The following is a 72089-nucleotide window of genomic DNA, read 5'->3' as shown; positions in this document are numbered from 1 at the left end:
AGGCTAGCCAACCAAGTTAGTTGTCCAGTCATCAACCTAGTCAGCACTCTAGTCACTACACTCAGATGTCAAGTCAGCACTCCAGTTAATACACCCAAGCAACTTAGATGCCAAGTCAGCATATTCAGACCAAAGGAAGGATTATTCAAGCAGACTTTGGTGCAGAAGCTGACCTAGTTTTGAGGCCTAAGATTGTCTCTGACATTAATACTAGACTTCAGCATAAGAATCAACAAAATTTTGGGACTAGGAATATACAATTCATATGGGATCACACTGGTAGCTCACAACCAACAAAATTGACATACTCTCCAAAGAGAACTACCTAGAAGGGAAAGGAGGTAATGACAACAGCTCAACTATTGGGTGTGAAAGAGAAAAAAATGGTAAAATTAAAGCTAGAAGAGGAAAGGGGAGGGGCAAGGGGGGTAGTGTAACAAGTAATTATGAATGTAATATACATTTTTTTTTGCATAACTATTCTACTACATGATGTTTGTTCATGTTCTACAAAAACAAGTAAATTCTATGATAGAGGTACAGGTTTTTGGATAACACATTTACTTGTCTAATAGCAATGTTTTGTTAGGTTTAAATCTTGAAACAATGTATATTTGGTACTCGATTAATGGTTATGTTCTTCTTATCTATCTATAAGAGATGATTCTGTTGGACTTAGTGATTTTTCGTGTATGCAAAAAGTTGTATGAGAGTGAAGGATAAACAGAAAATTTTATTTCATACCAACAAAGAACCATTACAACTACAACATCACTAAATGCATCAACAATTACAACATCCCATATCGATAAACACCAAAAAAACTTTCAACAAAATATGCAGAATTAAAACCTTTGAACTGGATAACCTAACTACACTACATCATCTTGAAAACTAGCACCAACACAAAGACTACCCAAGAAAAAAATAATAAACCATTTCATTTTTTGCAGTTTATCCTCCATCCTAGCGACATCCTCTAAGTTTGTTGAATTAATTCCCTCCATCTCTTTCATTATTTTCTCCATTTTCAGTCTTTCAGCAGAAATAACCTCTTCCAAGATAGCCACCATCTTCTTCGGATAATGTCTTTCAACTTCCACGGACTTAAGTGAAGTATTCAAGTTATTGATTAACATTATCACATGTGTTGGCATCTCTTTATGTCACGACCCAAAATCCAACTAGTCGAGATGTCACCTAACCTAACCCGCTAGGTAAGCCAATAACAACTGTCAAATTTAGTGAGATTTATTAAGAGAAGAAATGATAATACAACTGCTTTCATACAAGAATTTCCCAAGGACTGGTGGTACAAATCATGAGCTTCTAAGATTTAGATTTTTACAAAATTGAATTAAAATAAGTTCAATATCTGTTGAAATATAAATGAATAGAATTCGAATCTAATCCTACAAACGACAAGTGATATCCATAACTAGAATGCAGGTATATCTTCAAATCCAGCTCTCATCGTACACAGCAACATCAGTATCCAACATCTACACGCAAGGTGAAGAAGTGTAGTATGAGTACAACCGACCCCATGTACTCAATAAGTAACAAACCTAACCTTAGGTTAAAAGTAGTGATGAGTTCAGACAAGGGTCAGAGTCCACTCCAATAACCAGCAAAAATTCATAACAATATAATAAAGTTGGTACAAGAAATAACTCAGCTCGTTCATAGTTATGGAAAATATGCATGTTTTTCAAGTATAAAAGTAAATCCCAAATCTTTCACCGAAATCCCCAAAATATATCAGTATGTTTGAAAATCATGATTTTCCCAAAACCTTTCAACAATAAATAAGAGGTTTCATTTTTTCAGATAGCATGAAAGTACATTTCTATGCCTACATGTAAATATGCAAGTGATATCATGAATGTCACCAAAATCGGGTAGCGTAAGGTAATGCAGCCATATGCCTGTATATCAAGTACGCATGTCAAATATAATGTATCTCAGTGATGAACTCATGTACTCACACTCTCAGGGTACTCAATCTTTCTGCTCGTATTCTCATTCACAATGCTCGATACTCAGCACACTCAGTCACTCAGTACGATACAGGGCAGATCCAGCCTAATGCAAATGAACCAGGGCAGATCCAGCCCAAATGCAAATAATTGCTAGCAATTGAGCCCACTATGGATGTGCAGACTCCCGAGAGGCGAATCTAGCCAAAGCGTTATAATAAGCCAAATCCTGGCATGAATCAATAAAGCATGTTGTGGCGTGCAGCCCGATCCCATAAATATCACTCATAATATGCCCTTGGCCTCACTCAGTTACCAATCTCTCCAGTCTCCCGGTCTCACAGCACTCATCTAAGTAGCCCAAATCAATGATATAAGATGTGACAATATACAATAACAGAGATTGAGATATGATATGTAATGATGAATGCAATTGAATACATAGCTGCAATTACGCAAAGAACGACCACTGTGGGTCCCAATAGTACCAGCATATAACATAAACATGTTTTCTAGCATACATCACAGATCAAGTGATCTAACACATAGAGTACATTACTAGTATTCAGATAAGATAGCTACACGGTTTCATGGAATCGACTAAATCACCATTTCTACGGTGCATGCCTATATGCTCATCACCTAGCATGCGTGTCACCTCAACATCAATCACATAACACGTAATTCGGTGTTTCATACCCTCAACACTAAGTTTAGAAGAGCTACTTACCTCGAACAATCCAAATCCAATACTGATCAAGTCAAACGATGCTCCATAAATGCTCTTGCGTGCACCGGCCTCTGAACAGCTCAAAACTAGCCAAAAGCGACTCAAGAATATCAAATAATGCCTAAGGAAATAATTACAAATAATAAAGATTGAATATTCATTCAAAAGCCCAAAATCAACCAAAAAGTCAAGCCCGAGTGTCACGCCCCAACCTCGGGGAGCGCGATCGGCGCTCAACCGAGTAGACCCAGATGCTAATTATTTGGGTAATTAGCAAGATGGCTCATGGGTATGAGGGTTGTTTATTTTGCATGCATGTGTGGTGAAAGAGTGTAGGAAGATTATGGGCTAAAATGATAAAAAATGGGTTGTGGAATGATGGAATCTTACACAAAAAGAGTCTTAAAACATAATGTACACATAATCTTTGATAGAATGCTCTAGTAAGCTAGAATTATACATCATTCTCCTAATTTTAGGTTCAATTATGCTATATTGCAAAAATAGATTGAAGTTGCTAGTTCCAGAACATATTAAAGTTTTAAGAGCTCAATTGAGGTATGTATGGCTAAACCCTCTTCTTCTTAGAATCAAATCCCTAGTGTTCGTATAATTGGTGTAAGTCCCTAAATTGATCATACTAGAATTGACTGCCCTAATGTGTTGTGTTGAAAGATTCATGTTCAATAATTGTTTTAAATATTTACCATGTCATCATGCTATTTTAGAATGTGTTCAAAATGTGGAATATGTGGTGGGAAAGGTCAAGAATTCATGTCAAGAATCAAATAAAGGTTGCTATGCTAATTTGTATGAAAAGCCTCCGCGTGATTAGGATTTTTCAAGCTTTTCCCATATGTGTGCAATGCCTTATATGATAGGCCTTATTCATGTTGATGATAATGTTATTTGAATGTATAAAAAGGAAACTTGGATTGTAAGATTCGGCCAAGTGCCAAGAACGACTTAATAAATGAGGACACTCGTGCCATGTATTGAATGATAGGAAGGAAATATGAATTGAGATGAATGATTGAAAGGATGATGTCTCAAGTGAGATGGCCTAACTGATCGGGCCGTGATCGAACACCATGCCACACACATGGTGGTAACTGTGCTGAATTGATTGATTGAAATTGTGGATATGGTTGATAACTCAAATGAGATGACCTAGCCAATCGGGTCGAGATCGAACTCCGTGTAGGAACATGGTGGTATTGTGGATTGTGGCACATGACACTACGATTATCAACCTAATAATATGGAAATTGAACCGAGAACTATGTGATCCTTACTTGATGTTTTCATATTTGTTTGAAGCCCTTATTGTACATCATGACTGCTTCCTCTTTGTTTCATTGTTCATTCTATTAAGATTGGTATTTAGCTTACATGCTAGTACTATTCGACTGTACTAATGTCCCTTTTGCCGGGGGCACTACATCTTTAAAGGGATGTAGGTGGTTCCATAGCATATAGTATTGATCGCAGCTAGTGGTACATCATCAACACCTTCCCAGCAGTCTTGATGATCCATATTTCATTTCGGGGTTATGCATCTTTTGTTCTATTTGTATTGTATTTGAGGTATAGCTAGGGCCTTGTCGCTGGCACTTTTGTAGTACTCATTTGTAACTATTTAGAGGCTCCATAGATACTATGTGGGTTGTATACGGGTGTTAAGTTGGTCACCGGATTATGTTATGCGTAGACTCTTGTTCCACTAGATTGTAAAGTGTATGTGTTTTGGAAACTTAACAATGATGTAGTAAAGTGAAATGAATTAGTATTGTTGTAAATATTTGATCCTCCTACTATTTGAACTAATGGAAACGCGCCTTCTCGTGGTCATAAGTGGGTTGGTGAGAAAGTGTCTAACAGGCTTGCTCGACTTAAATTCATACTGTTTAATTACTTAAAACTGGAATGGGAAGTGTCGACTGGCCTTGTCTTCACTAGAGGCGCCATCTCGGCCGGGTTCAGGTTTAGGGTCGTGACAATATCACTTACAATAGGCCCTGGGCCTCACTCAGTCATCAATCTCTCCAGTCTCTCGGGCTCACAAGACTCATGCTAAGCATCCCAAATCAATTATATGAGATGTGATAATATAAAATAACAGAGATTGAGATATGATATGTAATGATGAATGCGACTGAATACATAACTGCAATTAAGCAAATAACTCAACAGCAAAGAACGAATAGTGTAGGTCCCAATAGTACCAACATATAGCCTAATCATGTTTTCTAGCATAAATCACAACTCAAATGATCTAACACATAGAGTACAGTACTAGTATTCAGATAAAATAGTTACATAGTTTCATGGAATCGACTAAATCACCATTTCTACGGTGCATGCCCATATGCCCGTCACCTAGCATGCGTGTCACCTCAACACTAATCACATAACACGCAATTTGGTGTTTCATACCCTCAGCACCAAGTTTAGAATTGTTACTTACCTCGAACAATCCAAATCTAATACCGAGCAAGCCAAACGATGCTCAAAAAATGCCATCTTGCATGCACCGACCTCCGAACGACTCAAAACTAGCCAAAAGCGACTCAGGAACATCAAATAATACCTAAGGAAACAATTACAAATGATAAAGGTCAAATATTCAATCAAAAGCCCAAAATCGACCAAAAAGTCAAACCTCGGCCCGCGCCTCGGATTCCAAAGAAACTTATGAAATCCGACAACTCATTCAATTATAAGACCAACCATACTAGTTTCATTCAAATCTGACTCCACATCGGTGTTCAAAACTCGAAAATTTACTTTATGAAAGTTTAGACAAAAACCCTCAATTTCTATTTTGAAACCCTCAATCAAATGCCAAAAACGAAGATAGATTCATGATATAAAATCAAATATGAGTAGAGAAGACTTACCCCAATCAAATACGCGATCGCGGGACATTCTTCGCGATCACGAAGAGCAAATTCAGCAGCCTCCCAAAATACCCTACGCGTTCGCGAAGTATCACCTGCGAACGCAATGAGCATATGCACCTACACTACATGATCGTGACAAGACCAATGCAAATGCAAAGAAGAATCTTCTGCCCCTAGCTTCTCAGCTCATTACTATGCGAATGCGGGTTGACTCATGCGAACGCGATGACCAATCTCCAAAAAACTACGTGAACGCGTAAAGCTACTCGTGAACGTGAAGAAGGAACTACTCGACTGCAGATTTCATCTGCGCAATCGCACCTCTAACTTCACGATTGCAAAGAAGACTTGGTGCACAGACACCAGCAGGAATCAGCAAGGCCAAAATGAAGGAAAATGATCTGAAACACGTTCGCAACTCACCCAAGCCCCTAAGGACCCCATCCGAACATACCAAAAAGTCCCATAACCTAACACAGGCCTACTCGGGGCCTCAAATCACGTATAACAACATAGAAACGATGAATCGCACCTCAAATCAAACTTAAATGAACTTTCAACTTTCAAAAATCGTGCCAAAATATATCAAATCAACCTGGAATGAAGTCCAATTTTGTACACAAGTCCCAAATAACATAACAAAGCTATTTAGATTCCCAGAACCATAATTCGAATCCGATATCATCAAAGTCAACTCCCGGTCAAACTTATGAACTTTCCAAACCTTTAAATTTTCAACTTTCGCCAATTAGTGCCAAATCTTTCTAGAAATATCAAAATGCAAATCCGGGCACACGCCTAAGTCCAAAATCACCATCTGGACCTAACAGAACTATCAAAACTCCAATCCATATCAAATACTAAAAAACCAAACTTGGTCAACTCTTCCAACTTAAAGCTTAAATCATGAAATTCATTCTTCCAAATCGATTCCGAATAACCTGAAAATCAAAGTCGACGATTCACAGAAGTCATAATACATAATATAGAGATACTTGTGCCTTAATCCTTGATTTGGCCAAGAAAGACTGCACTGCTTTGGGCGCAGGAAGCGAACCAAGCGAAGTACAAAATGCTCAAAACGACCGGTCGGATCGTTACACTTTATCCCGTCATTCCCACAAACCACATGAAGCTTCCTCGTCAAAACGAGGGCATTTGTAGAATCTATGACTGTCGTTCAAATGAGGCTTAGCCATAAAATGATTTGTAATTAAATCACAACCACAATGACGTGACGAACCAGAAGAGATAGAACTTTTAGACATCTTGAATTTTTTGTTAATCAATAAAGACGCAACTTTTACAACCAACCACAAGATTCGAAGGAAAAAGACAAGAATTAATTAGTTGAAAAAGTGAAATTTTGGGGAAGAAGTTTATATGATCAACCTGGTGACCTAGGAACTAAATTGGGGAAGAAGACAGCTGGAATAGGTAGGTATAAGGTAAGAAGAGTGGGTCGGATCGGTTAAATGGGTCGAAAAATACCCAATTGAAATTTCAGCCCCAGGGATCCACATGGCCAAATGAAAGGTTGCCATATCATTTAATGAGAGGCCTACATGTGTTGCGTTAGTCACGGGGGCACTTTTGATAATAGAATTAATGTCCTATATTTTTTCAGATGGATAGATGGAGGGGGGTTTATAAACCATTTAGCATACGGTAGGGGTACTTTAAGCCCTTTTTCGCTAAATAAATTTAATAAATTGCCCAAAAATGTGGGATTCCATCTTGATGTTAACTTAATTTGAGTAATTATATTTTTGAATTTTCCGATTTAATAAATAATTTAAAAAAACTGCCCAAAATGTGGGAATCCATGTTATAGTTCAGAAGGTTTAATTCTTTTTAAGTTTTTTCCTATTTTAAATTATTTTTTAATCATCAAATTTGTAGGATGTTTGTCCTAAAACTTAGCACTTGTTGAATTTTAGTTGTGCAATTTGGCATTCTTGTCTACACGTAAAATGGTATATTTGAATTTGTTATGTGGTTTATAGACATGCGAACTGATTTGATCCAAAAATGATAAAGAAATAAGATTAAAAATGAGACTAGGCAGTTGAAATTGAAGAAGATGATAAGCCTGGCTCCGAGCACGATGTCTCCGGGGACAAAAGTGAAAGCAATGACAAAGAACAAGTAAAGTCGTTTTAATTGAGAGCAAAAGTAGAATACACTATATGTTTGCCAAGAATTGCGTGTCCTACCATGGATATTGACCATACGATTTATAGCTTTATTTAGGGAAGCAAGATCCTAAGATTAAGCTCCTCTTAAATTATAATAAAAGTGACACCGATGAATATGTAACGGCAGGTCATGAATGCAAATATTCTCTGTAATGGTTGCTTATTTAATGCTAGAGAATATTCTCTCATTGAATGTTGTCCGATGGCAAATACTCGATCTGCTTCCGCTGACTATGCTACCTTCGGACTTTACCCGATGTCGTTTGCAATTGTTGTATCCGATATTGGTTGTTACTTGACTTGCCTTTTGCCTATCTTCGGTTTCACATGTCATGCTACTATTCGACTATTTATTATAAATCAATTTTACCCCATACAGATAGTCCTTTTGCCTTCCGGTGATATATCTTTGTGTTACCAGTAAGTCGGCGAAGATCCCTTTGTTGGCGGGAAAGTTCCTGTCTTGAAAGGACACACATCTTCTCGCATTTAATAATCCGAACATGTGTTGTCCCACGATTCAGCAAATATTTTTGCCGGTTTTCGAGAGAGTCATGACCACGATTTTTGCCATCTATAACTTCCCTTCTACTCATTATTTTACTTCCTTACTTCCAAAATTATCATAAGTCTACATCTGCTTAGAAAATTTTCCATCTTCTCCAACTCTCTTAGAAAAAAGTTTTACTGACCCTTTATTACCATGGCTTCTTTCCATGCACTCTTCGAAAATTTTGCTCTTCTTTTCGGTGGAGGCCCAAAGATAATGCCACGCCCCAAAAAATCGAGGAGCGTGACCGGCGCTCAACCGAGTAAACCCGACTGAGCAAGCCTATTAGGTTTCATTCTACCCAAACTAATCCATGAATAAGGAGGATATGGACTCCATTAATCATACTTTGTACATATATCATTTACGACTTCCATTTTATTTCCATTAGCAACTTCATTCATAATTTTCAAAAATATTACAAGTTTTATACATCTTTGCCAAATATCAATATTTCTAATTCAATTCCCCATTACCAACTCCACCCACAACCTATCTACGGAGCTTCTAAATACAACTGAAGAATAATATGGAAATGTCGGCAACAAGGCTCCGGTTATACCTCAAAATACAAAGTACATGATAAACAGATGAAACAGGACCCCAAAATGAAGTGGGGCTCACCAAGTCAGCTGAAAGGAAGATGCATCACTAGCTGCGGCCAACAGTGCCTGCTATGGAAACACCTACATCCATTTAAAGATGTAGCGCCCCCGGCAAAAGGGGTGTTAGTGCCATCGAATAGCACTAGTATGTATAACTAAACACCATCTCAATAGAAAGAACTATCATACAAGAACAAATAAATCATAAACACCATCTCAATAGAAAGAACTATCATACAAGGACAAAGAAATCATAATGATTCAACAAAAGCTTTAAACAATCACCACATCATCAAATAAAAGAGATCACATAGCTTTCATATAATTTCCATACCTCTAGGTTGGGACATTTCAAAACTTTGCATCATCGTCCACAATAATTCACAATACCACTGTTCATAATACCATTGTTCACAATATGCACATCATAACCAACTCCCAATTTCAATCACAATTTCTGTGCCAATAACTCTCAATTTCAATCACAATTTTTGTGCCAATAAATACATATACATATTCAATCGTGAATCTTAGCACGGAGTCCGATCTCGGCCTGATCGGCTAGGCCGTCTTATTTGAGACGTGTACCTCAATCACAATTTCATTGTCACTTTCCAATCTCAATATCAGCACAATACCACTATGTGTGCGGCATGCCGTCCGATCACGGCCTGATTGGCTAGGCCATCTTAGCAAGACGTTTTCCTTTTTCCATCAATCATCTCATTTCAATATTTATTTCACATATCAATTCATCGGCACTTGGGGCCACAATCATTACATCATACTTGGCACTTGGCCGTATTTCATAATTCGAGTTCTTTTCACATATTTCACATCAATATCAATCTCAACAACAAGCCATTCAATTCAAGAGGTCAAGTACACATGAGAGGAAATATGAATCATGGTCATATAGAATATTTCAAAAATAATACACCTCAAGTTCATTATCAATGGAACTTCAAACACAAAGGGTTTTTCCAAAAAGGAGGGGACATACCAAACCATAATAGAAACACACATCAAGTCATAAACAAGCAATTACACCAATTATTCTTGAATTACTCTTTTTCAATCACGACAATATACAATTTAAACATCGGTGTATGTAACAACTCGGATCACAAGGAAAATCATTATCTCGAATAGCCACTTATGGGCATAAATTGAGTACAAAGCCTTTAGGCCACTTTATTGTTGAAGTCATTTACGAAAAGTGAAGTCAAGGCTCATTTCATAATCTATTTCATATTTTCTCATGTCATAGGCATCACCAGGCACAATTATAACTCAAGCTCTTGGCACGTTGGCCACACTCTATTTCCCAAAGTCATTTGATTTATTTCAAACATCTTTATACATTACCAACAACTAGAAACAATCAATCAAATACATTTAGTACACATAAGAACAATTAGGAGGATCAACCATAATGAGTTTCCTCACACAATTTGGCATAATAATCTCAGTTTAAACTTGACTTGAAGTCTAGGCATTTCAACACATGGTTCACATTCTTCTCACGTCCTTAAATTTCCAAGGATAGCATATTGAACACATTGAGACACACCTTTCACGTATATATTTCACAACACTAATTCATATGAAGTAACAATCAATACATCAATCAAATTTTGGTTTTAACAACATTTGCATGGACACCAAAGGAGCTCAATTTCTAAGAAGAGAGGGTTTTAGCCATACATACCTCAATAGAGCTTTCCTTAAATTCTTACAAAATTCCGGGACTCTTAGCAACTTCAATCTATTTTGGAAATATAACAATCTGAACCAAAATTAGGAAGATGATCATAATTCTAGCTCATTTGAGCATTTTATCAAACACTATATGTGCATTAAATCTTTATGGTCCTTTTATAGAGGATTTCATCAACCTACAACCCATACTTTACCATTTGTTTTAGCTCAACAATGTTCCTACAACTTTTGACAACACATGCAAGAAAGATAACAACTCCAATACCCACAAACTTTCTTGATAAATACCCATCTTTAGCTAAAATTCGAAATTAAGGGTTAGGGTGTAGAATCTTACCTCAAGGATGAAGACCTAGTGTATTTTTCCTTGTTAATCTTTAAGGATTTGAGCAAGAATTGAAGAAAAATTGATGAGGGACACTTTCCCACTCTAGGTCACTCTCTCACTCTAAAAATATTTGATTTTAGCTAAAGAAAAGATCCATTGCATTTATTTGGCGAAATGAGGTCATTTTATAACATAAGCCTGATTTTTCGCCCCATGGGGCACCATGATTGTGAAAAATATGCTCAGAAAACATTTTTGAATGCTCTTTGTACCTCCCCACAGGCGTGCCGCATGGGGCACCATGGTAGTTTAAAATTTTGCGCTGCTTTTGTAATTTGGTCATAACTTCTGGTAGGAGTGTCCGAATGACGAACGGTTTGAAGAGTTGGAAACTAGACTCAAAGACCTTTTATTTGATAGGTTATTAATCACATAATACCTTATTTATATCTAGATATGCCTGTTCAAATTCTAGACTAGTGCAAGTACCTTTGGAATCTTAGCCTATTATGAAATTTTTCCATTTAGCTTACACTTAGGCCTCTCCTTGGACGCCACCTTACTTATTATATGACTCATACACTTGTTTACCAAATTCAATTCATTTACATCATATCTATAGCACATAAAATATTATAATTAGTCTACCTGGCACCCCGAAATCCTATATTGTTTCGCAAAATTTTCTGGGGCATTACAGAGAAACAAGGACAAAAAGCTTATATCGATTCTGAACCTCCCATTGTAAGAACCATCATAGCAAAAAATCTCAGTACTGCTCATGAATTCCAGAAGAAGGCCCCTTCTGTGTCTTCATGGACTTGGGTTGTTAGTAGGTATCCCTCTTCCATTCGTCCTTCTAGTATCACCATTGTGAAGGAGGACTGCAACTACCCTAATCTTACAATCCTTGCCCCGGACATGATAGAACGGGTTACCTTTACCAAGAAGGGCTTTACAGATATTTATACGTACCCTTTTACTTTAGGTCCATTCTCCAGGGGTCGACCCCATTATTTTGGAGTTTTGCTACCGGTACCAGGTCTTTCTAGAAAAAGTAGGCCCATCGGTATGACAAACAGTGGCTTGCCTTTGCCAAATGTGCACGAAGGCTGGGGTAACTGATTGCAGCGGACTCAACCTAAGGAAGAGTGGGCGCTAATACTTTTATCCAATAGTGGTATCGGGGTCAATTTTCCACAGGGAGCTTCAATTTGTAGTTGAGTGTTTGTATGGTCTAGGACTATGTTTTAGCTCCTAATTGATCTTCTAACATTTTTGGTTTTCTTTTGATGATCAACTACAATTTATCAACTACAAGTTTAAAGCTAAGTTAGGCTAAGATATTGATTCTAAGTTGTATGCAATATAGAGAAAGACACTAGGGTCGTGGCATGTACCTAGGTGATCAACTAACGGGTAGAGATTCCTAATGCAAGAATGATGAATATGGGACTTATGCTATAATCGTTGCACTTTTGTACCCACTCTCACACCTCTCGGTAGAGAGAGTGTTTTTGCCCAATTGCCTCTCTCGAGACCAATTGGGTAGGCCAATTTGCCAAAGCAACTTATGGTTCAAGTTGGGTAATTACTCTCTCGAGGTTTAACCAGTTAATTGGGACTACCATTCTCATGGGTCCATCCCAATTGCTTGTTGGAATTAATCTTGGGGTCATAAACTCTCTTTCTCAAGAAGAGTCAAAACTCACTAAGCTAGACTTAGTGTTTGCAACCACCAAATCTTAATGAAAACATAAGATTAATCCAAATAACAAATAACCAATATCATTCATGCACTAAACAATCACACCCATTAGTTACCCACACTAAGGTTGAGCCACAACCCTAGCTAATGGGTTTAGCTAGCCATAATAGAAACAGAAATTGAAGAAATAGTAGATGAAATTGACATAATAATTAACTACAATGTTAATCTACTCAAATCCATGTTAATACTAGAAGAAATTGCCCAAAATGGACTAAAACTATGAAGTCTCGAGTTCAGCTGCTATCTGATAAAAAACCAAAACTGAAAAAACTCCATCTAAAAAGTAAAATGTTCTATTTATACTACACAGGAATAACCGGACAAAAATACCCCTGAGGGTCTGGCGCGGACCGCGCACAAATGATGTGCGGCCGCGTAGGGGTTTGGGTCTTCATATCTTTCTTCTGACACTGAGGAGGCGGACCGCACAAATGTGACGCACGGCCGCGTAGGGTGTTTCTGAACTTCATCCACGCAGACCGCCCTGATTAGGTGTTCAGCCGCGTGGGCTTTTGCCTTGAATGACTGGGTCTCTGACACTCTTGGGCGTGGACCGCTGGAAAGAAGCGCAGACCGCGCATCTTGACTTGAAAATTTCATGGTCTCTGAACTATCCTGCGCAGCCGTGTAGCAAAGCAGTGCGAACCGCGCAGGTTAACCTTGAAATTGCATGGTCTCTGAACTATCCTGCGCGGCCGCATGGCAAAGCAGTGCGGACTGCGCAGGTTGACTTGGAAATTGCCCAGCCTCTGAACTCTCCTGTGCGGCCGCGTGACACATCAGTGCGGACCGCACAGGTCATTTTGTTCCCCACTTCAGTTGTCTTTTGACACTTGGCAGATTTCACTCCTTTTTGAGCTGATCTTTGGTATTTGTCATCTTGTCGCTCAAACCTGCAATCAAGCGCAACTTGTAAGCATTTTGGGACTAATATGGCAGTTAATGCACAGAGCTTAGGTAAGAATGGGTATAAAACATGTAGAAATCACAGTTATCAACTCCCCCAAACTTAAACCTTTGTTTGTCCTCAAGCAACTAAAATGAGACCTACACCTCAATGGAAAATACCCAAGTAATTCCTGTTTATCCTAAAGTAACCTCAACAAGCATCAATTGGGACTAACAATTGCCCTTAATGTGAATGCATCATTAACACATATAAACTTTGAAAACTTGTGGATCTTTGTGACACAAGGCATCAAGAGTTGACACATTTCATCAAGGAACGTTTCCCAATTTCTTTGGTCATTGTGCAACCCAAACTCACACATCCTTGACTTTCCCTAAGTGGACCTCACCTTTTTAGAGTATTTTCACACAAATCGAGGTGAATGGACTTCTCTCTCATCTCTCACAAAGAAAAGTCCCTAAGTCCGGCTCTAAGTACCATATGCTTGCCCCTTATGTAAGTATCCACTAATGTAGGCTTCCCTCAACTCAAGATCATATAGGAATTTTGAGGAGTCATTGTGAAGGCTTTGGGTAAAGGTAGGACATGTTTTTGTTCAAATGGGTTCAATCTTCCCTTAAATACTTCTTTTGATTTATTTTGGCATACTTTCTTGACTCAATTGAGTAATTCACTTCTTTCAAGGGGTAGAGAGACACATTATCACTCTTTCTTTTGCAATTCAAACCTTGTTTCCTTTTTACCACTTTTCCACACCTTTTTCACTTTTTTGTTGTCCTTGGATTCCTTTTTTGGTTCTTATTCATTTTTTTCTTTCTATTTGTCTTTTTCTCTTTTTCATTGCCTTCCTTTTCTTTTGCTTTTGCGCCTTTTTACCACATTGATGCCTTTCTTTCCTCTCCCCCTCCCCAAACTTAGACATTTGCCATTTACTCAAGGGAAGATTTGGGTGTCAAGAGAGGGTCTCATTAAGAACGGGTATAGGCTTGTAGCTTGGTTCATGAAAGAAAAAGGTTTAAGGCTCAAAAGGGGTGAACTAGGGATTATTTCATTGGTAGGTCATGGAAATTGTTCAAGTTTCGCATTTTGGATCAAGGAGAGCCTATAATCACGTCTTAAGTCAAGTTCCACCTATGATTTCACCTCAACAAACATTCAGGGCAAGTTCTAGACCATCGGCTCGGTACTTGGGCTCACGATTCGAATTCTCATTACACACACTCAAGGATTGCCAAAGACGGAGTCGAGGGCCCACAACGACCTTAGATATGATTTAAGCGCACAATGGCCCAAACTAACCACATGATGATTGTTTGGTCAACACAAGAGTCTCAAGGCCACAACTTTCACCATCCTAAACACAACATAATGTCTTTGACCATAGGATCAAAGGAAAATGCGCTAGGCCCAAGTGAAGCTTTGCCTGAGGTACCTTTAACTACAAAAACTTGAAAATCAAAAAAAAAAGAAAAATCAAAAACGGACTCAAACCCTTAAGAAGGTTGTCACGCCATCTATCATTGGGAAGAGCCACCCGGTTCGCACGACACTCTACCCTTGGAAAGAACCGTGACATTAAGAAAACCAAAGTCTTATTGCAAATGCCAAAACAAAACAAAAAGGCTACGAGCCTGACTTTGCAACTAAAATGAAATATTTTAACAAAAAATAGAAAACCAAAATGAAAACCGAATGAATATGTACAAAAGGGGAGTAGAATATACAACCAGGGGGAATGAATATATACATAGAGTTTAAAAGCATCTAGAATGAACAGTTATATACAAGCCATCTACAACTACTAATGTGCTGAAAGTAAAAGAATATATACAGTAATCCAACAGTCAATCAAAATAGTAGGGCCACACCCCCACGAATAAAAGCTAGCATTGTCCCTAATGCTAACTATTCAAATAAGCACCAAAATGAAAGAAAGGATATAGAAAGGCCCCTCAAGCCTCATCCGTCACCCTGTGCTGGTCAGTGGCTCCTAAGTCCCCTATACTGGTGGGGACCTCAGATTGGTCCCCGGCTTGCTGCTGCTGTGTTGCTGGGACAGGTGCCTGCTCAAGAACTGGCTCATCAACTGGTGGGGCAGTGGAGTGACTCTCTTGAACCGGTGCTACCTCAATCACAGCTCCCTTAGTGCTAGGGAGTTTCCTCTTCTTCCTCGGCCTCTGCTCCTCCTCTTGTACCTGTACTACTGCTGGCTCTACAACCGGATCCCCAAATAGTAGGTCAATTGGCAACTGATCTGCCATGAGCTTGTCTATATCCACTCTCAACTGTGTCACTGACTCCTTGGAAGCCTTCTGCTTCCTCAGCTTCTTGTGCTCCCGAGCTAATTTCTCCAACGCTTTGCTATATGCCCCAACCGCCTTAGTCAAGGCATCCTGCGTCGCCATCATCTTTTCCTGGTTGGCCAGGATCTTCTTCAGTGCATCCTCAATAGAGGAAGGAATCTCAACAGTAACTGGTGCTCCTCAATGTCGCAGCTGACATCCAGTTGTCCAAACTGGCAAGGGAATGGGTGAGCTGGTTTGCGGTGAACCGGTGAGTCTTTGATGAAGGGACTACCGGATCAGCTGCAATAGAAGGACTAGCTACTGACGACGGACCTGGAGGCAATGCCTCATCAGTAGCAGGAATGGTGGAAGGCTCACTGGGATGCTCAATGACCGCTGGCTCCTCAGACTGGCCAAGTGTGGTAGAAGTGGATGCCATATTCTTCTTGCCCCTCTTCGGGCTGTCTGTACCCAACTGACTATACCATGAGTACGGGGCCACCGGAGGTACCTTGACATCATATTTCCTTTTCTTCACCTTCAATTCTCTGAAGTACAAAGAGAGTGTGTTTGGGAAGGGGTAGTTTGTTTGGGTCTCATTACCAACTGTAGAAATCACTCTCGACATAATATTACCCACATTTAGAGGGAAACCCGCCATGATAGATGCTACCAAGACAGCACGAGGAAGGGGAATGGAGTGATCATGTGTATACGGGTCAAGTCGACTACACACGAAAGTCAACCACCCTTTGTCTTCAAAGTTCAGGGTGTTCCTAAAGATCTTTTCATGTGCTTTCAACCAGACTGGGACTATACCCGGGGCTGTCAAGTGCTTGGCCAACCAAGGACGAACCTCCTCTTTCATTGCTAGCTTTTCTAAATATTGGGATTCATCCTCTTCTTCGAACCCCAGGAATTCATTCAACGATTTGCCTTCAAACACAACTGTCTTGTCCCTCACTTTAGTTGCTTTTGAGTCTCGAACTACATGGTGAACATTGCAGTAGAACTCCTTCACCATATGCTCATTCTCCATCTCAACACGTTCTTTGAAGAAGCTCCAACCCTCTCTAGTGCGGAATTGTGCTTGCACATGAGGGTTGAGAGGGACAAGATCGGCATCTATGAACTTCCTCTCCGGAATCAGTTTCCTTTTGGGCCACCACTCCTGGAATCTGTGGAAAGCAACCTCACTAACAAACCTGTCTGCCCATGCCTCCGGTTTTCTAGTACACTCTATCCCTTCGACCTGTGGCTCACCTCCCTCAGCATACCCTCCACTCTCCCCTGATAATGAAGTTGTGGGAGATGTGGAGTATTGCTCTTCTTATCTTGCTACGGACTCATCAGACGAGTCCGAGATGACATTAACCGGCTTCTTGGAGGAGGCTACATTACCATGATCCGAGGAAGGGAATCATGGAGCTGAAATGAAGTGGACATGTGGGTGGGGGCAGACTCCGAGGTAATGCTCCGTGAAGGTGCATACTCACTCCTCGTGGAATGAGATGCAGCTCTATCAGCTTCCCGGATTATCTTCCGGGTTTTCTTTATCAATTCCCTAGTTTTTGGAGTGAGTTTCACAATCCTCTTGCTTTTCCCCCCTCGGGAGGAACCACCTCTCCCGGGTTGTTTTTCTTTGCCCGCTCGTTTTTGAACCATTGTCTGCAAGGAATACATGTCTAGCATTGTTAGTAGAAGCACATAAGGTGAAGTAGACAGTTCAGTTGAATGCAAAGAATGCAAACACAGTGACACAGACAGAGGGGCGCGGACCACACCAAAAGGCACGTGGTCTGCGCAGTATACTGACACCAACAGATACCTCTCTGAATAAACCGACGTGGTCCGCACTATTTTGGACCGCGGCCGCGTTGGTTTAGCGCGGACCGCACAGAAATGGTATGCGGACCGTGCAGATGAAATACCCAAATGTTGACCTCTCTAAACTCTTCACACGCGGTCAGCACTGTTTTAGACCGCGGCCGCGCTGGGCTCACGCGGACCGCACACAAATGGAACGCGGACCGCACAGAGAGGTTCATCATCTCTTAACCAGAGTCACGCGGACCGCGCACAAATGCTTCGCGGCCGCGTAGGGCTAATTTAACTGAGCTGTGTGTTTGTTCAATTAAATCCAATTTTTGTTCACCTTTTTGGGTCCTAAGTGTCCCTACTCAGTTATTTAGCAAGATTCCATGCCCATGATTAAACAAAAACACACAAAAATCTAAGCTAACAGATAAACTAAGAAGAAAAAGACGAAAGTAAGAAGTTACACTAGTAGAAAGCAATTAAACGAAACAAAAATTAGACTATGATTGAAATGAATGAGAGTTGTTACCAGGGATTAATGAGATTTCAACTATGTGCACAAATTGTCTTGATGAACAGTGAAAATAATATCTCAGGTGTATATTTGGCGAAAAGGTTAAAATAAGGCCCAAGGCCTCTATTTATAGAAAAGCCCTGGGACCCAGTATATACCTACCAGCGCGGCCGCACAAAAAAGGACGCGGACCGCGCTAGATTTTGTATCCTACACATTAGTTGTTCAATCCACGCGGACCGCACTGTTTTGGTGCGCGGCCACGTGAAAGTCTTCAGAGACTTGATACTTTCAGCCATCCCAGTGCGAACCGCACTGCTTTGGTGCGCGGCCATGTGGGAACTTTGTCAGAGGGCATGAAATGTCACGCGGCCGCACTGGGTCTTCTGGGCCTTAACCCTTCAGCTGCTCAAACCTACGCGGACCGCACTATTTTGCTGCGCGGCCGCGTAGGCAATATTCATAGACGTCTATTTTGCACTTTTGCCCTGCACTGGTTCAACATTATCCCTGCAACACTTCACAAAACTATCAGCTCAAAAATCCTACTCTACAATAGAAAAACAAAGAAAATGAAAAAGACATGGGTTGCCTCCCAAGAAGTGCCTGATTTAACGTCATGGCACGACGCATGTTACCATCACAGTCATTTCAAATGAATGAGTGCCACCACGTGGCTGTCATCAATCTTGCCCAAATAGTGCTTGACACGATGCCCATTGACCCAGAAAACTTTACCATTCGTATTTTTGAGATCAATGGCACCAAAAGGAGTTACACCAACCACTTCAAATGGGCCGCTCCACTTAGACTTCAGCTTGCCCGGAAATAACCTCAACCGGGAGTTGAAAAGAAGAACCATGTCACCAACTTTGAATTCCTTCCCTCGGGCATACTTGTCGTGAAGGTACTTCATCTTGTCCTTATACAAGGACGAGCTGGAGTAAGCATGAAACCTAAACTCATCAAGTTCATTCAATTGCTCAACCCGGAGATTTGCAGCGACATCTCATTCTAAGTTCAACTTTTTCAGGGCCCACATAGCCTTATGTTCCAATTCTACCGGAAGATGACAAGCCTTCCCAAACACCAATCGATACGGTGACATACCAATCGGAGTCTTGAAAGATGTTTGATAAGCCCAAAGAGCATCATCCAAATTCTTCGACTAGTCGGTCCTATTTGCATTGACAGTCTTGGATAAAATACTCTTAATTTCACGGTTTGACACCTCAACTTGGCCACTCGCTTGAGGATGATAAGGAGTGGTCACCTTGTGATTTACCCCATACTTGGCTAGCAACGAGTCAAAAGCCCGATTGCAAAAATGAGAGCCCCCGTCACTATTGATAGCAAGTAGAGTGCCAAACCTCGTAAAGATACTCCTTTTCAAGAACGCCACCACACTTCGAGCTTCATTATTTGGTAAAGCTATGGTCTCAACCCATTTCGACACATAATCAACCGCTACCAAGATGTAGGTGTTGCCACAAGAACTTACGAATGGTCCCCTAAAGTCTATCCCCCAAACATCAAAAATGTCAACCTCTAGAATCGTGTAAAGGGGCATCTCATCTTTCTTCGAAATCCCTCCGGCACGTTGGCATTCATCACATCTTTTCACAAAGTCACTGGCATCCTTGAACAAAGAAGGCCAATAAAAACCACAACTCAGCACTTTAGACGTCGTCCTCACCCCACCATGATGGCCACCATAGGGCGAAGAGTGACAAGCTTCCACAATACTCAATTGCTCTTCTTTGGGAACACACCGGCGAATTACACCATCGGTGCAAATTTTGAACAGATATGGCTCATCCCAATAGTAGTCCAAACAATCCTGCTTGAGCTTCTTCCTTTGGTTAGAAGAGAGATCATACGGAACCACACCAATAACAAGATAATTGGCAATGTCGGCAAACCATGGCATGTCTAGCATTGAGATCGAGAGGAGTTGTTCATCCGGAAAAGCATCATTTATCTCAAGGTCGTCCAAAGGCCTCCCTTCCTCCTCCAAACGAGACAAGTGGTCCGCCACTTGATTTTCACTACCCTTTCTATCAACAATCTCCGAATCAAATTCTTGAAGAAGAAGCACCCATCGCATTAACCTCGCTTTTGAATCTTTCTTCGTCATCAAGTACCTAAGGGCGGCATGATCGGTATGAATAATCACTTTGGCCCCCATAAGGTATGGGCGAAACTTCTCCAAGGCAAAAACAATGGCAAGCAATTCCTTCTCGGTGACCGTGTAGTTCCTTTGAGCTTCATTCATTGTCTTACTTGAGTAGTACACCGGATGGAACATTTTGTTGATTCTTTGGCCCAAGACCGCCCCCACCGCAACATCACTAGCATCGCACATCAGCTTAAAGGGCAAGCTCCAATTTGGTGCGGTAATGATGGGGGTAGTCGTCAACTTTTGCTTTAGAAGCTCAAAAGCCTCCATACATCTCTCATCGAACACATATTTGGCATATTTCTCTAGCAATTTACACAACGGGTTAACTACCTTAGAGAAGTCTTTGATGAATCTTCGGTAGAAACCCGCGTGTCCAAGAAAACTCCTCACCCCTTTGACAGAAGTAGGGGGAGGGAGCCTTGAGATAACCTCAATTTTCGCCTTATCAACCTCAATCCCTCTTTTTGAAATTTTGTGACCCAACACAATTCCTTCTTCTACCATAAAATGGCATTTCTCCCAATTGAGAACCAAGTTTGTGTCTTCGCATCGGGCCAACACACAGTCCAAGTTTTGCAAGCATTCACCAAATGAGTCCCCAACCACACTAAAATCATCCATGAAGACCTCCAATATGTCCTCCACCATGTCGGTGAAGATTGTCATCATACATCATTGGAAGGTCGCCGGTGCATTACATAATCCAAATGGCATTCGAGAGAAGGCGAATGTGCCATAAGGACATGTGAAGGTTGTCTTTTCTTGGTCTTCCGGGGCAATGTGAATTTGGTTATAGCCTGAATACCCATCCAGAAAAAAATAGAAAGCCCGGCCCGCAAGATGATCAAGCATTTGGTCTAAGAACGGCAATAGGAAATGATCCTTTCTAGTCACCTTGTTCAACTTCCGGTAGTCCATGCATACCCTCCAACCCATCACAATACGAGTCGGAATAAGTTCATTGTTGTCATTGGTCACCACCATCATTCCTCCCTTCTTTGGCACACATTGTACCAGAGAAGTCCACGAACTGTCAGAAATTGGATACACCACACCGGCGTCAAGCCACTTGATGACTTCCTTTTTGACCACCTCTTGCATGGCCTCATTGAGTCTCCTTTGATGTTCAAGAGACGGCCTAGCATCCTCCTCCAATATTATCTTGTGCATGCAAAACGCGGGGCTAATACCCCAAATATCTTGTCCGTCCAATCGCCCGCTTGCGCTTTTGAAGAACCGCCAAAGTGGCGTCAACCTGCACGTTAGTCAAGTAAGAAGAAAGAATAACCGGTAAAGTGAAATTAGGACCAAGAAATTCATACCTTAGGTGAGGAGGAAGTGGTTTCAACTCTAACACCGATGGCTCCTCAATAGATGGCTTGGTGGGTGGAGTTTTGCGATTATCAAGATCAAGAGATAACTTCCTCTGTTCATAAGAATATGAGCCCATGCCATGTAATGCGTTCACACACTCCACCCTTCTAGCATCATCATCAACATCCATGTTCAATAGCACGGCCTCAAGTGGGTCTTCAATATTTGCCATTGCGCTTGGGTCATCCACTATCACCGCCGTGACAATGTCAACAAACGAACATACCTCGGTGCTATCCGGTTGCCTCATTGATTTGCACACGTAGAACACCACCTTTTCATCTCCAACATGGAAGGTTAATTCTCCCGCTTCCACATCAACCAAGGCCTTCCCCGTAGCTAGGAAGGGCCTTCCAAGAATGATAGGCACCTCGAATTCCACTTCGCAATCCAAGATCACGAAATCGGCCGGCAATATGAACTTATCAACACGAACAAGGACATCATCAATAATCCCCAAAGGTTGCTTCATTGACCGGTCCGCCATTTGAAGCCTCATAGAAGTTGGACGAGGTTGTTCGATACCCTAGGTCTTGAAGACCGAATATGGCATGAGATTGATACTTGCCCCCAAGTCACATAGGGCTTTTGCAAAATCAGCACTTCCAATGGTACATGGTATTGTGAATGCTCTGGGATCCTCAAGTTTCGGAGCCATAGAATGCACAATTGCGCTCACTTGATGGGTTATCTTGATTGTCTCATACTCCATTGATCTCTTTTTTGTAACCAAATCTTTCACGAACTTTGCGTATCCTGGCATTTGCTCGAGTGCCTCCACCAAAGGCACGTTGATAGTCAAACTCTTCATCATTTCAATGAATTTCTTAAATTGGTTGTCTCCCTTTTGCTTGGCCAGCCTTTGAGGATATGGCGGAGGAGGTCTAGGCAAGGTGCCTTGGCTTTTGGCACTACCGGTTTGGTCATATCAATGACGTGTTCCCTAGACGGGTTCACGGCCTCTTGAGTCTCCTTCTCACCCTCATCAATTTCAATTCTCACATCATCACTTGCACTTTGTTCAACAACATCCTCAACTACCAACGGGATCTCATCATTTCGTAACTTATCTTCATCTACCGTAACTTGGTTTCCTCGTGAGGCATGCACATCACTGCCTCTTCCACTTCGCGTTGTCACTGCCATCACATGATTATTGTGCCCACCCTTGGGGTTTACTACCGTATCACTTGGTAGAGCACCCTTTGGGCGAGTATTTAAAGACTGAGAGATTTGGCCTAATTGCACTTCCAAGTTTCGGATAGATGTGTTATGCGAAGCTAATTGGGCCTTGGAATCTTGGTTCTTTTTCATCATTTGCTCAAACATGCTTTCAATTCTCCTCATCTCGCTTCCGGACAAACTCGGACCTTGAGAAGGAAAGGGGGGTGGATTGTTCGGTTGTTGGTACATGGGGGCCCTTTGAAAACCTTGCCCCCGGTTGCCTTGGTTCCCGCCATTGTTCCACCCTCCTTGATTGTTGTTGTTGCACCAATTATTGTTATTACCATGCCAATTTCCTTGGTTGCGTTGATTACCCCAATTGTTGTTTTGGTTGTTGTTATTCCAATTACCTCCGCCTTGTTGTTGATTTCCCCAATTATCTTGAGGACGCTATTGTTGGTTTGAAGAGTTACCTCTATTCCCTTGATAGTTGTTGACATATTGGACCTCTTCGCTTTGATCATCATAGAACTCATTTGAATAACCACCACCATCATTGTTGTTGTCATATTGTTCACAATTACCTTGAGGTTGTTGTCCTCTTTGCCTCTTTTTCAACATAGAAACACCTTCTATTGCGTTGACTTGGCGCAGGTTTTGGACTTGTTGCAATTGCGCCTTTGCCAATTGATTCATAGTTATTGTAAGCTCGGCTATAGCTTGGCCATGATCGTGCAATTCCTTGTGCAAATGGATGATCGTGGGGTCACCTTGTGGCACGTTTGCTCGGCTTTGCCATGCCGAAGAGGTGTCGGCCATTTTATCAAGTATATCACATGCCTCTTGGTAAGAAAGTTTCATAAAGTTCCCTCCGGCCAATTGGTTCACGATGCATTGATTTGTGGTGTTGATGCCCCCCGATAAAAGGTTTGTTGAATCATAGCCTCGGTCATGTCGTTATTAGGGCACTCTTTCACCATTGTTCTATATATTTCCCATATCTCAAGCAAAGGTTCCGTTGGCTCTTGCTTGAAAGCTAGAATTTCATCCTGAAGAGCTGCTATATGACTTGGAGAGAAGAACTTCGCAATAAATTTGTCCTCCAATTCATCCCATGTTGTAATAGAATGATTGGGGAGTCTTTCTAACCAATCCAAATGCTTTACCCCGAAGAGAAAACGGGAAAAACCTCAATTTCAATGCATTATCGGACACGTTTGTCTGCTTGCTACCCCAACATGTATCCACGAACCCCTTCAAGTGCTTGTAGGCATTTTGATCGGAGGCACCCATGAAATAACCTCTTTGCTCGAGAAAGGTCAGCATAACATTTGTGATTTGAAAGTTCCCCGCCCGGATTTGGGGAGGAACAATAGCACTGGCGTATCCTTGAATCGTGTTAAGGGGCATCTCATCTTTCTTCGAAATCCCTCCGGCACGTTGGCATTCATCACATCTTTTCACAAAGTCATCGGCATCCTTGAACAAAGAAGGCCAATAGAAACCACAACTCAACACTTTAGACGCGGTCCTCGCCCCGACATGATGGCCACCATAGGGCGAAGAGTGACAAGCTTCCACAATACTCAATTGCTCTTCTTCGGGAACACACCGGCGAATTACACCATCGGTGCAAATTTTGAAAAGATACGGCTCATCCCAATAGTAGTCCAAACAATCCCGCTTGAGCTTCTTCCTTTGGTTAGAAGAGAGCTCATACAGAACCACACCGGTAACAAGATAATTGGCAATGTCGGCAAACCATGGCATGTCTAGCATTGAAACCGAGAGGAGTTGTTCATCCGGAAAAGCATCATTTATCTCAAGGCCGTCCAAAGGCCTCCCTTCCTCCTCCAAACGAGAAAAGTGGTTCGCCACTTGATTTTCACTACCCTTTCTATCAACAATCTCCAAATCAAATTCTTGAAGAAGAAGCACCCATCTCATTAACCTCGCTTTTGAATCTTTCTTCGTCATTAAGTACCTAAGGGCGGCGTGATCGGTATGAATAATCACTTTGGTCCCCATAAGGTATGGGCGAAACTTCTCCATGGCAAAAACAATGGCAAGCAATTCCTTCTCGGTGACTGTGTAGTTCCTTTGAGCTTCATTCATTGTCTTACTTGAGTAGTACACTGGATGGAACATTTTGTTGATTCTTTGGCCCAAGACCGCCCCCACCGCAACATCACTAGCATCGCACATGAGCTCAAAGGGCAAGCTCCAATTTGGTGCGGTAATGATGGGGGTAGTCGTCAACTTTTGCTTTAGAAGCTCAAAAGCCTCCATACATCTCTCATCGAACACATATTTGGCATCTTTCTCTAGCAATTTACACAACGGGTTAACTACCTTAGAAAAGTCTTTGATGAATCTTCGGTAAAAACCCGCGTGTCCAAGAAAACTCCTCACCCCTTTGACAGAAGTAGGGGGAGGGAGCCTTGAGATAACCTCAATTTTCGCCTTATCAACCTCAATCCCTCTTTTTGAAATTTTGTGACCCAACACAATTCCTTCTTCTACCATAAAATGGCATTTCTCCCAATTGAGAACCAAGTTTGTGTCTTCGCATCGGGACAACACACGGTCCAAGTTTTGCAAGCATTCACCAAATGAGTCCCCAACCACAGTAAAATCATCCATGAAGACCTCCAATATGTCCTCCACCATATCGGTGAAGATATGGGACTAATTTATGGCAGTTAATGCACAGAGCTTAGGTAAGAATGGGTATAAAACATGTAGAAATCACAGTTATCAGTAACCATAACTCTTGCACACATGATGAATCTTTACTCTCCTTAATTGTTTTGTGAGTGAGTAATAAACTTCAGCAAACACGGTCACCATGCTCTTCTCACCAGCGTGGATGATGACAATGACCACGGGTCAATGGAGCGATTCATCATTATCGCTACCAGGGACATCATCCCATACATTACTCTGTCTTTTCCTGAGTCGTGGAATCGCTTAAGTTTTCAATTCATTCCTTCCTTTGTGAAAAGATTTTATTCCATTGTTGATGATCTTCTTGTTTCTTTTGTTCCAGGTACCCGATGGGAGCAACCACGAGTCAAGGTCTGGAGCAGTGGGTCCAGAAAATTCTGGAAATCACAACACTAGAATCCCGCTGGTGGAAGGAGATGGCCTTCAAATATGGGTGGAAGGCCAAAATTCATGGTAATGCAAGTCCTTCTTCCTTTTATCTTTGTAAGAACACAGGGAACTTCATAAAAAAGTTGCTAACTTCACTTCTTTTTTTATTCAGGACTTTTGCAAGGCTCTGTCACCTACCACAAGGTCGACGTCTTAGCTGAACCCAAAGAGACCAGGATTGTGCTTTAAAGTGAGCTTGATCGAAGCAGTGGCAGCAGATATGCTTCCAGTGAGGGTACCTCTTCTCGGAAGCCCTAACCCGAGAACAAGCAACCAAAAAGATGACTTTCTTCCTCAGCTGGGGTTCAAAGGAAGAAGATAAAGGAAACAATGACCAAGCCGGCCACAATCACAATGGTCCTTAATAATGAGGGGAAGCTAATGATGGAGAGGCTTCCCTCCAAAGGATGAAAATATCTTCATCAACTCAACTGGATGCTAAGTCGGGGAAGCTTCAAAACTCGTCCGTAGGAGAAACCCAAGCATTTTGAGTCATGATGGACTTGGTGGAAAATACCAATTATCACTTTCCAATCCTTATTTCTACCTCCGGTCTAAGGAGTTTGGACCTTGGGCCTTTTCTGCCTTCGGCAACCGAGCAAACAACAATCAGCACTACCCATACTGCAGCTGCTTCTCATCCTTCCATATAAACAACTTCATGCCCCTCAACACCAGCTACACCTTCGCCACTAGCACCAACAGCATCTCCTCAACCGACAGTAGATGTTTGAGAAAGGGGTGCTTATCCTCTTTGGTCTCCCTACCATGGGAATTTGGGGCACAATTCCCCTTCCCCAGATCCTTAAGGGAGTAGAAGTGCTACTCTTTTGGTTTCGAAGGAGTTCCATCTGTTGTCCAACTCGGTGGAGCTTGCGAACTATCTGAATCCGTTGACTTTAGAAAAAGATTGGAAGAAAATATGCTCCTTTTTAGGAGAATACCTGTTAAACAATGCCATGCACAGCGCGACAAAGGTACCATACTTGTTTTCTTATAACTTCTTTTCCATTTACCTGGTGCAATAGGAATCCTAACCTTGATACTCTTTTTAGATTCCAACTTTCTCGCTTTCAAAGGCCTGCAGAGATTGATCCTCGATAAGCAAGGACTCAGTTCTGAGCGGGATCATCTGTGGGCCGAAAGAAAACAATGTGTTGTGCGCCTCCCTGTGTTGGAGGCAAAAGTTGTTGAGATGGGCGATCTTGAGGCCCGATTGATCCAGAACAAGCAAGATAAAATATCCCACATCCAAGAACCCACTCAATTTTACGATCAACTTCAAGAGGCTAAGGCTAAGTGCGCCGAGCTCCATGATGATGATCTTGCTGCTGCCGAGCATAAGTCTGCCTTTGAAGAGCAAATAAATAATTTGAAGGAAAGCTTAAGTTCCAAAATCGAGGATGCCAATGTTGTCGAGGAGAAGAGGGATAAGATGGAGGATCAAGAGGGACATGGATCAGAACCGGATTCACTCAGCTACAAATGTTGAGCTCAATTCTCGCCTTAGTGCCCTGAGATGCGAAAGGAACGACCTTCAAGCCAAAATTGATAGGCTCCAAGCAAAGCTCCAGGACAAATGGGATTCCCTCATTTTTGAGAAGACTTATGCTATATATTCACATGAAGAAGAAAACCTTGGAAGAGGCCAAATGGGCATTGCTAATATAGATGATTGTATTGCCCAGGCCCGAGAATTGGAGTTGTCTACTCGTGAACGCCTTCTTGCTCGGCCCACTGCAACTGACTTCCCGAGCTCTGGTTCAGAGTATTCGGGGACTGAAGGGGAGATTGAGGAAGATGAAGATGAAGGCCAAGAACCGGCAGCTGATCCGCCTTCCACCACTAGGGGAAACGCAGATCCCTCTCTCCCTTCGGGCTCCGGCAGCAATGATGCTTAGTTTCTTTTTTCTCTTTTTTTGTACTTTGTAATTATGCCAAACTTTTCATCGGGTTTGGCACTTTGATAAACGAAGAATTTTTTGCGTAAGTGTTGTGCAAAATATATTTCTTTTGCATTGAATTAGTTAAAGCTTCGGGTATATTTTCATCCAATAGCTTTTGCTCTCGGGCATAAACTCTTCTGGAATCAACCCTTTACTATGAAGAGTTAAGAGAGGGTCCTCTTATGTTTACGATACTCTTGAAGAGGACTTCTCCTGTTCATTCCAGCCCAAGCATTTGAAGTTTTTGTTAACTTACAAATGATAAAATTAACTTATTATTTAGACAAGCAATAAGATAAAAATAAAAGGATTATTTTATTCATTCTATATTTAAAAGTACATAAGCATTCATTTGCTAAAGTAAAAACTACAAATACATGTGGCTAACTTGTACAACCTATTTCTACGGGGATGATCATGCAGTCCCCGATCCTGATAAGGCATTATTGTTCCCGGTTCTAGCAGTCCCCAATTTTTGTGGTATTCTTGTTGTCGTATCTTATATTATCCCCCTCCCCCCCCCCCCCAGTGTTTGGATGTGAAGCATGCGAATTCAAACAGTGGAAGTCTTGCTTCACCAGTAAAAATGACTTGTGGATGGTTAAATAAACTTTTCTAGTGATGAAAGCCAAATCTTTCCATCGAAACAAAGATTATTTAACCATACACATAATTGTTTGCCAATGATGTGAAAATTTTTGTGCCTTGATATTTAAAGGTCTTTCATTTGCCGATGGCGCTCCCTTCGTAGTATGTTTTTCGTTGCTGCCTTCTTAAAAACCTTGCTGGAAAAATTCAATTGGACAAAAACTGGACGAAGGGAAAAAATTGCAGCACATACTTTCAGTATTGATACGGTCCATCAGCAATAATAACTTTTGAGGTGAGTCACGTTCCAATTTCTAGGCAACTTAAATCCATCTTGATTCTCCAACTCATATAACCCTTTACCAGTGACAGTTGAAACCTAGTAAGGACCTTCCCATATTGGACCCAACTTCACGGCATTGACTTCCCGAGTGTTCTGAGTCACCTTTCTCAAAACCAAGCCTCCTACTTTGAAAAAGCAGAGATTGGCCCTTTGTTTATAATATCGTTCCATCCTTTACTTTTGAGATGCCATCCTCACGTACGCCAAGTCCCTGTGTTCGTCTAGCAAGTTCAACCATACCAACAACACGTCATTGTTTGATTCTTTGTTTGTTCGGGAAAACCTTAAAGTTGTCTCCCCTACTTCCACCAGTATCAGAGCTTCCGCGCCATATGTAAGAGAGAAAGGTGTTTCTCCCGTGCTCGATTTTGCCGTTGTCCGGTATGCCCATAGCACACCTGGTAACTCTTCGGGCCATTTGCCTTTAAAAGCTTCTAACTTATTTTTAAGGTTTTGGATAATCACCTTATTGATTGATTCTTCCTGTCCATTAGCACTTGGATGGTACGGTGAGGATGTAATCCTCTTGATTTTCAAATCTTCCAAAAGTTTTGTGAACTTTTGAGCCTATGCATTGTGGTTCATTGTCGCAGGCAATCTCCTTCGGTATTCCAAACCAACAGATTATGTGGTCCTACATGAAGTCAACCCCTTCTCGCTCACCAATCTTTTGGTAACAACCTGCTTCAACCCATTAAGTGAAGTAGCCAGTTAAAACTATTCTTACCTTTCCGGGTCCCAGTGGAAGAGGACCGACAATGTCCATTCCCCATTTCATCAATGGCCACGGGGACAAGACTGAATGCAAGAGTTCTACTGGTTGGTGCACCAATTGTGCATGGTGTAGACATTTATCCCATTTCTGAATGAATGCTTTTGCGTCCTGCTCCACCCGGGGCCAATAGTAACCTGCCCTAACCAGCTTTAGAACTAACGAATTTGCATGGATGGTTCCTACAAATTCCTTCGTAGACTTATCCCATCATGTAGTCCGCCTACGAGGCTCCCAATCATCGGGCCAATGGTCTTTGGTATGATCTTCTATACAATTTCCTATCCACGAGGCAGTAGCGAGCGGCTTTGGTTCGTAGTGCTCGGGATGCCTTTGGGTCTTCGGGTAATTTTCCATGTCAAAGATATTCGACGAACTTATTCCTCCATTATCAGACTAGGTTGGTTGAATTGACCTTACAGTAACCATCCACATCCAACATCGAGTGTAGAAGTTGAACAACTGAACCAGAGTCGGATCCTTTCTTCTCTGTAGATGACCTCAAATTAGCCAATGCGTCTGCTTCCACATTTTCTTCCCTTGGAATGTATATGATCGACCATTCCCTGAACCGTGCGAGCAATACTTGAAATTTGTTCACATACTTTTGCATGCGCTCTTCCTTCGTGTCAAAAATCTCGTATACTTGGTTTACTACCAACTGGGAATCGCACTTTATCTCGATGACTTTGGAGCCGAGTCCATGGGCTATTTCAAGTCTTGCAACCAAAGCCTCATACTCTGCTTCATTGTTAGTTAATGGAATAGTCTTGATGGCCTGCCTCAAGGTTTCTCCCAATGGCGTGACTAGAACTATCCTGAGACCGGAAACACTGGAAGCTCCATCCGTAAAGAAGGTCCAGACTCCTGATATTGTTTTTTGACACAAGCACTGCTTCCTTAACAGCTAAGGGCATTTACCCGGGACTGCAATTGGCCACAAAGTCGACTAAAACTTGTGACTTGATCATAGTCCTGGGTTTGTACTCAATGTCGAACTCACTAATTTCGACTGCCCACTTAGCCAAATGGACTGACAGCTCAGGCTTGTGAAGGACATTCCTTAAGGAAAAGGTTGTCACAATAGTTATCGGGTGGTACTGAAAATAAGGCCTAAGCTTTTGAGAGGCGACTACGATAGCTAAAGCCAGCTTTTCGAGATATGGATAGCGAGTCTAAGCTCTCGAATATTTTACTAACATTAATAAACAGAAAATTGTGTACCTTCTTTCTCTCGGACTAAAACAGCACTTATCGCTACTTCCAAGACCGCTAGATATATTAGCAACTACTCGCCTTCCCCTGGTTTTGATAGTGATGGGGGGCTTGATAGGTACCTTTTTAGGTTTTTCAAGGCGTGATGGCATTCTGGAGTCCATTCGAAATTGTTTTTCTTTTTGAGGAGTGAGAGGAAGTGATGAAACATTTCAGAGCATCTCGAGATGAATCTACTTAGGGCCGCCAATCTTCCGGTCAGCCCTTGTACCTCTTTTACATTTGTCAATTAGTTCGGAATGTCCTCGATAGCTTTATTTTTGTCAAAAAATTTACCTCAATCCCTCTTTACGAGACCAGGAACCCCAAGAATTTTCCAAAACTAACCCCGAACGCATATTTTTTGGGTAGAGTTTTAGGTTATGCTTCCTAAAGATATCGAAGGTTTCTTGGAGGTGTTTCTAATGGTCTCATGCATTCAAAGACTTCACTAACATGTCATCAATGTATACCTCCATTGTCTTGCCTATCTGAATTTCAAACATTTTATTAATGAGCCTCTGATAAGTGGCTTCGGCGTTCTTAAGCCCAAATGGCATCACATTATAGAAATATGTTCCAAAGTTCGTTATGAAAGAATTTTTTTCCTGATCCTCTAGGTTCATCTTGATTTGATTGTACCTGGAGTAAGCATCAAGGAAACTCATCAACTCGTGTCCTGCCATAGCATCAATCTTTTGATCAATGTTTGGCAGTGGAAACCAATCCTTAGGGCACGCCTTATTTAAATCCTTATAATCCACGAATATTCTAAACTTGTTATTCTTTTTCGGAAATACAACTACATTGGCTAACCATTTTGGATAATTTACCTCCCGTATGGAATCGATATTGAGTAATCAGGTTACCTATTCTTTAATAAACATGTTCCTGACCTCCGCTATCTGGCATTTTTTTGCCTTACTAGTGGGAAGTTTGGATCTAGGCTTAGCTTGTGCACGGCCACCTCTAATGGGATACCTGCCATGTCTGTGTGCAACCATGCAAAACAATCAACATTAGCTTTAAGAAAATTTATAAACCCTAACCTGAGCTCGGGGTTTAGTCATGTCCCTAGATGGAACATCCTATCCAAGAACTCTTCGAATAAGGCCACTTGCTCAAGTTCCTCTGCGATAGACTTGGTTGCATCCATCTCCTCCAGTACCTAAAAATATCTTGGAACTTGATAAGATTCTGATGACTCCTTGCTTTTATCGTCTTTGTTTGAAAATGGAGAAGGCATCGGTTCCTGTGATTGTTATTTGGTGGATCTTTTCCCTTATTGCTGGAAACATTTACTGTGTTCATCTCCCTTGCATCCGATTGATCTCCTCTATTCTGGTTGATTCCTACGGGGTCGAGAATTTCAACAATTGATGATACGTTGAGGGCACAGCCTTCATCTCGTGTATGCATGACCTCCTGAGGATTACATTATAGCCCAAGTCGCCATCTACCACTTCGAATAAGGTGGCCTTGGTTACGTCATTCGAGGGCAATAGGATCTCCCCTCGGGTTGTCACACTTGTCAAGTTGAATCCAACTAAATGTTTTGTTGTAGAGTGATGCTTTTGGTCAGCTTTGCTTGCTCCAGCACTCTCCATTGGATGATATTGGTTGAGCTTCCTGGGTCAACCAAAACATACTTATTTTTGAAATCTAAAACATTAAGAGAGATACCAGAGTGTCATTATGTGGTAGAAGAAGTCCGTCGTCGTCTTCCTCTGTGAAGGTGATATCATCTTCGGCGACTTCCTGTACTCTCTTGTTGTGAGTCACCATATCTTTATTTTCTTGGCCGCCGAGAAAGTTATACCGTTGATTTCATTCCCTCCGAAAATCATGTTCATAGTCATCTTAGGGGAGTCTTCTGCCGCTTTCGAAGGCTCTGCATTGTCCCGGCCTCGGCCGTAGTTGTTTTTGGCTCGATCACTTAAAAGTTCCTTGAGATGGCCATTCTTCAATAACATCGCCACCTCTTCACGTAGATACGAGCAGTCCCCAGTTCTTTGGCCATGAGTCCCATGATATTCACACCACAAGTTAGGATCCCTGTGGCTAGGATCAGATCTAATTGGCTTCGGGAATCGTTCTTCTTTGATATTCCTTATCGCCGATGCCAACTCCACTAAGCTGATGTTGAAGTTGCAATTCAATAACCTGGGATATATGGTGTCTTAGGCCCTTGGTACCTCTTTTTCTTGTAATGACATGTTGTTCCGGCCACGGTCGGTTCTTCTATCGAGATCGAACCTATCCGAGGACCAGAACCCTCACCAGTTTCGTCCCTCAGTTCTTTCATATGGCAGGAAATGACCTTTAGAAGACCACTGATCCACATCAAAATCGCTCTTAACCTTGTCCTGGTTCTTCTCTAGGTCCCGTCCCTTGGTTGATGTCGGGAACCTGAGTTAATCGTCCTCTATCCTTATTTTTGACTCATAATGGTTATGGACATCCACCTATGTGATTGATTCGAATTCAAGCAGGCTTTCCTTCAACTTTCAGGTGGCGTCGGAGCTCCGTGGATTCAAACTTTTTGTGAATGCCTCTGCTGCCCACTCATCTGGTACATCCGGTAACATCATCCTCTTTTTCTAGAATCGGATCACGAATTTTCACAGCAATTCGGACTCACCTTATGCAATCCTGAATATGTCCGCCTTCTTGGCTTGGACCTTCCTTGCCTGGCATGGGCCTTAATGAATGAATCTGCAAGCATCTCAAAAGAACCAATTGAATGCTCGGGTAAGAGTGAATACCATGTCAAAGCGCCTTTTGTGAGGGTTTCGCCAAACTTCTTCAGCAAGACCGACTCGATCCCATGTTGAGACAAACCATTCCATTTCACAGTCGTGGTGTAGATTGTGATGTGCTCTTGTGGATCCGAGGTACCATCATATTTTGGTATGTCCGCCATTTTGAACATCTTCGGAATTAACTCTGGCATTGCGCTCAGGTTAAATGGCAATTGCATGTATTTTTTTGAATTTGAGCCTTTCAGAACCGGCGGTACCTCAAGAATCTGATCCATTCGGGCGTGAAACTCCTTAGAATTTTGATCCATTCATTCGTTCATTTCCCTCATAAACCTCATGAGCTCAGTTTTAAAGGGTCCATTCCTGTTATCATTCCCAGATCTGGTACTGGTTCTCTCAGCGCCATTGAAACTGACTTCACCCTTTGGGATGTTGTTGTCGACCCTCTGAGCTGTTTGATTTGCAGGAGCTCTAGGAGGAACTGGGTCCCTTCCGTTTGCATTATTGAAGGTACCTGCCAATGCTTGTTTTAACTCCGTCATTACCCGATCCTGCCTTGAGAGGTGGCTCATGATTTCTTTCTGTTTTTCTCTTAAGATTTTCATTATTTTTGCGACATGTTCCTCCTCCGCATCATCGGGAATTGGCTCATGGACATGCCGGGGGTACTGCCCTTCACTAACCAGGGTTGCTCCGTCCCCTTCGTTATAGGTGTCGCTGAGAACCATCATGTTGAGGAAAATTTTTGTGTCCCTCAAAGTTGTGTGTGATGTTGACATCATTAACTTCCATATCTAAGGGAAAAATTAAACAAGTTAGTGACATAGCATAAGGACTAAAGCAATTACGCAATTGTTTAAGCCCCACGGTGGGCGCCAAACTGTTTACCCGTAAAACGGTACAATTAAATTTGTTACGTAATTTATAAACAAGCGAACTGATTTGATCCAAAAATAATAAAGAAATAAGATTAAAAATGAGACTTAGCATTGAAATTGAAGAAGATGACAAGCCTGGCTCCGAACGCAATGTCTTCAGAGACAAAAGTGAAAGCAATGATAAAGAACAAGTAAAGTTATTTTAATTGAGAGCAAAAGCAGAATACATTATATGTTTGCTAAGAATTCTGTGTCCTACCATGGCTATTGAGCCTACTATTTATACTTTTATCTAGTGAAGCAAGATCCTAGGATCAAACTCTTCTTAAATGATAATAAAAGTATCATTGATGTAACGGCATGTCATAAATGCAAATATTCTCTGTAACGGTTGCTCATTTAATGTTAGAGAATATTCTATCATTAAATGCTATCCCATGAAATGATCTGCTTCCGCTGATTACGCTCCCTTTGGGCTTTACCCGATGTCGTTTGCAATTGTTGTATCTGGTATTGGTTGTTATTTGACTTACATTTTGCCTATCTTCGATTTCACGTATCATGCTACCATTTATTAAAAATCAATTTTACCCCATACAATTCTAAGAGTGTTTTGTGTTTTCTATTTTATATAGATAGATATAGATAGATTTTTGGGAAATGTTCGTTCCTATACCATATAGGAAACTATATTACCAAATATGTTTATAGTTTGCATATTACCCTTCATGCTAATAGTATTCCTACAAAATATAGACAATGCATTAAATAAGGAATCATTGTAGCTGTAGGATTCCTTATTTAGGCGCGCTAAAATTAGGGAATTAAATATTCTTCATGATCTTCCACAATGCAGATCACGCACATTCATAATTATCGTCGGCTTCACTCTTATCTTTCACAACGCAGATCAAGATTTTCCATACTCTGTTTTTGCGATACACTCTGTTTCCAGAATTCTCTCTACATCTCTCTCTATCTCTCAATCCCAAATTTCAGTAATACAAAGCAAAATAAAAGAGAGCAGCAATTCCACCATTGGCATCCATTAAAAAGCTTGAAAGCTTTGAATTCAAATTTGGGTTTTCAAAAATCATTATTTGTTTGGATTGGGTGTTGTTGAAAATAATTGAGAATATGGTTTGGAGTTTATATCTCAATTTTGAGGGGTTTTGGTGAAGATTAGACTTTTTGATCGCAGTGGACTCAACCTAAGGAAGAGTGGGCGCTAATACTTTTACCCAAAAGTGGTATCAGGGTCAATTTTCCACAGGGAGCTTCAATTTGGAGTTGAGTGTTTGTATGGTCTATGACTATGTTTTAGCTCCTAATTGATCTTCTAACCTTTTTGGTTTTCTTTTGATTATCAACTACAAGTTTAAAGCTAAGTTAGGCTAAGATATTGATTCTAAGTTGTATGCAATATAGAGAAAGACACTAGGGTCGTAGCATGTACCTAGCTGGTCAACTAACAGGTAGAGATTTCTAATGCAAGAATGATGAATATGGGACTTATGCTATAACCGTTGCACTTTTGCACCTTCTCTCACACCTCTCGGTAGAGAGAGTGATTTTTTCCAATTGACTCTCTCGAGACCAATTGGGTAGGCCAATGTGCCCAAGCAACTTATGGTTCAAGTTGGGTAATTACTCTCTCGAGGTTTAACCCGTTAATTGGGACTACCATTCTCATGGGTCCATCCCAAATCCTTGTTGGAATTAATCTTGGGGTCATAGACTCTCTTTCTCAAGAAGAGTCAAGACTCACTTAGCTAGACTTAGTGTTTGCAACCACCATATCTTAATGAAAACATAAGATTAATCCAAATAACAACTACCCAACATCATTCATGCACTAAACAATCACACTCATTAATTACTCACACTAGGATTGAGCCACAACCCTAGCTAATGGGTTTAGCTAGCCATAATAGAAACAGAAATTGAAGAAATAGTAGATGCAATTTGACATAATAATTAACTACAATGTTAATCTACTCAATCCACGTTAATACTAGAAGAAATTGCCCAAAATAGGCTAAAAATATGAAATCGCGAGTTCAGCTGCTATCTGATAAAAACCAAAACTAAAAAAACTCCATCTAAAAAATAAAATGTTCTATTTATACTACACAGGAAAAATCAGACAAAAATACCCCTGAGGGTCTGGCGCGGACCGCGCACAAATGACGCGCGGCCGCGTAGGGGTTTGGGTCTTCATATCTTGCTTCTGACATTGGGGGCGCGGACCGCACAAATGTGACGTGCGGCCGCGTGGGCTTTTGCCTTGAATGACTGAGTCTCTGACACTCTTGGGAGCGGACTGCGTGGAAAGGAGCGCGGATCGCGCATCTTGACTTGAAAATTGCATGGTCTCTGAACTATCCTGCACGGCCGCGTGGCAAAGCAGTGCGGACCGCGCAGGTTGACCTTGAAATTGCATGGTCTCTGAACTATCCTGTGCGGCCGCGTGGCAAAGCAGTGCGGACCGTGCAGGTTGACTTGGAAATTGTCCAGCCTCTGAACTCTCCTGTGCGGCCGCGTGACACATCAGTGCGGACCGCACAGGTCATTTTGTTCCCCACTTCAGTTGTCTTTTGACACTTGGCAGATTTCACTCTTTTTTGAGCCGATCTTTGGTATTTGTCATCTTGTCGCTCAAACCTGCAATCAAGCGCAACTTGCAAGTATTTTGGGACTAATTTATGGCAGTTAATGCATAAAGCTTAGGTAAGAATGAGTATAAAACACGTAGAAATCACAGTTATCAGTTTTGACTGAATTTCAGATTGAAACTCGAAGAAGAAGAAGAAGAAGAAGAAGAAGAAGAAGAAGAAGAAGAAGAAGAAGAAGAAGAAGAAGAAGAAGAAGAAGAAGAAGAAGAAGAAGAAGAAGAAGAAGAAGAAGAAGAAGAAGAAGAAGAAGAAGAAGAAGAAGAAGACGTATATTGCAGAAATTGTAGAAAAATTGAAGAAAAATTGTAGACTGTTGTTTATTTTTTTTCTTTTATTCATTTACCTATTGTATGAATGTTTAACAACATTGTATAAAAATTGTATTTAAGTGGATGATTTAGTACTGGTTTGGACAAAAATATGTATCAAAAATGTGAAACATACATTTCAGGGGAAGCATGTCGAGTTCAAATATGTAGATTATTTGTATTCTGATTGTAGATGCTTTATTTTCTGTTTTCACAAATAAAAAACAACTAAAACTTTTACAAATCTTTTGAAAACATACAATTATGTCAAAAATCTCAATTATGCTACAATTGATGGGAATTGGGATATTAAAATTCAATATATCCAGTTTGTAGATATTTTATAGATAAATTGTAGATTATTTGTATTGTGATTGTAGATGCTTTGTTTTCTGTTTTCACAAATAAAAAACGACTAAAACTTCTACAAATCTTCTGCAAAAAACGCAATTATGTCGAAAATCCCAATTATGCTACAATTGAATGAGAATTGGGATAGTAAAATTCAATGTACCCAGTTTGTAGATATTTTGTCGATAAATTGTAGATTATTTGTGTTCTGATTATAAATGCTTTGTTTTCTGTTTTCACAAATCAAAAATGACTAAAACTTCTACAAATCTTCTGCAAAAAACGCAATTATGTCGAAAATCCCGATTATGCTACAATTCTGTGATTCTCCTATATGCTCTTGTTACTCCTTACGAAACTGCTATGCTAAATATGAAATCCAAAAAAACATGCTGAAAGGATAGATCTTCCTAAGAAATTTTGTAGATAATTCGTAGAAACATTGAAATTCAGTATTTTCATATTAATTTTTCAAATGATATGTAGTTTTGTTGTAGATTAAATGTAGAAACCAAGCCATTGTAAGTCTTATTTGACTCATTCCTCACATTCAACATATTCTACAAATTTATGCCTCTTTTAAATACAATACAACCATACTTTCTTGAATTTAAAGGTATTGCAATATATATAACTTAAAAAACATCTTCTCCTCTGCACAAGTTTGCTCCAAAACAGACGAAGTGGAATAACAAGCTCCCATCAAAACTTTTAACACAAAAACACAAAGCTCAAAAATTGTATAAACAACAGTCTACAATTTTTCTACAATTTATCTACAATTTCTGCAATATAATGTACGTCATGTCTTCTTCTTCTTCAAGTTTCAATCTGAAATTCAGCCAAAACCAAGTCTAATCTTCACCAAAACCCCTCAAAAATTGAGATATAAACTCCAAACCATATTCCCAATTATTTACAACAACACCCAATCCAAACAAATAATGATTTTTGAAAACCCAAATTAGAATTCAAAGCTTCAAAGCTTTTTAATAGATGTCAATGGTGGAATTGCTGCTCTCTTTTCCTTTCCTCTTATATTACTGAAATTTGGGATTGCGAGATAGAGAGAGACGTAGAGAGAATTCTCAATTCTTTGCAACAACATCCAATCCAAACAAACAATGTCTTTTGAAAACCCAAATTCGAATTCAAAGCCTTGGCTATGGAAGAAATAATGGGATTTTGAAACAGAAATCGTGGGTGTGGGAAGGAAACGTGGGTGAAGGTGTGGGAATTGGAGAGAGAAACGTGGGAGGAGTGGTATTATAAGGAATATACGGTACCATTAAATTAGGAGTGTAATTAATACCCTTAAAAACCACTAATGGTATATAATTAGTAATTAAGTATACTAAATGTAATTATATCAAACCTTAAACATTGAGGGTAATATAATTTCCTATATGGCATAGGAATGTAAAAATTCCTAGATTTTAATGATAAACTTGTACGCAAAACCATATCCGATCTAGTTTGGTGCTTTTCATCGTCGGACAACCGAACACGACATCCCAGAAGGGACATTTAAAAAAGACGTAGAGTCGTTTCCGTTTCGGTCTTTTTTATAGCTAGCGTCCCGCGTTTGCTCGTCGCATCACAACATTTTGACCGGCCTCCCTGTACTGAGAAAAGTATAAGACGTGTCCGATTCATTAAACCCCACATTACTTGGTCAGATAAAACCCCATTAATTACGTACATCTTCTTCCTCGCCTTTGCCGCTGTTATCTTTTTCTCTCTCGCACCATGTCTCCTTCATCTTCTTCTTCGTCTTCCCAACAAAGAACTATGCGTATAGGCATAATTGGATTTGGTCCTTTCGCACAGTTTTTGACCAAAACCATGATAAAACAAGGCCATATAATCAGGGCTACTTCTAGATCAGATTATTCAGACTTGTGCGCAAATTTGGGTATCCTATTCTTCAGGTATATGCAGACGATTTCTCGATAATAAAGAATGAACAACTTTTCCAGCTAATGACTGCTTATGTTCATTTATTCACTTGCAGGGATATGGGTGCATTTCTTGAATCAGACAATGAGGTTATTATAATTAGCACGTCGATACTGTCTCTATCACGAGTTGTAGAGTCCATACCATTCCATTGTCTCAAGCGGCCTACACTTTTCGTTGATGTACTCTCAGTTAAAGAACACCCAAAAGATGTCCTTTTGCGAGTATGCAATTCACACCAACATTATTAATTTCAAGACTTTTGACTTCTGCAGCTTCACATACGTTTGTATGTTGAACAGTAATATGTCTAACAACGGTTGCATACTATGTGTTCGAAAGATATTGCCCGAGGAGTGCGACTTGCTGTGTACTCACCCAATGTTTGGACCACAAAGTGGAAAAGATGGATGGACTGATTTGACTTTTATGTACGACATGATTCGAATTAGAGATAAATCTCTGTGTTCCAGTTTTCTGCAAATATTCTCAAGTGAGGTAAGAAGTTCAAATATGCCCAAAGTTGTGTTCGTCAATGTTATTACTTTCTCATTGATTTTGGCTAGCTAGACTAGCATGGTTCATTCTATTACTAGCTCCTTGAGCTGAAATTCTCCTGTATTGACTGGAAAACTGAGGAAAGAGAACCCCATATCTGAGTATTGCACGAATCTTCTGTTGCAGGGGTGCAAAATGCTGGAAATGACTTGTGAAGAGCATGACAAATTGGCTGCTCGAAGTCAATTTCTGACTCACACAATTGGCAGGTAACTTGTGTCACCTACAACTGTAGAAAGAGGTCATCACAATTACCAACTACTATTAATCTTCTTCACCTAACAGGATCTTATCCGAAATGGAGGTTGAACCCACCCCCATAGACACGAAGGGATTTCAGAAACTTGTTCAAGTGGTAAATACAACATTGACTTGTACCTTTTCAAGATTATACTTGTAGCAAATTAAGCGTGTTTTTCCTCTAGAACTAACTTTCAACTTCTGAGATCTCTGGTTTTTTGTTACACACTAAAATTGGACAACATGCAGAAGGAGAGCTCAGTTAGAGATAGTTTTGATCTATTCAGCGGGCTATTCATACACAATAGGTTTGCCAGGCAACAGGTATAATACTATTTTCGTATTCTGCAACTGAATCATAATTTCTTAGTAGCAAAAAGAGAAGAAATGCTGAACATAAAAATGAAGGTGCAGATGAAAAATTTAGAAGTAGCAGTGGAGAAAACTAAACAGAAGCTTGAAGAGAGGTCGAAGGAGCTGCAGGATCCTATCATATCTAAGTTCTAGTCTGCTGAAGGATGCTAATGAATGGGAACTTTATAACTCGCTTTCTTGGTCTTGTAATGTTTCATTTGTTGTATCATTAAGATGATTTTGGTTGCATTGTTTACTAAAACATTTCGTGAGAACTCAGTTTCGACAATGTACTTCAAAAACGAAAGGCATTTGGTTAAAAACTGACAATAAAAATGTTTCATTGCCTTGTATCAAGATTATCTTTGTTTGCAACTTTTACTAAAACATTTCTTGAGAAGTCAATTTTGACAATGTACTCTAAAGTATTCTCAATTTATCCAAATCTCTGTAGCAACTATTTCTCAAGCACTAAATAATAAGCGGGAAAACAGCCATCAAAACTTGGCTTCTGCGCATCTTTCGCGTACATGTTTGTATCCTTTTCCTCTATTCCTCTTTTACTAGTCTACATTACCAAATGCTGGCGCATAGACGTACTTTGAGAGATAGGGCTCATCAATGATGTCCACCTCGCCATTTACAAGATTCTCAGTTTTTGTAAGTTAAGTACCTTGTATTCAGCAACTTAGATAAACAAAGTTTATCTCATTGTTCGGTGTTGATAGTATCAGATTGTCGCAGTAAGTTCCTATATTTCACTATCTTCAGCAAAAAAAAAATGCAATTTTAAAGTTTTAATTATTAATAAGGTGTCCAAGTGCAACTAAAGTCAATTGTGTTTAAACGTATCCAGTGCTGCTGTATTCGCTTAGAGGTATACAGTGCTCTAATGTAGCTTCAGCCAGCTTTTATTCTCGGCAAAGTAGATCGAGTCTATGAATCAAAAAGATTTATTGGACGTGTGTTTCAACTATGTATATATTGACATGCTAAAAGATGAATGATATACAGCAAAGAATCAAAACTGCTGCTTACAAGTTATGCTAGAAAGTAGAGGAGAAGATAAGGAAGTGACACTGTTACTATTGATTGTTGATTTCGTCAATATTGGTATCTTCTGGTGTATTGCAACCAACGGCAGCAGGATTTGCTGAATCTGGAGCAAGATCCGAAACTTGCTCACTCTTTTGAGCCTGCAATCCTGTAAGCCGTGCAAGGTCGATCCATTGCTGCGGAAGAAGAGATACAGAAGTATTAATTATTTGCAAACAGAAAATTACTTTATCACTAATGAGATGATAGGTAGATGAATGATCAGTAAAACGAAGAAAGGCGAATAACTTAAACGCTACAACGTTTACAGTAAGAAACAAACCAAATGTGAAATAGTCATTGAACTCTTATATTATGAATGAAATTGGCAAGAGGCTATGGGAGTGCAAGTTTGGGAGGTTAGAAAACAATGTGTGAGACCCGGGAATAACAGCATGTGAGGCATGAATTTGGATAATGGGAGAAATAAATAATAGTAGTATGATAGGGAAAATCCTATGGTTTTGAGAATTATCTGGTCCCTCTCATTCCCTTTTCTAGTTTCCTGTCCCACCTTCTCTGTTCTTCTTAGTCTCTCTCCTTATTTCTCTTTCAAGTGTAATTATGTTCCTACAGTCTAGTCCCTTAATTAGTACTTGTATTTGTTCAGTTCATTATTGGAGGATTTGCTTGGATCAGTAGGGCTCATTACCCTGGTTCGAATCTGATTTGTTTTGTTTGGTAACATTACTCGTTCATTGCATCTTACTTCAAAGCTACTGTGAGGTTAGAGGGATCTTCTCTTGAAAGAAAAGCAGTATCTCCTACTATGTTTCTAAGTGTCAATTTTTTTTTGCAAGAAAAAAAAAAGGCTAATTGGGAATGGAGCGGACGAAAGATAAAGACCAGGAAAATAATGGAAAAGAATGGGAAATTTGAATAAAAGGTTTTAAGTAGGGTAGAGGGACAGCCATATTATCCACTGAGTTCCGAACCATGCGCCAACTTGACCTCGAGAATTTCTCGATTATCATTACCACTAGCCTACATGACTAGTCACTGCGATACTCATAAAGAAGTTCATCATCGGTTACTCATAAGAAAAAGAAGAAAAAAAAAATTAACTTCAACGAATTTTAGGCCATATCTAACCTGGGTTCCCCAGTAGGAGTTGATCGTTCGAACAACAAAAGATAGCATATTTACAAGTAATGTTTGGTCCGCTAATTGATCTGCAATCCGGTGTTCTACTAATCCTGCAATAACCTGCATTTCAAGTATATTGTTATGTTTAGTTGAACCTAAAACACCTTAATAGGAAGTTAAGGAACTTGAAAAGGCACCAACCTATAGAACTAACAGTTCAATCATTGTTAGATAGGTATTCTAAAGTAACATCTACTATATGTTTGAGTGAACGCTCGTGTCAAACATATTAGTAAAAGATGAAGGGACCAAAGCGGATTAAGAATCAGATTTTTCCGTTCAATGGCCTTTCTTTTAAAACTTGAAAGGGATATATCCAATGAAAATAAATAATCATCATCTTGGATCTGAAAACAATGGTATGAAAGACTAAACTTTCAAGCATATGTGGATTTTTAAGGTACCTGATACCGTAGATTTGCAGATGTACCAAGAAATGATGAATACACAAGCGCTGTTTTCAGTATTGGAGACCGCTTGCTCTTTTGGATAGTAGTAAAGGTCGGATTTAAGGCTTTGCGTATTGCATACAAGATATTTGATGAAGCCACTGCGCCGATGCTAGAAACAAATCCTACACCGGTCAATTTAAGGCCACCAACAAGCACAGATGCAACTCTGTGGCTCATATTCCAATCCTTCCCAGCAAGATTTTTCTGAAAAGCATTATCTGGGATAGAACCCAGGAGGCCTTTCAATGCTTCCACGCTCTTAGGCGCATCAACATCATCAGCAACTGGCAAGAAAGAAATCGTTGGAGCAGGAAGCCACACTGTGAAAAAATCCACGACTATACCCCTGGCAGTGTCTGTAATAACATAATCAAGCTCTTCAAAGAAATTTTCTCTACGTTTCTCATACTGTGCCAAGAGAGTTGTTGTTATTGATATACTTTCTTCAATAGCTAATCGATGTAGAAATTTAGGATCGGCCAACAATCTCTCTCTAAAACCCTGCATCAGAACAAGTTTTTTTCAACTTCGACCAACTTAGCATTTTCTTTATACACAATTACAAGCGTAAAATAAACAAAATAAAGAGAGAAAAAATTTATCCTTTTTATTTAAGTTTTTCTTTCTTTATTCATGCTCTTTTCTCCTTCTGGTGGTGTAAAAATAGATGTTTATCATAGCACACACCTGAAAGCGATGAGTTAATTCTGAAATGAAAGGATATTGCTCTAGATCAAAAAAGTTCTGCAGCACTTCCGGAGACACCAGACCACGATCTAATCCATTTTGAAGATCCTGAAAAAAAAAGAATAAGTCGCTACTGTAATGAGATAAAGTTCCTCAGAGTGCAACTCAACAGAATACGCACAATTACTAGCATGTAAACATTTTCAACGGCTGCAGTACCAGATACTTTCAAGTTGCAAGTAGTGTATCTTAGTTGAAATTTGAAGCCATGGATAGTAATTACTTCGACTTTCTACTATGAAGTGTCAATTAACCACAACAGATGGGACATCAGGAAAACAGTAAGAGGAATATGTATTCCACAGATATTACCATTGTAGCTACAGGATCCGTGACTCTACAATCTCACGGAAACCCTGTGTCACGCCCCAACCTCGGGAGGCGCGACCGGCGCTCAATCGAGTGAACCCAACTGAGCAAGCCTCATAAAACACTACCCATCCAACTCAATATGAATAGGGAAACCATGCTTTCATTTATTTAGACAAGGAAAGATAGTACATTCAACATTTTAGTTCATTTTATATCACAACATTAAATCGTAGTTAAGTGTCCAAGATTCCATACAGTTATAGTTTAAAGGAAAGCAAGAGTACAAGGTTACAACATGGTTCATTGACCTATCCAATACCCGTACATAACCCACACAAACGTCTACGGAGCCTCTAAGGATATAAAAGACAGTGATAACAATGCCGGCAACAAGGCCCCGGCTATACCTCAAAATGGATGTCTATAACAAAAGGTGTACCACATGACCCCTTGAAGGAGGAAGGGGCTCACCAAGATTTTGAGAAAAGGATGCTCTGCTACACACGATCGGCACTATCCGCTATGGAGCCACCTACATTCATTTAAAAATGTAGCGCCCCCGGCAAATGGGACGTTAGTACCATGGAATAGTACTAGTATGTATAACTAAACACCATCTTGTTAGAAAAAACAACCATTCAAGAGTAAAGAGGAAATAGTAAAGGCAACAAAGTTTCAAATAAGCACCATGCCAACAATATAAGAAGGTTCACATGATTTCTACAGGGTTCTTGCAATTTTAGATTGGAGCACCCCACATTGTTGCATCATTATCCATATTACCACCGCTTCTGTGAGCGGAGTCCGATCACGGCCCGATCGGCTAAGTCGTCTCCCCGAGACGTTACCATTATTTCATTCACACCTTCCAGTTTCAATCATCAATACATTACCACCATGTGTATATATATATTATGGCGTCCGATCACGGTCCGATCAGCTAAGCTGTCTCCCCGAGACGTTACCATTTTCCGTTATTCATCTCATACCGATCTTCGGCTACACATGTATTAGTTTACCGGCGCTTGGGGCCACAATTTCCACGTTTCATAACTCACGTTTCACATTATTCCCATTTCCAACATTCACCTTGCCACTTAAAGTCATAGGCATATACAAAAGCAATTTAAGTCATAAGCATAGAAGGAAATTCATCAAGTTTGGCATGTTAGTTCCAAAGTAACCTTGGCATGACAGTTAGGCATTTAGCACATAAATCATGTTCTCCACACATCTTCCATTTACAAGAATAGCACATTAAACACATAAAGAAGTACTTACCACATACATTTTCACAACATCAATTCACTTAACATAACAAGCATTGCATCAGTCACGTTTCGAACTTACAACACTTACACGGGCACCATGGGAGCTCAATTTCTAAGAGGAGGGGGTTTTAGCCATACATACCTTGTTTAAGCTTTCCTTAAGTTACTATGACGTTCCGGAAATTCTAGAAACCCCAATCTACTTTGAGACATAACAAAATTGAACACAAATTAGGAAGGTATTCATGGTTTCAGCTTGTTTGAGCATTTTATCAAACACTTGTTGTGCATCTTGATTTCAAATCTCTTTTACAAGGTTTCCTTCATTTCCCAACCCAATCTTTACTTATTTATGTTCAACAATCTTTCCACAAACCTAATTTGTACATGCATGTATACATAATAGTATTACACCCAAGAATCATACCTCAATATCCCATCTTATACCCCAAACTCGAAATTAAAGTCTAATGTATAGAATCTTACCTCTTAGATGAAGAACTTGTGATTGGGTTCTTTGATTCTTGAAAATTGATGCAAGATTGGATGATTGAATGTTGGGTTCCTCCTTCTCTCTCTAAAATGCTCTCAACTCTCTCTAAAATTAGTAGAAAAATGACCCCAAATGAAGCCCCAAAGACTATATATTAAAATGGGGTCGGGTTATAAAAATTTAGAAAATTGGAGCCCGAGTCAGGTCTGCGATCTCATTTGCGATTGCAAAGTGGAAATGCGGCCCGCAGAATGGACCGCAAAGCGCTCCCAAAATCTGAACATTTTGTCTGGGTATGCTGCAAAAATGCAGTCCGCATACCCGTTCTGCGGTCGCATAATGCACCGCAGAACTGCTCCTTACAAAATCCCAAGGAAATTATGCGACGACTATGCAGTCCACATATCGGTTATGCGATCGCATAGTGGACCGCATATTTAACCTTAAATTTGACTAACACACTGACTCACTTTGCGGTGACTATGCCCCCTATGCGGTTCGCATACCTGATATGCGACCGCATTCTCGACCGCAAAATCGCACTTCTCTGGAAAACATTATTTCTTAGACTTTTTAATGCATTGTATCCACAGGGGTCCGAACCGCGGCGAGCAAGCTCGCTGCGAAGAATTTTTTTTTTTTTGTGAACCCTAACACATGCTCCTAACTTGGCACCACGGGATTCGGGGTTCTGAGTAGGAAATTCACGGGACCTTACATCCTCCCCACTTAAGATCATTCGTCCTCGAATGAGGATCAAGGTTCACTTATTAACAGTCTTAGTGCAATCTTCTGGTCTTTATAACCTGAAACATGTTGCCAGTCCCCAAATTTAGCTAACTCCCTATATTTCCGAAAATTTCGCTAGAGTTTCCTTTGTATTTAGGCCTATCCACCTGTCAGAGAGCCCCAGAAACATATCCTAGCAGCGGGTACACATTCCATGGATATAAGGCGACATAACTCGTACAATACTAACCATGGCCGCATTGGCAACACGTATATATATAACCAAAACATGACAGTTTTACATAGATCAAATCAGAAGATAAGAGTTCATAGGAGCTAAGTGCATAAAAGCTATTACATGACTATTCGAACAAATGTGGGTACTTCTTTTTCATCTCATCCTTGGCTTCCCAAGTGGCTTCCTCAACTTGCTGGTTTCGCCATAACACTTTCACGGATGCAATTTCCTTATTCCTCAATTTCCGAACTTGTCTATCAAGAATGGCAACTGGAACTTCTTCATATGACAGCTCTTCATTAACCTCAATAGTCTCAACTAGCACAATAGAGGATGGATCTCCCACTACCTTTCTCAACATGGACACATGAAAAACCGGGTGTACCATTGACATCTCGGGTGGCAGCTCGAGCTCGTATGCCACCTGACCAATCCTCTGAAAGATTTTGTACGGTCCGACATACCTCGACTCAATTTTCCCTTCTTTCCGAACCGCATGATGCCCTTCATAGGGGAAACCTTCAGAAATACCCAATCATCTTCTTTGAACTCTAAATCTCTGCGACGCACATCCGAATAGGATTTTTGGCGACTCTGAGCAGTTTTCAATCTCTCCTTAATAATCTTGACTTTCTCCATGGCCTGATGCACGAGGTCCGGCCCTATCAATTCCGCTTCTCCAACTTCGAACCACCCAATGGGAGACCTACATCTCCTACCATACAGTACTTCGAATGGTGCCATCTGGATACTAGCGTGGAAGCTGTTGTTTTAAGCAAATTCTATGAGTGGCAAATGGTCATCCTAACTACCCTTAAAATCAAGAGTACAAGCGCGCAACATGTCTTCAAGCGTCTGAATAGTCCGCTATGCTTGACCATCGGTTTGTGGATGAAAAGCTGTGCTAAGATTTACCTGCGTACCCAAACCTTGCTGAAACTTCTTCCAAAAGTTGGCTGTGAACTGAGCCCCTCGATCTGAAATGATTGAGACTGGAGTGCCATGTAACCTGACTATTTCTTTGATATACAACTGAGCATACCGTTCCATTGTGTCGATAGATTTGACTGGCAGGAAGTGCGCTGACTTTGTGAGTCGATCAACAATCACCCAAATTGAGTCAAACTTGCGCGGAGTGCGTGGTAACCCTACCACAAAATCCATGTTGATCATCTCCCATTTCCACATTGGAATTGCTATGCTTTGAGCCAATCCACCGGGCCTTTGGTATTCGGCCTTTACTTGCTGACAATTCGGACATTTTGCCACAAAGTCCGCCACATCTTTCTTCATGTTATTCCACCAATAAATTTCCTTGAGATCATGATACATTTTCGTGGAACCTGGGTGCACGGAATACCTGGAAGTGTGAGCTTCTGCCATGATCCTTTCCCGAAGACCGTCGGTATTAGGAACACATAGGCGGTCTTGGTACCGTAGGGTACCATCATTCATGCCAAAGGAAAAAGCTGTGGTTTTGTGTTTGAGAATCCCCTCTCTCAGTTGTGCTAACAACGGATCCACGAATTGCTTCTCTTTCACCTCTGCCACAAGCGATGATTCAGCCCTATTATGCACGATTACCCCTCCTTCATTAGAGTCAGCAAGGCGAACTCCCAAACTAACCAACTGGTGAACCTCCCTGGCCAATGTCCTCTGATGGGCCTCCAAATGAGCTAAACTTCCCATGGATTTTCGACTAAGAGCATCCGCTACAACATTAGCCTTTCCCGGGTGATAGAGGATATCCATGTCATAGTCTTTGAGTAACTCTAGCCATCTTCTCTGTCTCAGATTCAACTCTTCTGTTTGAAAATATATTGGAGGCTCTTATGATCCGTAAATATATCCACATGGACCCCATACAAATAATGTCGCCAAATCTTTAGCGCAAACACCACTGTCGCAAGCTCTAAGTTATGAGTTGGATAGTTCTTTTCATGATTCTTGAGTTGTCTAGAAACGTAGGCTATAACCTTGCCGTGTTGCATTAATACACACCCAAGCCCGATCCAGGAAGCATCGCAATATACCACAAATCCCTCTGTACCCTCTGGTAGGGTTAACACCGGCGTTGTAGTCAGTCTTGATTTCAATTCCTGGAAGCTCCTTTCACAAGCATCGGACCACTGGAACTTAACTGCTTTCTGGGTCAATTTAGTCAATGGAGAGGCAAGAGTAGAAACCCCTCCACAAATCTTCGGTAGTACCCATCCAAACCTAAGAAACTGCGAATCTCTGTTGGAGTGGTAGGCCTAGGCCAATTCTTCACTGCCGCAATCTTTTGAGGATCAACCATAATTCCTCCCCTGGAGACGACATGACCCAAGAACGTGACAGATTCAAGCCAAAATTCACACTTCGAAAACTTAGCATACAGTTGATGTTGCTGAAGGGTCTGCAGAACTGCCCTGAGATGGTTAGCATGATCCTCTTGACTTCGGGAATATACGAGAATATCATCAATGAATACTATCACCAAGGAGTCTAGAAATGGCTTGAAGACTCGATTCATAAGATCCATGAAAGTTGCCGGGGCATTTGTTAGCCCAAAAGACATTACCAGAAATTCAAAGTGCCCATACCGAGTCCTGAAAGCTGTCTTTGGAATATCCTGCTCCCTTATCTTCAATTGATGATACCCGGACCGCAAGTCAACCTTTGAAAAACACACAGCACCCTGCAATTGATCAAACAAGTCATCTATCCTAGGAAGGGGATATTTATTTTTAATTGTGACTTTGTTGAGTTGCCGGTAGTCAATACACATCCGTAGCGAACCATCTTTCATCTTTACAAACAAGACCGGTGCGCCCCACGGTGACACACTCGGCCAGTTGAAACCCTTTTCTAGCAAATCCTTTAATTGTTCCTTTAGCTTTTTCAATTCCGCCGGTGCCATTCTGTAAGGTGGAATTGATATAGGCTGTGTGCCTGGCATCACATTGATCCCAAAGTCAATCTCCCTGTCTGGTGGAACCCTAGGGAGCTCATCTGGAAGGACATCCAGAAATTTATTCACAACAGGTAGGGACTCAAGGCTAGGTGCCTCGGCATCGGTGTCTGTAACATGGACTAAATGATAGATACACCCCTTCTTGATCATCTTTGTGGCCTTAAGGTAAGAAATAAACCGACCCTTAGGCACTACATTATCTCTCTTCCATTCAACCACGGGCTCATTAGGAAACTCAAGCCACATAGCTCTAGTTCGACAATCAAGCTTGGCAATACATGAATAGAGCCAATCCATTCCAATTATTACATCGAAATCCACCATCCCTAGTTCAATAAGATCGGCCATGGTATTCCTACCACGCACCGTGACAACACAACTTCTATAAACTCGAGTAGCCAAAATCGACTCACCAACCGAAGTAGATACTGAGAAAGGTTCATGAAGCTGCTCTGGTTCTATCCCAAATTCCATAGCAACAAAAGGGGTAACATATGACAGGGTGGAACCGGGGTCAATAAGTGCATACACATCATGAGATTGGACAGTCAGAATACCTATAACAACATCTGGGGAAGCCTCTACAGTCTGGCGTCCACTCATAGCATAGAACCGGCTGGACCCTCCTGAACTCTGTGTACCACCCCTAGCTACACCACGCCCTGCGGGTGCTGGGGTACCTTGAGCTGGAGAGGGGGCTGAAGATGTAGAAACTGCTGAACCGGATGAATGTGCTATGCCCCTACCTGCTCCCTGGCGAGATGCATGACAATACCTTTGAATGTGGCCCCTCATCCTGCATCCATAGCACACGGGTAACTCCAAGTAGCAAACCCCTGAATGCATCTTCCCGCACTTGGGGCGTGGGGACCTCTACTGCTGCTGGGGTCTCTCTCCTGACCGACCCCGCTGATAGGATCCTCTGTTGCCCTGACTGGGCCTGAAACGACTCCACTGCTGCTGCTGGCTGGGCCCTGATGGCGGTGCAGTAGCTGAAGACTGTGCAACAGACTGGGACGGTCCTGATGATCCTCCCTGAAAAGCTGGTCTTCCCCCACCCAGTGACTCACCCATGTTGCCCGCAGACCGGGTCTTTCTGTTACCCTCTCTCTCCATTCTGTTCTTCAGTTTGCGGTTCTCTGTAGCCTGAGCAAACACACCATCTTCCCATAATTCATGTCAAAATTCAAGGCAGTTGTAGAAGACTCATTAATGGTCAAAGGATTAAGGCCCTGAACAAACCGACGCACCCTAGCCTCCATTGTGGGCAACATGTGAATAGCATATTTGGACACGCGAGCAAACTCCATGTGGTACTCCCACACACTTCTGCTACCCTGTTTCAGATTTTCGAACTCCGCTGCATGGGTTGCGCTTGTCTCAACAGCAGAAAATGATCTATAAAGGCATCAGCGAACTCACTCCACCTCGCCGGAGGGCTCCCCTCCTCACGGGAATCTTCCCATAACTCAAACCATGAATAGGCCACCCCTTTCAAGCGGTAGGCAGCCAACTCTACTCCTTCTGCCTCAGTTGCACGCATAACCCTGAGGGTCTTGTGCATCTCATCAATAAAATCCTGAGGGTCTTCTTCTGGATTGGCACCTGTAAACACCGGAGGGTCTAACTGAAGAAATCTGTTCACTCTGGAACTAGTAGAATCCCCTTGCTGGCTGGATGAACTAGGCGCAACATTCGACCTCTAGGCCTGGGAGGCCACTAGCTGGGTCAACATCTGAATAGCTCTCCTAAGATCCCCATCCGAAATACCAGAACCGGAAGCTGGAGCTAGAGGCGGGATAGGAGTATCAACGGGAGGGATGGTGGTACCCTCCACGGGTGTGGGAACTGGGGTAGTCTGCTCTGGAGTAGAAGAACCAGGCAGAGCATTAGCAAGGCGGCTACCCTCATCCACAGTATCAAGCAGTGAATCATCAGCCACTACTGAGGTGGCATTAGCTGCTTGGCCAGTTCTCGCTTTCTTCTTAGGTATCATTTACTAAAAGATAGAACATTGCACTGATTAGAGAGGGACAGTTTCACCGCACGATCCAGAACATCAAAGAAGGGTGTTATTCCTAAATGCCCAAGTAGCCTCCAATTTATAGATGTGGTCGACTACACACCGATAAGAAGGGCTCTACTAGACACGGCTCCGAGACATCCTAGGACACTTCCAAACCTTAGGCTCTGATACCAAGTTTGTCACGCCCCACCTCGGGAGGCGCGACCGGTGCTCAATCGAGTGAACCCAACTGAGCAAGCCTCATAAAACACTACCCATCCAACTCAATATGAATAGGGAAACTATGCTTTCATTTTAGACAAGGAAAGATAGTACATTCAACATTTTAGTTCATTTTATATCACAACATTAAATCGTAGTTAAGTGTCCAAGATTCCACACAGTTATAGTTTAAAGGAAAGCAAGAGTACAAGGTCACAACATGGTTCATTGACCTATCCAATACCCGTACATAACTCACACAAACGTCTACGGAGCCTCTAAGGATACAAAAGACAGTGATAACAACGCCGGCAACAAGGCCCCGGCTATACCTCAAAATGGATATCTATAACAAAAGGTGTACCACATGACCCCTTGAAGGAGGAAGGAGCTCACCAAGATTTTGAGAAAAGGATGCTCTGCTACATACGATCGGTACTATCCACTATAGAGCCACCTACATTCATTTAAAAATGTAGCGCCCCGGCAAAAGGGACGTTAGTACCATGGAATAGTACTAGTATGTATAACTAAACACCATCTTGTTAGAAAGAACAACCATTCAAGAGTAAAGAGGAAATAGTAAAGGCAACAAAGTTTCAAATAAGCACCATGCCAACAATATAAGAAGGTTCACATGATTTCTACAGGGTTCTTGCAATTTTAGATTGGAGCACCCCACACTGTTGCATCATTATCCATATTACCACCGCTTCTGTGAGCGGAGTCCGATCGCGGCCCGATCGGCTAAGTCGTCTCCCCGAGACGTTACCATTATTTCATTCACACCTTCCAGTTTCAATCATCAATACATTACCACCATGTGTATATATATATCATGGCGTCCGATCACGGTCCGATCAGCTAAGCTGTCTCCCCGAGACGTTACCATTTTCCGTTATTCATCTTATACCGATCTTCGGCTACACATGTATTAGTTTACCGGCGCTTGGGGCCACAATTTCCACGTTTCATAACTCACGTTTCACATTATTCCCATTTCCAACATTCACCTTGCCACTTAAAGTCATAGGCATATACAAAAGCAATTTAAGTCATAAGCATAGAAGGAAATTCATCAAGTTTGGCATGTTAGTTCCAAAGTAACCTTGGCATGACAGATAGGCATTTAGCACATAAATCATGTTCTCCACACATCTTCCATTTATAAGAATAGCACATTAAACACATAAAGAAGTACTTACCACATACATTTTCACAACATCAATTCACTTAACATAACAAGCATTGCATCAGTCACATTTCGAACTTACAACACTTACACGGGCACCATGGGAGCTCAATTTCTAAGAGGAGGGGGTTTTAGCCATACATGCCTTGTTTAAGATTTCCTTAAGTTACTATGACGTTCCGGAAATTCTAGCAACCCCAATCTACTTTGAGACATAACAAAATTGAACACAAATTAGGAAGGTATTCATGGTTTCAGCTTGTTTGAGCATTTTATCAAATACTAGTTGTGCATCTTGATTTCAAATCTCTTTTACAAGATTTCCTTCATTTCCCAACCCAATCTTTACTCATTTATGTTCAACAATCTTTCCACAAACCTAATTTGTACATGCGTGTATACATAATAGTATTACACCCAAGAATCATACCTCAATACCCCATCTTATACCCCAAACTCGAAATTAAAGTCTAATGTATAGAATCTTACCTCTTAGATGAAGAACTTGTGATTGGTTTCTTTGATTCTTGAAAATTGATGCAAGATTGGATGATTGAATGTTGGGTTCCTCCTTCTCTCTCTAAAATGCTCTCAACTCTCTCTAAAATCAGTAGAAAAATGACCCCAAATGAAGCCCCAAAGACTATATATTAAAATGGGGTCGGGTTATAAAAATTTAGAAAATTGGAGCCCGAGTCAGGTTTGCGATCGCAAAGTGGAAATGCGGCCCGCATAATGGACCGCAAAAGTGCTCCCAAAATCTGAACATTTTGTCTGGGTATGCTGCAAAAATGCAGTCCGCATACCCGTTCTGCGGTCGCATAATGCACCACAGAACTGCTCCTTACCAAATCCCAAGGAAATTATGCGACGACTATGTGGTCCGCATATCGGTTATGTGATCGCATAGTGGACCGCACATTTAACCTTAAATTTGACTAACACACTGACTCACTTTGCGGTGACTATGCCCCTTATGCGGTCCGCATACCTGATATGCGACCGCATTCTCGACCGCAAAATCGCACTTCTCTGGAAAACATTATTTCTTAGACTTTTTAATGCACTGTTCAATCCAAAGGGGTCCGAACCGCGGCGAGCGAAGAATTTTTTTTTTTGTGAACCCTAACACATGCTCCTAACTTGGCGCCACGGGATTCGGGGTTCTGAGCAGGAAATTCACGGGGCCTTACACCCTATTAAAAAAGTGCTATAGCTCCCAGGGATTTGGTTCAAAGGCAAATAAGCACAGAGCGGAATGTGTTGTAGGGGCACGTCACGAGTGCGAATCCTGATTAGTGAAGGAGAAGGGTAAAAAGTGAGCCTAGTGTCACCAAGTTTTGAAGCTGAAAAAAGCAAGGATATTTGGTTATAAGAAAAAGTGCTGATTGATTCAAATACACAAATGAAAAAAATACGTGCTTCCATAATGAAGTTTCTTACCAAATACTTCCAACAGTTCCTTGTGCCACTTAGTTCAATTTTATCTCAATTACTTTCTACCATTATGAAGATGTGATATATTACACCCGGAAAGACAAGCCCTGTGTCACTCTCACTTATTGATCAAAAACTAAAAGGACAAGCCCCTTTTTACTAATGCTTTTGGGACCCAAATGTTTAACGGGCATTATTATCCAAACTCAAACTTGGTTGTAGTATACGAAAGTAGCAGGGTGTTGCGGTTTATTGGTCGGAATAGCAATTATCCTGTAATGAATTATGAAACTTGTAACCCCTTTACTTCTGGAATTATTTAGTACATTTGCAGTAAGAGATTTTTCAATTAACACCTAATATTTTGTGCATCCATTAAATGCCCAGGAAGCCATGTTCAAAAAAATAAAAATAAAGGCAGCCCTGTGCACTAAGCTCCAGTTATGTGCGGGGCCCGGAGAAGGGCCAAACTACCTTAGGTATTATGCACGCAGCCTTACCTAGCATTTTTGCAAGCGGCTATTTTAGCGGCTTGAACCCTTGACCTCTTGGTCACATAGCGTCAACTTTTACCGGTGCGCCAAGCCATGTCCACAAAATGTGATAGAAAAGTTTATGATGAGTAACTTCAAAAAAAATTGTGGGATCTAGTTTACTACTGAGATGAAAATATGACCGATGTTTGCTAAAGCAGAGAAGATGAAAATATGACCGATGCTTGCTAAAGCAGAGAAGATACCTAACAAATAAACAAGCAGAGGTATCAAAAACCAATTCAATACAGCAGATAGAACGAAGAAAGTTGCATCTAATGACCTTTAACACACTATTCACGGGTCAAGGTTGTGGTAAATGGTATAAATGCCACCAGTGCAGGACTCTTATTATACAAGGAGTGGGTCTTGTAGTATGAAAGTTATTGCCACTTGAAAAGATGGTTTCAAAAATGAAGTAGACGTGAGCAGATGTAGCCTAGTGGTTAATGAAGTGGTGCGAACCTTGGAGACCAGGGTTCAAATCCTAGCAGAGACAAAATACAATAGGTTATTTCTTGATGAAGAAAACACTAGGTTCTTTCTTCCCATTTGCCTATGCTTTAGTGGCTAGATTCAAGCAGAATCGGTGCTGGTGGGAGGTAGCAGCCTTGGCGCATAAGTTGGCCCGAACACCATCATCATAAGAAAATGAAGTAGATGTGATGCACATGAGAGAAACTAGACGGTGCTTCCGGAACATGATAATTGCAATTCTGGGAAGGGTAGGATTCAATCAGAAAAGTTCTTCTCCACAGTACTAAAAGTCCATTTGCAAATGGAATTCATTTTAATAAGTGAGAAATATCTAATTGCTAATGGGCCCAGAGGCAAGTCAAGCTAGACAGGATCTTAGGGAATCAGATAAAGCAGCCAAGGAGAGAGCATTGGACATGGACCAGAGTGAACTGATGCATAATTTTCAATTCAGTAACTGGTCTTAATCACGAACATGAACCTCATACATCGAATATAGTGCTGTTTGAGGTTATAGGATATCCTTCACATATAGAATATACCTCGCAAAGACAACATGCGATAGTAAGAAAACGTTATGTTGAACCAGATCAAGATAAGGTAGAGTGAAGATTCCCATCTCTGGTTACTGACTGAGAGCAGGATTCTGCAGCCAAATGATCTCAGGTCCTTCATTAGATATAAGTCTCTTCAGAAAGCATAATCACAAATCTCCAGGTGGAAATATTCTCTACAAATGTGGTATGGATGTCTTGGCCTAAAACTTTTCCAAGATTTATAAGAGGTTCGGTAATTTGTATATTTTTCGCCATACTGAATGTTAGTGCATTCTAAAGATATTCTATTAATCTATTAACTTCATCTGACAAGCTTTTGGTGTAAAGAAGCAAGCTTTTCTTTTTTCATCATTTCTTCAATTTCTATAACGTACAAGCTAAGAAATTTGGTTTTGAAACCCCAACTCTGAAGAACTCAGGTAGAAGGAGCATTGGTAGATCTTGTAAAGCATAACTGATTTTTTTGGTTAATAACTTCAAGCTCCATATCAGAAGCTTGACAGACTCAGTTAGCAGGAGACTATCTGTTTTAATGATTCAATCTGTATGTTTGACTGCAGCCAAATGTGAGTTTTGGAAGCTGATTAGTTAAAGTCCTTCACCTTGAAGCATAAATGACTAACCTGTGGTAAGGCATCTCGTCTCCTGCCAGCTGCATTCATCACACGGGCAATTTCTGCACGATCAAAACAATTTCTGCTACAAGGTCTAGCTGCGGAGTACCACAAGAAATCAGCAACAGGAACTTCTCCCTCCCTCCTTAACCATTGTCTTTCAGGGTCAAGTAGTAAAACAATTTGATTTTTCTTTTGTATCTTCCTTGAAATTCTAGCAGGCACTCCAGTCCCTCTTGATCCATACATGACATGGGTAGCACCTGTGACAACAACAAGCATACCAGCTGCTCCATCATCCATCACTGCTTGTAAAACTATCTGGGACATGTTGTACTCCTCAACAACTCTTGCTTGTGCAGAGAGATACGAGCTTGGTCCAAAAGGAGTAGGCTGGTTCAGCAGATTTACATCAATGGATGATCTGCGTGACATTGACGTAAAGCCTGAGATGAAACCTGAACCAGCTGGAGGAGCATATTTCTTATGATCAGCTTTTGAAAGCCCCTGAATACCTTCTGCTTGAACTGTTCGTAGGACCTAATCCAGAAAAAAACAAGAAAATTTATCATTTCCACATGAAACTTATGAAGCTAGAAAAAGTTGATCAATGCAGAGCACTTAAAGGAAGTGAAAAGAATTGGAATTTTAAGAACGAAGAGATCTTTTATGATAATAAAAGGAGTCCATCCTTTTTATGCTGAATATCATTCATAGGTACTATTGTTTGCTGCTTTTTCCTCTGGATTCAGAAATATTTCTAGTTCATGCCCGTCAACTAATAGATGAAAACACAGATAATAAGTACCTCTAGCGGCAAACCACATGCGACCAGCCGAACCCCATTGTCGCGACAATAACTTAGTAAGGGCTCATACTCCTGCCAATATTGAGTTGGCCAATGTGCTACATAAGATTTTAAACTCTCTCCATCTATCCTGCAATATCAAGTCCATAACATCAGATACTGTCTCATACAAATATCTCAATGCAACTATTTCATGTGAAAATTTCTCTATATATTATAGATGTAACAAGTGGACTATAACAAACTCTTTGATAACGATATCGCATTAACCCTAAACAAGGTTTATTTCAGGGGCGGAGCTAGCTTGAAGGAAGGAGGTTCAATTGAATCACCTTCATTGAAATATTATACTGTGCAGATAGGGCAAAAAATAGTTTTTATTTTATTTTCAATAACCAATTATGGAAATACTGGCAGGGAATTCTAACCTTCTAGCGATGTATTGATTGAGTTGTTGTTGTAAATTAGAGGGAAATGCTTCTAAAGCCAATGAAATGGGTCGCTCTGCTTCAGCGCATCTCTTCCTCATATTCTTCACAATCTCCAGCTCCAATTCCTTATCATCTCGAGTCGGAACTTGCTCGGCTTCGCCTAAATACACAACCCGAGCATTCATGAGCTTCTCCCACACCTTCTTCTTGTCCTTCCCCAAAGCCAACGGCTCTCCTATTACCGTCGCGTCATAAATCCTCGAATTTATCACTTCCTCTTTCTTTTCCTCCGCCTTAACTGCCGGAGCAGGCGACGGAGTCTCAGCTGTAGTCACCGGAGTAGACGGCGTACTCTCCGGCGGCGGCTTGTCGTCCGCTCTGGACACTGCCGACCGAAGAGCACAAGCTCCGATTGTAAGTAAAGGCATGAGCAGTACATTACGCCTTGTAGCCGAGGAACTAATTACCTCGGCGGAGTTATCGGTACCGTCGGCCGAACAACGGACTGAAATGCTGACGTGGAAATTGAGTCTTTTGAATATATGTTTCCGCCGGAGTAAAGTAGCCGGTGGAACATGTAGTTGAAGTGATCTAAAAGAGATACAACGGCTTGTTGAGTGGGCCTTCATTTTTCCAGTTGAAGGCTTAAGAAATCTGCAACAATTTTCTTTCTTTTATGTACTTGATTGAAAAATAAATGAAATATATGGAAAGAACAAGAAATGAGACCGAAAATAGTTATTTGTATCCCATCCTTGTACCAAATGACATGTCCATAATATACGTTTTAGAAGTGTCTAATGACAATTTAGGTGTATTTAGATTATTTCATCCGAATGACTCTGTCCACCAAAGTATGTTCATAATATATATCTTTCTATAAGGTTTCTCATTTAATCAAAAATAGTTAACAATAATCTATTTGGATGTTATGTTGGTTATACTGCACCATGAGAAAAGAAGAAGAAAAAAAAAAGAAAATGATGGGCAAAAATCCAGGATTTGATATGACCCAATTGATTTTTGTTTTTTGCTGGTTGATGGATCTTTTGATGCATATTCCTACGTGTACTTGACGAAGGTTTGATTTTTGGTAGTCTTTTTCTGGTTGTGATTTTGCCTTTTTATTTCATTATTTCCATTTCTGTATGTATATTTGGAAATCAAAGGTTGCTTACCTGTCGGATATGCACAATACGAGTGGTCGCATGAACCAACTAATTTTTGTGGCCTTTGAAGTACAACGTCAGTAACAATTGCCAACTTGCTACATAATGTTTTCGAGTGATTACCTTTTTTTAGACCATATCAGCTGGCTTTTCCTGTGAATTTTCATGAAAACCACGTGTATTAAGAGTGTACCATAGGATATATTTTGATTTTTATGGGAGAAAATGTTAAAAGTCAATATATGAGTTCGTATAGTTTGTTTGACTGAAAGTTGATGTTCGACAAGTTATATTTTAAGACATTGAACTTGATTTTATAAATAGATAATTATATATTTAGATAAAAGTCTTGAATCTTATAATAAATATTGGTGTGTTTAACTAAAAAAAATTATATACTAAAATGACTGAAATGTCCTTAAAATTATTTAGAAAAATATAACATTACGCGTCAATGCAAAATAAGTTGGAGTCTGCTATATGAATCCTAATTTTCTATTTAAGCTCAACTCATGTCATCATTATACCAAATAAAATAAAATTATAAAATAATTTAATTATAAAAAAATATTACTAGTAATAATAATAATGGTAATATTAGTATTAATACTAAAAGTTCTATACTTATTTTCCATTAGTGGATATCAACTATATGGATCTTCTTTCTCTATTGTGTCATATTTTTAGTTAAGTCTGTATTGATTGCATTAATTTCAAGAATTTATAGGTCTTTTGAGACAATCTCCTTCAACATGATTTTATTTCTTCTCAATTCTTATTTAATATATTCATCCACAATAATTTCAGAATTACAAACATGTGCAAAAAATATACATTTAAAATTTCTTTCTTCAGGAAATATCCAATGATGGAAATAGAGTAAAAACAAAAAATATACATTTAAAAGTTCTATCTTCATGAAAAAGTCCAATGATGGAAATAGAGTAAAAACGGAACCTGTAGTGTCGTTTTTTTTTTGGAAGTGCACTTGAGGATTACAAAAAATGTAGGAGAAAGGTCAAAAATGTTCCTAACCTATTCGCTTTGGTTTAAAAATATTCTTTGTTCACCTATTTTGTAAAAAATGCCCTCACCGTTAAAAATTTGGCTTATTCATGCCCTTATTTCTGCTAGACCTTTGCTGAATAAAAAATTATTATTATATATGACGTGGTAATTGCTTATTGGTCAAAATTAAAAATCACATTCTAACCCACATCTGATCTGTAAATAACCCACTAATGATCCATCTTAATCGTTCCAACCCGTTAAATCTTTTAGCCTCTCAAACACCCAATTCCATACCTGACTTATGATCCAATCGTTATTTAGGTTCCATTTGTCAAAATGTCATATTTTTCTTTTATAAATTTATTATTTGGTACCCTAACTCTTTCCCTGTTCTTCTTGCCCAACTTAATCACTGTTGATAGTTTTCCAACCAAATCACCGCCGAACAACAAATATAACTTAAGCAGAAAGATAACTTATTAAACCTTAAAATCTTAAAATGAACGCTGAGTAAAAAAATAAATATCTAAAGACAGATTGACGATGAAAAATGGGTTTCATTCCATTTGTTTAAACGCTGAGTATTGGGGAGAGTCTTCTATGGAATCTGATTTCTTTCAAGCTCTGCAGCAGATTGACGATGTAAGAGGTTGATCCATTGACTAAAAAATAAATATCTAAAGACAAAAAATAATTTGAAGTTTATGGGAAATTTGCAGAGCTTCATGGTCGGAAAATTTTCCATCGTCGTCTTCTTCGTCAATCTCATACGTCTCCAATTTTCTGTGATCCAATTTCTGATCAATTTTAATTATCTCATCAATTCAACCTCCTGAGTCAACTTGTTCTCCGTCTCTAAATTTTTAAATCTCCATTTCATGTAAGGAGGGAAAGAAAAGAATCGAGGGTGGTGGCGGCAGTGGTGGGTAGGGAGGAGGAAGAAGGGGAAGGGTGGAGGGTGGTGTGAGGAGAAATAAGAATGAAGGAAAATGGTCGCACTAATGGCGGAGAGCGGAAGTAATGGAGTTAATAAGGTGGTGATATGGTTGCTTTAGAAAAAGAGGTCTTTATTTAAATAAAAAAGAAGGAAAAATATAATTTCAGATCCATTCACGTGCTTAAGAGTGGTGAAATACACATTTTTTTGCCATGTCAGCTATTGTGTTTAATAGACACAAGTAAGACCAGGTTTGAGTGTTCAATAGGTACTGGCCTTAGTTAAAGTATTAAAATAAAAATTTGAACCAAGTTTAAGGGGCCGCATAGGTATTTGGCCTTATGATTAGAGAAGATGTAGAGTGGGAGGGCAGGGATGGAAGAGTAGAAGTTGAGAGGTGAAGTTAGGGCATTTTAATAAGCGGGTCATGGGTCGGGTATGGATATTTTGGGTCCTGGAGCGGGCTAATAAGTAGATGTGGATGTGGTTTTAATTTAAACCAATAGGAAATTGACATATATTAAGTAATAAAACTTTTTCTTAATCAAAATAGGACCGTTAGTTTTTAGGGTATGAGCGGGCCAAAAAATTGATGTTAGAGGCAATTTTTACAAATAGGCGAACATGGGTATTTTTAAACCAAAACGAATAAATTAGGGGCAGTTTTGCCGCTTCTTCAAAATATATAGAGAGATAAAACAAAGAATTAAACTAAGGCTGACTAACTTATGGATTTTTGTTGTTTTTATTGTTTATAAGCATTTCTATTTCACCATAATTTACCAAACGTATAGAGGTAAACTAAAAAGTACTTTAAATTGATTTGGTTAAATGTAAGCTTACACAAACACTATCTATCTAATTGTCTATAGAATTCAATTGTATTCGTTTGTTTCAAATGCAAAAGATTTGGGGGAGGGGCGGATGCACGCTTACCGAAGCGATGTCACACGATATCGTTTCGTCGAAAAAGTTTATTAAATATATCTATTTATATTATACATAAACGAATAAGTAGAAAAAAATGACAGCACTTGACATAAGTCGTGTCTTGGTGTGTTGGTTATGTGCTTAATTTTGCTCTATCAGGTCAAAGGTTCAAACCTCAATTAGCAAATTTGATAGAGTATTTGTGGTTAAAAATTGTGATGAAGTAGAATTGAACTCAAGACATTTTCTAACTTAAGACTAAACAAAGCCAATAGACTAAGGCTATTTCTTGTTTAAACGTACGATAATCAAAGTTATATTTCAATTCTTCTATAAATTTCGACACCACTTATAAAAATTCCTGCCCTGAATGGGGGTTGCAGACAATTTATACAGAGAAGAGCTGGTTTTAACTTTCCGTAAAAAGTTTTAGACATTTAATATTTGGAAAATTAAAACTATATATAATGATTTTTTTTCTTACAAGAGCTGATTTTGCTATTTCTTGAAATTGAAGAGGTACTTTACTTTTAATATTTTCTCTTACCTTTTTCCTCCTATCAAAGTAATTTATTTCAACTTAAGGTTATAATTTGTTTGTATTTTTAGGACTGGGAGATCTCCTTGTTCTACCTTCCACACTTCCATTGTTCATTACTGCCCTCATTTTCGACGATAATTTTAAAAGAAATCAAATAATGGCAGGGTGATCATCATAAGCTTGGTAAGTCCACTTATTCATGCTAAAGGAATTGTTACTTCACTTTTGGTACTGCTAATGCTATTTGTATTTGATGTTTGCCCATAAACTTTCATCATTTAAGCATGGTTAATTAATACAATTTTTACTTCATTAAATGACTTAACTATTATAAATTAAATTAATTTGATATAAATATCTGATACAAATAAATATTTACCGCTCCATCATCGCTTGTCCAGTTTTAACATAGGATTCAAAGACAGAGGTTCACTTCTGTTTAACCAAAAAATGGGATTTCGGTCAAAGCTTTAATTTAGAAGAACTCGGGTTATTGATAATCAAAAGAATATGTGAAAGAAAGTAATTTGGCTAGCAATAAGATAATTAGAAGAAAAACAAGTAAATCGGTATATTCAGATAATATTTTGTGTCCCTACAATTGATCTGTTCACTCCCTTTTATAGCTATTTTGGAGATATGCGTTTTTCCTTTGTCATAATAAGGCTATTATGGACAATTAAAGACATTAAATGCTACGTTACATAATGATTGCATTTAATACAGATTCTCTAACGTTTTTAGTATTTAAGGCTCATTAAATACTGTATCTGTACTCCCATGTAGTGTCAGATTCATTCCCCTTGATTTTTGGACTTAAAATAAGTACGAGCGCTGAGTCTTTTGGATAACCGTTCGTGCCTCTTCCTTTGCCTCTGCTCGTATCTGTTGCAACTCGTGCCTCTTTGCCAGTTGTAACTCTTTGACCAGTCTATGTGTCATGACACGTCATCTTTTCACCACTTTAATATGTAAACTCAATTTTTCCCAATACAGATAGTCCCTCCCACTTGCCATTTATTCACCGTTTGAATATTTGGGAAGTGGATTTCATTAAAATGAGGATTTTTGTCACATTAATGCTATGACAGAATTGATGCTTCAATTGTCCTTCCATTTAATGCTCTTCATATGTGTCACCTTTTCATTAGTTTTGCAGCACTTTTAAGGCTTTTTCACGGCTTCACTATTCACAAAGCGTCAGTTATCATTATTATAGTCCTTCCATCATTGCACCTTTTCCTTTGGCGGTTGCTTATCAGTATAAATATAACTTCCTTCTTTGTCTTTACCACATAAAGTTTTCTGAACATCCTATTTTCTCAAATCTCTGTTCGCTTCTTCATCGTATCATCATGTCTTCATCAAACCCTAACCCTAGAAGGGTTCCCATTTTTGATACCTTCCCTAATGCCCCTAGTAGGAGCAGAAGAAGAGGTAGGCTCCGTAGTTTAGGATCTGCACGTGGTTCTTCTATTCCTTCACCTAGTTCTGGCCCTTGAACTAGATGTTCTTTTTCACAAAGATCTTCTTCTAGGGGTAAAGAACCTTCTGAACCTCTTCGTGAGCCTTCAGTAGAAGAGATAGTTCCTGCGGAACTGTCTTTTTATCATGACGGAGAGTCTCTTAGAAACCAAGTATGTTCTTTAGATCGTGCTGATATCTATCCCACTCAAATTACTGAAGGTTTGATTTCTATAGTTCGTAGAGACTGCCATTGGAGTCATCATTTTCCTATTATCATTCCCAATCCGAATCAAAGAATTACTTCCTACTTAACCGAATTTTCCTTTGTTTATACATACCCTTTCACTTTAGGATTTAAACCAGCTATTGACCCTGTTATCCTTGAGTTCTATCGTTCCTTTAATGTTTGCTGCCTTTGTAGATTGAAATACTTTTTGAGCACGAAGTCCCCAATTTTGAAGAATCTGAGGTGTGCTTTTCGGTTGTAGTATCGTTCTATGACCTTCTTCTGTGCTGTCATTCTTATTAGTGCATCTTCTCTTCTTCCTTCAAGTAAATCAAGATTTACACGCATTTCCTCGTCATTAGATTCTTCTGTCGCCTGTGAGAATCGTGTACTCGGCTCTCCTATCTCAACTGGAATTAAAGCTTCAACTCCATAAACTAATGAAAATGGTGTTTTTCCTGTTCTTATGATGTTGTGCGATATGCCCATAAAACACCAGGTAACACTTCTGGCCAATTACCTTTGGATTCCTCTAAACGCTTCTTTAAATTGTTGATAATGACTTTGTTTGTTGATTCAGCTTGCCCATTACCCACCGGATGATAAGGTGTAGACGTAATCCTTTTAATCTGCCAACTTTGAAAGAATTCTGTGATTTGAGTGCCTATAAACTGAGGACCATTATCACACACGATCTCCTTTGGCATACTGAATCGGCATATGATATTCCGTCAAATGAAATCTTTAACTTCCTTTTCTCGCACCTGTTTAAATGCTCCTGCTTCTACCCATTTAGTAAAATAATTAGTGAGTACGAGCAAAAATTTTATCTGTCCTTTTGCTTGCGCTAGTGGTCCCACAATATCCATCATCCATTTCATAAATGGCCATAGTGTAATGACCGGATGTAATAATTCCGCGGGCCTATGCATATTATTACCGTACCTTTGGCATTTATCACATTTAGCCATGAAACTTTCCGCTTCTTCTTCCATTTTGGGCCAATAATAACCTGCCCTAATTAAGGTTCTTACCAATGACTTTCCTCCTGCGTGATTCCTACAACGCCCCTCGTGTATTTCTCTTATTACGTATTCCGTCTAAGAAGGTCTGAGGCATTTTGCTAAGGGAAAACCGAATATTTTTCAGTAAAGATTGTCTTGCTTTAAGCAATACCGAGCAGCCTTTTTTCGAAGCGCATGAACTTTTTTCTTATCTTCAGGGACGGTACCATACTGCAAAAAAGCAACAATCTCGTTCCTCCAATCCCAAGTTAAGTTATTAAAATTTACCTCATTCTTATCGAGGTGAAAAACTGAATGAAACAAATGAATAACTGAAGCGTTTTCATTGCTTGCCACGTCTGCCGCAGATGCAAGATTAGCTAGGGCGTCGGCTTCAACATTTTCATCCCTTGGTATTTGTGTTACTTTCCAGGTTTGAAATTGCTTTATCAAATCCCGTACCTTCTCTAAGTATTGTTGCATCCTTGCTTCCCTGGCCGTATAAGTCCCCAACATTTGATTAACTACGAGCTGTGAATTGCTTTTGATTATAATCTGATTTATGCCAAGTTCTCGTGCCAGTTCTAAACCTGCAATCATAGCTTCATACTCTGCCTCATTGTTAGTTATAGAATGACATTTTATAGCTTGTCGAATGGTTTTACCCGTAGGTGGTACCAAAACAATCCCTAAACCAGTACCCTTTTACGTTAGATGAACCATCAGTAAACAAGGTCCAAGTTCCTAGGTTAGCTCCGTTGAACACCTGCAACTCTTTTTCTGCTTCTAATTGCCTCTCTTGGCTAAAATCAGCCACGGAATCAGGTAACACTTGAGATTTTATAGCAATTCTAGGTTGGTAGGTGATATTATATTCACTTAATTCTATAGCCCGTTTAGCTAACCTACCTGACAATTCATGCTTTTGTAATATATTGTGTAATGGATAAGCGGTTACTACAACAATAGGATGACATTGAAAATAAGGCCTTAATTTTCTAGATGTCATGATTAATGCAAGTGCAACCTCTGCACTTCTTTTTTGCTTGAAAGCATATTAGGAATTTCTTCAATGGCCTTAACCTATGCGGGATTCACTTCAATACCACGATTAAAAATAAGAAAACCCAAAAACTTACCTGACGCGGCACCAAATGCACATTTTTTCGGATTTAATTTCATATTAAATTTGCGCAAAATCTGAAATATATCAGACAAGTGTGATATATGATCTCTCGAATGCTGAGTTTTAACGAGCATATCGTCTATATAAACCTCCGTGGTTTTTCCCAGATGATCTTGAAACATTTTAGTAACCAACCTTTGATATGTTGCACCAGCATTTTTTAGACCAAAAGGCATTACTTTATAACAGTAAGTCCTCCTGTCTGTTATGAATGAAGTTTTTTCCTCATCTACCGGATCCATTTTGATCTGATTGTACCCTAAATATGCATCAAACAAATTTAATAGTTCATGCCCTGCAGTAGCATCAATTAGCTGATCTATATGTGGTAGTGGAAAAGAATCTTTAGGACAAGTTTTATTAAGGTCCGTGTAATCCACACAAACTCGCCACTTACCATTCTTCTTTGGAACTACGACAGTATTGGCTAACCAATTAGGATACTTTACCTCGCGGATGGATCCAATCTTTAGCAATTTTTGAACTTCTTCTTGAATCACCTGGTTCTTGAAAGTTCCTTGCTTTCTTTTCTTTTGTTTGACAGGAGGGTACATTGGGTCTTTATTCAATTTGTGAGTCATTACCTCCGGTGGTATTCCTGTCATGTCAGAGTGAGACCAAGAAAAACAGTCCACGTTAGTTCTCAAAAATTCAATTAACTTACCTCTCATGCCTTGGCTTAGATTGGCCCCTATGTAGACTTTCTTATCAGGCCATTGTGTAAATAACATCACAGCCTCCAGTTCTTCAATTGTTGTTTTGATATTTTCGTTTTCTTCTAGTTCTTGAATGGTATCAGGCCTTGAATCCACATCTGTCCGCCCTTGTTCAGTTGAGGTTTGTGCTGTGGTGCCCTCAATTGTCTTCTGTGATTGCTATTTTTCTTCTTTTTTTCGTACTTGAATCTCTACAGAGTTGATGCTCCTGTAAGTATGTTGATCCCCGCGGATTTGACATATTCCCCATGGTGATAGAAATTTAATAACTTGATGCAAGGTTGAAGGAACGACATCCATTTCATGGATCCATGGTCTCCCAAGGATCATATTGTAAGCCATCTCCATATCTACTACTTGAAACTTTGTGTCTTTGACAACTCCTTCTGCGAATGTGGTGAGTGTTACCTCTCCTTTAGTCACAACACTAGAATTGTCAAATCCAGAAGTATGCGCCTTTGGTATTAATTTATCCTCAGCTTGCATCTCACGTAATACTCTTAGCAAAATAATGTTCACGGAACTACCTGGATCAATCAAAACTCATTTCACATTAGTATCATGTACAATTAAAGATATTACCAAGGCATCATTATGAGGAGATAATACTCCATCCGCATCAGCATCATCAAATATAATGTTGTCTTCCTCTAATACATGTCGCACCCGTTTCCCTTGGGTAATTGTGACTTTGGAAATTTTATTAGCTGTAGTGTATGTTACGCCATTAATGTCTTCACCCCCGCTTATAACGTTGATGGTCCTTTTAGGAGAAGGTGGTTTAGGTGGTTCCTACATATTCTTCATGTAAGCTTGCTTACCTTTCTCATTGAATAACTCGGTGAGATACCCTTGTTTTAATAAATGATCAACTTCACTTTGTAAAAATCTACAGTCTGTTGTTTTATGCCCGTTATCATTATGAAACTCACACCACTGATCAGGGTTGCGCCTCTTTGGATTCGATCTCATCTCTTTTGGCCACCGTACCTTATCACCCATGCTTCTCAAAACAACTACGAGCTCGGAAGTGCTCACATTGAAATTGTAACCGCCAAATCTCGCCTTCAAATTTCTATCATCGTCTCGTGACTCATGGGTGTTTCGATCATTCCTAAATCTTGATGAAGAGCCTGACTCTCTATTCTTTGATTTGTGATCATACCTTTGATTGTCCTGTTTTGACCGTGAATCTTTTCCCGCAGGTCCCATGTATGCCTCGTACCTGTTTTTACCGGACCTTTTTTCGGTTTCCGCCCATCTCGAACTTACTTTTTCTTCTTTTTGGAATCATGGAACAATATCTTCTTCTATCCTTAACTTCGTGCTTATACCTGTTGTAAACGTCATTCCATGTTGTAGTTGGGAATTCACGAAGACTTTCCTTGAGTCGCCTCGTAGCTTCTAAGATCTTTTCATTCAAATTACTCGTGAAAGCTATAGCTGCCCAATTATCAGGTACACGTGGTAGTGTTATTCTTTTACGTTGGAATCTGTCCACGAACTCCCTAAGCAATTCTGAGTCTCCTTGCTTGATCTTGAAAATATCTTCCATCCTTTTTTCGACTTTTTGAGCTCCTAGTGTGCTTTAATGAAATAATCTGCAAGCTCAGGATATATTTTGATTTTTATGGGAGAAAATGTTAAAAGTCAATATATGAGTTCGTATAGTTTGTCTGACTGAAAGTTGATGTTCGACAAGTTATATTTTAAGACATTGAACTTGATTTTATAAATAGATAATTATATATTTAGATAAAAGTCTTGAATCTTATAATAAATATTGGTGTGTTTAACTAAAAAAAATTATATACTAAAATGACTGAAATGTCCTTAAAATTATTTAGAAAAATATAACATTACGCGTCAATGCAAAATAAGTTGGAGTCTGCTATATGAATCCTAATTTTCTATTTAAGCTCAACTCATGTCATCATTATACCAAATAAAATAAAATTATAAAATAATTTAATTATAAAAAAATATTACTAGTAATAATAATAATGGTAATATTAATATTAATACTAAAAGTTCTATACTTATTTTCCATTAGTGGATATCAACTATATGGATCTTCTTTCTCTATTGTGTCATATTTTTAGTTAAGTCTGTATTGATTGCATTAATTTCAAGAATTTATAGGTCTTTTGAGACAATCTCCTTCAACATGATTTTAGTTCTTCTCAATTCTCATTTAATATATTCATCCACGATAATTTCAGAATTATAGACATGTGCAAAAAATATACATTTAAAATTTCTTTCTTCAGGAAATATCCAATGATGGAAATAGAGTAAAAACAAAAAATATACATTTAAAAGTTCTTTCTTTATGAAAAAGTCCAATGATGGAAATAGAGTAAAAACGGAACCTGTAGTGTCGTTTTTTTTTGGAAGTGCACTTGAGGATTACAAAAAATATAGGAGAAGGGTCAAAAATGTTCCTAACCTATTCGCTTTGGTTTAAAAATATTCTTTGTTCACCTATTTTGTAAAAACTGCCCTCACCGTTAAAAATTTGGCTTATTCATGCCCTTATTTCTGCTAGACCTTTGCTGAATAAAAATTTATTATTATATATGACGTGGTAATTGCTTATTGGTCAAAATTAAAAATCCCATTCTAACCCACATCTGATCTGTAAATAACCCACTAATGATCCATCTTAATCGTTTCAACCCGTTAAATCTTTTAGCCTCTCAAACACCCAATTCCATACCTGACTTATGATCCAATCGTTATTTAGGTTCCATTTGTCAAAATGTCATATTTTTCTTTTATAAATTTATTATTTGGTACCCTAACTTTTTCCCTGTTCTTCTTGCCCAACTTAAATCACTGTTGATAGTTTTCCAACCAAATCACCGCCGAACAACAAATATAACTTAAGCAGAAAGATAACTTATTAAACCTTAAAATCTTAAAATGAACCATTAATTCAATTCCAAAGAATACCAAATTTCACTCAGAAAATTAAATTTACAAAAAAAAATATTAATTTAAAAATTAAATTAATGCCGAAAAATTTGAGTGGGAGAGGGAGATTCATAGGTACTGAAGGGTAAAGATCTTAAAGTTAAGCCGACGGTGGTCCTCTGTCGACAATGGTTAAATACGTGTACGACCCATTAAACTTGGCTCTAGTTTTCATTTTGACACTTTAACTAAGGTGAGTACCTATTGAACACTTAAACCTTATCTTACTTATACATGTTAAACACATTTTTTATAACATTAAACGGACTTCAAAGCGTGAAGCTACTTGCCATTGACCTAACAAATGACACCAATAAGAAAAGACAAGTCAGCAAAGAAAAAGAAAAGTAAAAAATCTAGAAAGAAAAAGAGAGAGAAAAATGGGTTTCATTCCATTTGTTTAAACGCTGAGTATTGGGGAGAGTCTTCTATGGAATCTGATTTCTTTCAAGCTCTGCAGCAGATTGACGATGTAAGAGGTTGATCCATTGACTAAAAAATTAATATCTAAAGACAAAAAATAATTTGAAGTTCATGGGAAATTTGCAGAGCTTCATGGTCGGAAAATTTTCCATCGTCGTCTTCTTCGTCAATCTCATACTGCTCCAATTTTCTGTGATCCAATTTCGGATCAATTTTATTTATCTCATCAATTCAACCTCCTGAGTCAACTTGTTCTCCGTCTCTAGATTTTTAAATCTCCATTTCATGTAAGGAGGGAAAGAAAAGAATCGAGGGTGGTGGCGGCAGTGGTGGATAGGGAGGAGGAAGAAGGGGAAGGGTGGAGGGTGGTGTGAGGAGAAAGAAGAATGAAGGAAAATGGTCGCACTAATGGCGGAGAGCGGAAGTAATGGAGTTAATAAGGTGGTGATATGGTTGCTTTAGAAAAAGAGGTTTTTATTTAAATAAAAAAGAAGGAAAAATATAATTTCAGATCCATTCACGTGCTTAAGAGTGGTGAAATACACATTTTTTTGCCATGTCAGCTATTGTGTTTAATAGGCACAAGTAAGACCAGGTTTGAGTGTTCAATA

General features: G+C 39.8%; 2 protein-coding genes across 3 annotated transcripts; one reads left to right on the top strand and one right to left on the bottom strand.

Annotated features, from left to right (window-relative positions):
- The first annotated feature begins 39678 nt into the window (after positions 1 to 39678).
- LOC107779931 (arogenate dehydrogenase 1, chloroplastic) lies at positions 39679 to 41534 on the top strand. Of its 2 annotated transcripts, none has more exons than XM_075255015.1 (7): positions 39679 to 39997; positions 40081 to 40249; positions 40368 to 40523; positions 40710 to 40792; positions 40869 to 40938; positions 41073 to 41147; positions 41232 to 41534. In XM_075255015.1, the coding sequence occupies exons 1-7, from the start codon at positions 39816 to 39818 to the stop codon at positions 41328 to 41330; spliced, it is 834 nt and encodes a 277-aa protein (XP_075111116.1). In that variant the 5' UTR covers positions 39679 to 39815; the 3' UTR covers positions 41331 to 41534. The 2 variants fall into 2 exon arrangements, with proteins under 2 accessions (XP_075111116.1, XP_075111117.1); XM_075255016.1 differs by having other exon boundaries at positions 39681 to 39997; positions 41238 to 41534.
- Positions 41535 to 42114: 580 nt separating this feature from the next.
- On the bottom strand, positions 42115 to 59983 carry LOC107779932 (protein RETICULATA-RELATED 5, chloroplastic-like). The gene is made up of 7 exons (XM_075255014.1): positions 58890 to 59983; positions 58462 to 58591; positions 57663 to 58193; positions 44558 to 44665; positions 43823 to 44371; positions 43365 to 43478; positions 42115 to 42409 (listed from the first exon to the last, which is right to left on the bottom strand). The coding sequence occupies exons 1-7, from the start codon at positions 59519 to 59521 to the stop codon at positions 42263 to 42265; spliced, it is 2211 nt and encodes a 736-aa protein (XP_075111115.1). The 5' UTR covers positions 59522 to 59983; the 3' UTR covers positions 42115 to 42262.
- Between the last annotated feature and the right edge of the window lie 12106 nt (positions 59984 to 72089).

Source organism: Nicotiana tabacum, chromosome 6 (assembly GCF_000715075.1).
Source record: "Nicotiana tabacum cultivar K326 chromosome 6, ASM71507v2, whole genome shotgun sequence".
In the NCBI taxonomy this organism is placed as follows: Eukaryota; Viridiplantae; Streptophyta; class Magnoliopsida; order Solanales; family Solanaceae; genus Nicotiana; species Nicotiana tabacum.
The sequence above is the reverse complement of the archived record's forward strand: the minus strand, read 5'-3'. Positions and strand labels throughout refer to the sequence as shown.

What these genes read in the sequence shown, in the direction of transcription:
- LOC107779931 (XM_075255015.1), top strand. Translation starts at nt 39,816, where the DNA reads ATGTCTCCTTCATCTTCTTCTTCGTCTTCCCAACAAAGAACTATGCGT. An exon ending in TGCAAATATTCTCAAGTGAG is followed by an intron (nt 40,524 to 40,709) that starts GTAAGAAGTTCA and finishes CTTCTGTTGCAG; the next exon opens with GGGTGCAAAATGCTGGAAAT. An exon ending in TTCAGAAACTTGTTCAAGTG is followed by an intron (nt 40,939 to 41,072) that starts GTAAATACAACA and finishes GACAACATGCAG; the next exon opens with AAGGAGAGCTCAGTTAGAGA.
- LOC107779932 (XM_075255014.1), bottom strand. Translation starts at nt 59,521, where the DNA reads ATGAAGGCCCACTCAACAAGCCGTTGTATCTCTTTTAGATCACTTCAA. An exon ending in GACGAGATGCCTTACCACAG is followed by an intron (nt 44,666 to 57,662) that starts GTTAGTCATTTA and finishes TTTTTTTTTCAG; the next exon opens with GATCTTCAAAATGGATTAGA. An exon ending in AATTAACTCATCGCTTTCAG is followed by an intron (nt 44,372 to 44,557) that starts GTGTGTGCTATG and finishes GTTCTGATGCAG; the next exon opens with GGTTTTAGAGAGAGATTGTT.